This window comes from Lacerta agilis, chromosome 13 (assembly GCF_009819535.1).
Source record: "Lacerta agilis isolate rLacAgi1 chromosome 13, rLacAgi1.pri, whole genome shotgun sequence".
Lineage (NCBI taxonomy): Eukaryota > Metazoa > Chordata > Lepidosauria > Squamata > Lacertidae > Lacerta > Lacerta agilis.
The window spans coordinates 30,431,526-30,502,619 of record NC_046324.1 but is presented as its reverse complement, the minus strand read 5'-3'; the positions used below and the strand labels follow the sequence as shown (position 1 = coordinate 30,502,619).

The 71,094-nt window shown below is 45.6% G+C and overlaps 3 protein-coding genes across 6 annotated transcripts in view; all 3 read left to right on the top strand.

Moving 5' to 3' along the window:
- C13H16orf72 (chromosome 13 C16orf72 homolog) overlaps positions 1–3,247 on the top strand; it is a 26,577-nt gene extending 23,330 nt beyond the window's left edge. For both annotated transcript variants that reach the window (XM_033167451.1, XM_033167450.1), the window contains one exon: positions 1–3,247. This exon is cut by the window's left edge and continues 930 nt beyond it. The gene's annotated coding sequence lies outside the window, so the exon portion shown is untranslated.
- A 6,079-nt stretch (positions 3,248–9,326) lies between these two features.
- On the top strand, positions 9,327–20,866 carry TEKT4 (tektin 4). The gene is made up of 6 exons (XM_033167558.1): positions 9,327–10,327; positions 11,367–11,437; positions 14,701–14,844; positions 16,187–16,409; positions 16,903–17,057; positions 20,524–20,866. Exons 1-6 carry the CDS (start codon positions 9,794–9,796, stop codon positions 20,738–20,740), a joined length of 1,344 nt encoding a protein of 447 aa, XP_033023449.1. The 5' UTR covers positions 9,327–9,793; the 3' UTR covers positions 20,741–20,866.
- A 27,155-nt stretch (positions 20,867–48,021) lies between these two features.
- On the top strand, positions 48,022–60,026 carry C1QTNF8 (C1q and TNF related 8). 3 transcript variants are annotated; one of them, XM_033167216.1, is made up of 3 exons: positions 48,022–48,334; positions 57,539–57,776; positions 59,310–60,026. In XM_033167216.1, the coding sequence occupies exons 2-3, from the start codon at positions 57,545–57,547 to the stop codon at positions 59,855–59,857; spliced, it is 780 nt and encodes a 259-aa protein (XP_033023107.1). In that variant the 5' UTR covers positions 48,022–48,334; positions 57,539–57,544; the 3' UTR covers positions 59,858–60,026. The 3 variants fall into 3 exon arrangements, with proteins under 3 accessions (XP_033023107.1, XP_033023108.1, XP_033023106.1); XM_033167217.1 differs by lacking the exon at positions 48,022–48,334 and adding an exon at positions 53,597–53,613; XM_033167215.1 differs by lacking the exon at positions 48,022–48,334 and adding an exon at positions 56,075–56,154.
- Positions 60,027–71,094: the final 11,068 nt, after the last annotated feature.

Here is a 71,094-nt window from a genome sequence, read left to right as displayed (position 1 = left end):
CTAAAAAGGATCTTCATTGGATTTGCTTTGTGTGTTTGAGAACTCTGACATTGCTACACCAATCTCACCTCCCACACCCTCCTGGCCCAAGAACTTTTAATTGGAAGTCTTTCAGCTGATTGCCCATTATTACTTGAGTATTCCCTTGTAAGCAGTCAGCATAATTCTGCATTAATTGCCACAGAGGAACATGTTCTGTCACTGGCGAACAGGTGGCTTGGGTACTACATGACTTGTATTGTGTGCTTCCTGTGAAGAAATTATCATTGTGGAATGTTGAGGAAATGGATTAATGGGACTAGGTTTTTTTTTTTTAAAGGATATTGGATGTTTTCCCACTATGTTGTGTGTGACTTCCAAGCCACTTAAGGAGACATGACTTAAATCACCAAAGTCAGCCAGTGCAGGTCTTCCGACTGGGGCAAGATGTGGCAGTTTTCAAAGTCCCATGAAATAAATTTATCTAGGAAATAATCCTGAAATGTTTCCAGTGGCTTCAGTGCAATATGCAGCAGACGCAAACTGAAAGAAAAGTCTTGGGTTTAAGCTGGCCTGGCCTTGAATGTGAGCAAATAGCCAAGTTCTGCCACCCTGTGGCATCCTTGGTGAAGCAGGTTTCTGGCTGTACCATGTTTTCTCAACGTCAGTCATGTGGTGTGTTTGATCAGCTAAGTGAACCTTGGAGAATGTTGAAGGGAGGCTTAGAAGAGGACCAGCATGTAAGGGCTATTCTCCTCCTGTGTGGGAAAGAAACCGGTGACAGTGACCCAGTTTGCATGTAACGGTAAGTCAAAACAGTGGCTTAGCGCAACTGAGGAAGTGGGCTGGTTGGTTCCTGTGCCCAAGATTGCAGCTGTTACTCTCTTTGCCCAGTGAAGTTAGACATGGTTGGCTTAGTGGTGCACCCAAACCTGGCCTTGCAGTGGGCAGACAAGCCATGAACTGTAGCCATGGTTTGTTCTTGGTTTCTCACTCTGGGAGAGACAAAGCCACAGGCCTGGTTTGGATGCAACGCTAAGCCAAGCTATGGCTTAACCCTGGCTAGCGGGGCACCATGGGCAGGGTGCTGTGGCTGCTGTTTTCAGTCCAGGGACCCTTGCACCACTTGTTCAAACTATTCACCCTTAAGCCATGGTTTAGCTACCGTTACGTGTGAACTGAGACAGTTGTTGCAGAATGCCCCACCCATGCCTAGTTCCTGAGATCTACCCAGTCTTAATCAAGTGGTGAATGGAATGATGTCTCGCCTGCTTTCTGCTTACCTAATTGGGGGCTTTTTTAAAGCAGCCTAGCCTGCAAGTAATTCAATTTAAACGCTGCTTGGCCTGACCAGCTAGGCAGCATCAGGACCCTCTTTACACCCTATAATGCAAATGCAAACCCAGGTCTCCACCCCCATGGTCACTTACCCATTTCACTTAACAGGATAGAGAGCTCAAAATGCACATGGATCTTTCTGGCTGGAAGCGCCCTGCAAATGGCTGTTGTGAGGCAGAGGAGGGGGAATCTGTGGATGCTTCGAATACCTACAGGGAACTCGGTTGGATCGTGGGATGCAGCAGCATGACTAGTTGGCTGGTACCGAGTCACAAGTAGCTCTTGAATTTTTCTGCCTTTTCAGCCTTGAGTTGTACTGGCACAGGTGCCCTTTTGTCACCATTCAGAAGAAATCTGCTTTGAACCACAGGGTACTCGTATAACTTTCTGAGGCCAGGAACGTGCATTGCAAGAAGCATGTTGCTTTTTTGCTTTTGTAGAGCTTTTAAGTATTGCTAAAATGCAAACAGCTTGGGGGAGTTGCTAAACAAATAATTTTTTTTAAAAAAGTTACGTGGTGTTTGTGGCTACAGGTTTGTAGTTCATGATACAATGTGTGAATTTTAAAACAAACCCAGAGATGACACTTTCTAAAGGTTGCCAATGTATGTACAGCTAGTTCACTATTGTTGACCTAAAAAAAGTGCACCACGGCTTCTGTGTGACATTTGTAATTTGCATGTGGTCTAGAACTAGCTTCCATCGTGAGAATTCACACTGGTATGTGCCGTAGTGACTTAAGACCACAGTGCAAAAAACCTGACTACCCACCAGCTTTTTCTGCCAAAAAGTGGCACTTCAGAAACATAGGAGGAGACTGTTTAATTGAGAAGCCCAGAACAGTGGGCAGAGTCTTGTATTTTTGGTAGCAATCAGCCTGGAATGGACAAACGTCGTATAATAACGTCTGCCACTGCTATGCTCCCCAACCCCCTCACTCCTAAATTGATTTAGTTCATAGGTGTACAGAACTAGTAGAGGAAGGTTTTTCTAGGGCTTCACTAAACACTGGGTTTTTTCTGATCAGTGGTATGTTTTCTCCAAAGTAGTTAAGTGAGGGCCAGCCCATATGCTAGGTGGAGCAGGATATGATACGTTTGTTTTATCGCTTAATGAGTTTGAAAAGATTGAAATGTGGATCTTGATGTGTGGAGTTCTTCTTCCCCCAACCCCTCCCAGATAGAATATAATAATTCCTCTGTTCACTAATGCTTTGAAGCTTTGCTATCAGTCTAGCTCCTCTGAACAAAATTTGTCAAGCGTTTTTATATTTTTGGTGCCATTATTTTCCTTTTTGGTAAAAGAAAAGCTGGCTTTGATAATCTAGCTGCACTAATAGTGTGTGTGCTTGTAAGTCTTTTGACAAACTTTATTTTTAATGCTTTTTGAAACCCTTGTATTTGCTGTTGAAATATTCAGCCTCCTGCCAAAACAAAAAACAAAGCTAGACTGCATGATGGCCTCATCTGGGAAATGGGTGTGTAACGAATTAACTTAAATATCCAATGTGGGTTATTTCCACTGGTTGTGACTTCTGGAAGAATAAGACTATTGTAAAACAGACATGTTTAGCACTTTGGGATGTGGTGGGAAATTAGTCGATTGCAGTTCCGCATTTTTATCTGGTTCAATTTGAATGCCTTCCAGTGACCTTTGTCTCATCTCTTTCCCCATGTAAACCAAACTTAACATGAATGTGGGGCAGATTTTACATAATAGTGTATCCTGCATTGAAGCTGAGCTTGGCTTGCATATTACTAAAAGTTCAATTTAAATATTAAAACACATGAGCTATAATGAAGTAATGCAAAGCTGATTTTTTTCTTCTTCCTTTGTCTGAAACTGAACTCCTGCAATCCTCAAATGTGACTTACCCTGCTGGAGAAATAGATACCTTTTTAAAACCCTAATAAAATTCAAAATAAACCAACCTAGCTCGTTTGGTTTTTTAATACTTCTCTTCACTTTCTCTAGGCATCCGGAAAAGAGGGTGGGAAGTATCTCCAAACTCAAACGAGGTCAAACATAGCTCGTTTAAAATCTCACATTTATTGAGGACTAATCCTACTTGTAAGAAGAAGAAAATGATTAGTTCCATTTTCACGGTGTCCTGGAGACTTCTGAGTGTGTTTAGCTGTGCTGTGACTGAAAGTAAAGCTCTAATTTGTATTGTTTTGGATGTAGAACATGAGAATGTTTATACACTTCTTCACATACATTGGGAGAACAGCCATAATTCTGTGGTAGAGCATATGCTTTGCATGCAGAAGGTTCCCAGTTCAAGCCCTTCAGGTAGGGCTAACAAAGATTCTTGCCCCAAATCCTGGAGAGCTGCTGCCATCAGATCACGGGGCCCCAGGGACCAAATGTGGCCATCTCCATCTGGATCTTGGTGTAAGCTCGGGCCACATTCTTCACTGGCATTATTTTAGTGCCCATGTGCTTACTTGACTGGAATGTGTCCTTGGATTCCGATAATGATCTTTGCTTGGCTGGATGGAAGAGAGAGAAAAAGAAAGGTAGGTATGTCTGTAGAAACTAGCCTATTGTACAAAGATAAAAGTTTGGCCTCTGCCCCCACCCACCACTGGCCTGTGGCTCCTGGAAGATAGCCCATAAGGAAAGTGGTCCCAGGGCTGGATTAACTAACATTACCCATGTTAGTTGCTACCATAATGCTCACGTGGATAATGTTCCCCACCCACCCCACACTAGATGGACCAAATGGTCCAACTTTATATTAGATTTTTATCAACATTATAGCCACCATTGTTTTAACATGCTGTGTTTATGTTATGCGGGACAGTTACTGCCTGTTTTCAGACATGTGTTTGTGCGCTGAGGCTGTGAATATAATAGCAGTCCTGAAGCTGCCTGCCCAGAGGCTGGGATTGAATTGCTTTGTAACGGCGCATCCTTTCTCGGCTTGGTAGAAGTAGAAGTTTCATGGCATGAGAAAGTGAGCTATAAAGGGATGGTCTAAAACTGTTTCCCAGAAGCAATTGGTTCACAGACCATGAGCCACCAGCTGTTGGTTCACAGTGACTCCACCACAGTGCAGTTGGGTGGGACACTTCAAGGATGAAACCTGGCACATTGACTGGTGGGGAGTGCCATTCTGCCATATCAGATAGTTTGAGATGCACAGGTGTAAAAGACCCTGTTAAAGGAGAAGGAAGCCTTTCAGGCCCAGACGGCCAGATCTGTGTTCTCACCCTACAGGTCAACTTTTCCCAGCGTGTGGAGCTACCTACTTGTCAGTAATGTGACATAATGATGATAGGTGACTGAGATGGTTAGTTCCACCCACTGAGTGAGGGGAGGGATCTGCTTCACCTAGTGATAGCTGATGGACAGCTGGTTGTAGTATGGGGGGCGGGGGAACTGGCTAGTGGGCCAACATTCACCTGCAGAGTGCGGACTGGAGATTATCCATCCCTGATAAGAGTTCATTTCACTTGTAGGATGCACAAACACAGGTCAACTTCAGTAACAGACCTGTGTGTTGCATGTACAGGCAGTGCCATTGGCCCAAGCCATAAAATAGGCAGAGTGGAGGAGAAACACGAGTCCCTGTCAAATCTGATCCGGGGTGGGGGGGAGGGGATTCCTTCTAAAATGGTTAACCTTTTGTTCTTGATAAGTGATTGTGGTTGTAGACTTCTCTCCCAAGCTTTTATATGTGGTGGCATTTTCCTCAAAACTACCCTGTGAGGTTGGAGCAAGAGTTGACATCCCCATGGCCTCTGAGTGAATTTCAGGACTAGGAATTTCAACCCAGGTTTTGCTAGGCCACATGTGGCATTATAGTACATGGGTGTGGAATTCAGAATCGCTCTTGACACAGTTGCACACAGACCTCCATTTCATTCCACCAAATTAAAGCAAAGCCATCAGCACTGGGTAGCCTCCATGCTGAAGGTATTTCTGCACCAAGAAAAGGTATTTCTGCACTAAGAATACATGTACTGTTCTAGTCATGCCCCCATGCCTCCTACCAGACATACTTGGATGGTCACCTCTCTGGTTTCCAAGACCAGCTGCAATTGGCTGCATGATTTTAAGAATGCCTTTGCAAGGGAAACTTTTTATTATTATTATTAACGATTAAACCCAGCTGTTGGGGGACTGTGTTCATGTCCCAGTAAACATATTCTGTGTTTCCGGGCAAGTATTACATACAACTAGCCATGTATTCAACCAAAGTGTGGATTGTTGTTGTTCAGTCGTTCAGTCGTGTCCGACTCTTCGTGACCCCATGGACCAGAGCACGCCAGGCACGCCTATCCTTCACTGCCTCTCGCAGTTTGGCCAAACTCATGCCAGTCGCTTCGAGAACACTGTCCAACCATCTCATCCTCTGTCGTCCCCTTCTCCTTGTGCCCTCCATCTTTCCCAACATCAGGGTCTTTTCTAGGGAGTCTTCTCTTCTCATGAGGTGGCCAAAGTACTGGAGCCTCAACTTCAGGATCTGTCCTTCTAGTGAGCACTCAGGGCTGATTTCTTTGAGAATGGATAGGTTTGATCTTCTTGCAGTCCATGGGACCCTCATAGTCAACAAAAGAGTGGCGAAAGCTGTACTGGGATGCAATTTCAAAAATGATAGAATGATCTCGATACGAATCCAAGGCAGACCTTTTAACATCACAGTAATCCAAGTTTATGCACCAACTACCAGTGCTGAAGAAACTGAAAGTGTGGATTATGTCCTCCTAAAGTAATATTTCTGGGTCAGCAACTGCTTCTAATCATATTCACTCATTCACTGGTTCAGTGCAAATGTATGCAGGAGAAAACCCATGAATTGGCTCAGCAACTCCAGACTGCTATGCTGCCTGTGTGTCATTTATGACCTGAATCAACACCACCACCACCACCCTCATTTTTCTTGCAGGAGTATAGGAAGCTTTTTACGGAGTCAGACCATTGTTTCATTCAGCTCAGTTTTGTTTATACCTGTGATGGGGAATCTGTAGCCGTTCAGATGAACGGCCAAGACATGTTGGCTGTGCTCCCTGTTGGCTGTGCTGCATCCAGAGGGGCCACAGGTTCATAATCTACAATCTACTGCAGCTTGCCAGGGTTTTTGAGATGGGGGGGGGGTTGCTTTCTCAGCTGCAGCAAAGAGCCATTGCTCAGTGATAGAGCATCTGCTTTGCATACAGAAGGTTCTCTGGTTCAATCCCAGTTTTCTCCAGGTAAGGCTGAGAGAAGACTTCTGCCTGAAACCTTAAGAGAGCTGCTACCATTCAGTGTAAATGGTTCTGAGTGAGATTGACAAATAGCCTGCCTTGGTATAAGGCAGCTTCCTGGAGATGACTGGACCTGCTGCAGGCAGCTCATGCTCGACCTTTGAGCTGGAGCCCTTTCCCAGATTCCAAGGACTTACTGTTCCTTCTCCTTTTCTCCAAAAAAGTGAATTGATTTGTCTGTCCGGACTTAAGAACACAAAAGGAATTCATGTTCCCTTTAGTCCACCCTGCAAAGCCAGAAATGGAATACCTCTATGTGATGCCCCTTCTCCTGGCATTTGAGGGGGTCATTAGACCCACAAAGTCACATTGGTGCTGAGCCACTCTGCTCTTACCACTGGGGCTGCAGGCAGTGTGCTAGCCCATTCAAACGGGGATTATTACTGTTTAGTTTATTACCTGCACTTCACTCTTAAGATCCTAGGGAGGGTTACAAACATTTACAATACAACCTTATAAACAGCTTTAAAAATTTGCTGTTACAAAACACGCAGTCACAAAAAGGTAGGTTTACATCTTGGGTGGCAAAGGCCAAGGTAAAGAGGCTTGCCTTCAGCATTGGCTGAAAGTTGTCGTGATGTTGCTAGATACATCTCTGTAGGGAAGGAGTTGTACAATTTAGGGGCTGCTACAGAGAAGGCCCTGTCTCGAGCCATACAGCCTGAGCTTCTGAGAGTGGTGGAACTAGCCCCCCACCCTGATGATCTTAACACCTGAAATAGTCCATAGGGAAGGGGGTAGTCTTTCAGGTAGTTGAGGCTTAAGACTTTTACGGCTTTAAACACTAACCTGAACACCTTGAATCAGACCCGGGAATGAACTGGCAAGCAATGCAGCTGTTTTAAATGGGTTATTTTTGTGGCAGCTGCCTTTTGAACCACTTGAAGTTTTCACATCATTTGCAAGGCCAGCCCCACAGAGCACATTGTAATAATTCATTTCAATCCTCCCAGTTGCCACCAGCTATTGTGTCAGTAGAGTTGTAGAACTCAGAAAGCCGTAGAGTTGTCAGCTAAGCTACAAAGTCATTTTGACACGAGTAATCCTTGACAGACATTTCCAAGTAGGGGTGGAAATAACTATCTTCACCCCTCTTTAGAAATCCCAAAGTGTGGCCTGCAAATTCTTACCACTTGGCCAGACAACTGTGTTTACCTGCAGAATGTCCAAAAAAGGAACTTGTATTCTCCAAGATATCTGGTTTATTACAATTCCCATCAGCTGCAGGAATATACTGCTGGGACTGATGGGAGCTGTAGTCCAAAAAGCAGCCATTTACCTGTATGTTGATAGGATTTGTAGTTCAAGCACCACCTTGTGGGCAGCTGTCAAAATACATTAAGGCTCTTCTGATACCATTTATCCTACAAATGTTAGCTGGAAGTACTTGGTCTGGTGCAACAAGTTGTTTCATTTGCTGCTTGAAATAGAAGTTGTGAATTAAAAAAAAAAACCCTTTGCATTAAAACAAAAATACCAAACTTGTTCCCTGGAGAAGAGCCTTATCTTGGTAGCGCCTCTACTTTGCAAGCAGAAGGTCCCTGGTTTAACCCACGGCATCTCCAGAGCGGGCTTTGAAGGACCTTTGCAGGAAATCCTGGAGAACAACTCACTGTGGACAGCACTGCGTTTGGACCAATGGTCTGACTGCAGTGGTCTCATCAATCAGTGGTAGAGCCACCTGCATTGCAGGCAGGTCTCCTGTCCAGTCGCTGGAATTTCCAGCTAAATGCTGGTCTAAAACAAAGAAGAACTGTTCCCTGGAAAGCTGGTCTGATATAGACCAACAAGTCTCCATTTTTAAACTTTCCTTGGACTGCTTGAAGATTGCTGTGCTTCCAGCAGATCCCTGAACAAACTATTTTGCTTTGCTCAGGAAAGCACTTAATATATTTCAATAACGTAAGTTTCATATTTAATGGATGTGTCTGTTTTTGAAAGTTGTGCAATACTGTATTGGATGTAGTGACATTTGATGCTTATGTTGTTCTCACTATCGGACTTGATGAATTTTCTGTTTCAAATGCCCCCCCCCAACCATAAATGCAATTTTGAGGGTTGACTAGGATCCTGTACAGATAATTGGTACATGTTTTGTAAATTCATGTACTTTTCAAGTGACAGCAGTAGAAACGAACGGAGGTGCTTCCATCAGTTACACTACATTAGAGGTGGGGGACCTTTTCCAGCCCCAAATCCACATTCCCTTGTGGTGCGAGCCACATGGCAGTGGTGGGGGTGGCTGGAGCTAAAAGTGGGGGGCAGCTCTTATCCTTTGTGTGTGGTATGCTACATCCCCGTCTCCCGCAAATACATCATTCCATGCGTGCAAGCAAGAGTTTCCTTACATTTCAGTGGCATAGTGCAGCCAGGCAAAGCCATGAGGGATGTAGCCTGTACCTCCCAGGAGACAGATAAAGGGGCCTGGAGGAAAACATCTGACCCTGGGCTTGATGAATCTAGGCCCTGAGACAGCCATAAACTATGACAGGTTTGTTCCCCCCACCTCAGTTACAAGATGTGCTACAGCTGCTGCCTACTTGATGTCCAGCTCTGATTATATGAGTCGATGCTCCACCCTTTCTTTGCCACTGACACGTGTCCCTCAGGAAGGGTCTACGTTGAGAAAGTTTCCCCACTGCTTGCCTAAGATCTCCTGTGAGTTCAGAGCCTTGAGACGAGACCTATTTTTTAAATACTGCCCTTTGATTAAAATTAATTCCAGGGGGTGGGCTTTCTAAGATGTAATTGAGCAATTACAAAAAAAATGATTAAAACAATTGCAAAGCAATTGACGACAACAGTGGGAAGCCCCATTGTAATTACAGCACAAGGAAAAACAAAGCTGAAATGATTAGGATGCTGCTGCTATATTTTTGATTTTGCTAATGTGGCAATTTGTATCCACATTGATTAGTGCACTGGGAGCTCAGCTCCAGAATCCTTCCTTTTGCAAATGATGATCCCAGCCCTGTTGCCCCATTGGCTCGCTGCAATCTCCCTAGGCGACGAGAGGCCGTGTCAGGCCTAAAGGAACATTCCCCACATGGCTCATTGGCTTCAGGCGTCGCCAGGGGCAACAGGACAACACGGAGCCTCAGCAAGGCTTTGCAGTTTTCTCGTAGGTGAGCATCCCCAGTGAGCCTGGTGACTTTCCTGGCTGGGGGAATCCTCTTTGTGGAGTTTGTTTGCACCCGTGGTTGGCTTGAACAGCTACTGGCACTATGTCTCACCCTGGTATCCTCCTGACCAAGGAGCCAGCTCCCCAGACCATCCCTGTCTCCGAGTTGCCCATGAAAGTCTACGAGCCGGCGCTGAACACTGGCCCTGATTCCTCCAGTGGTTTGGCCACCGCTGGCTTCCGCACAGCCAAGTACCTGCCTGAGGAATGGCACCAGCACAACTACGCCCGGTACCACGAAGCCTTTGCCGATCGCGACCACTCCGAGCGAGTCCGCCTCGAGTCCCAGAACGTGGCTGCCTACACGGCGGAGCTGGCTCAGCGTACCCAGGAGGACTCCACCGTTAAGGTAGGCGAACGCCTCCAGGACATCCACTTCTGGAAGTCGGAGCTCCAGAGGGAGATTGAGGACCTCACAGAGGAGACGAACTTGCTGGCAGCCCAGAAGCTGCGCCTGGAGAGGGCCATCGACGCTACTGAGATCCCGTACAGCATCGCCATGGACAACCTGCAGTGCCGCGAGCGCCGGCTGCCTCCTGATCTGGTGAGGGACCAGGTGGAGGTGGAGTTGCTCAAGGTAGGACGTTTGCTTATTCATTCTGGGCTCAGGTCAAGGGGTTGGTTTGGACAGATAAAATCTCAGGACATGAAGGACTGCTTCCCCCCAATCTGGCCCCTGCGATCACTCTAAGCACTACACCACACTGGCTCTCAAGGGGCAATGTTGTTGTGGCCTCATTTCTTTTGGGGAAGCATCACAGCTCAGCTGAAGAGCACCTGCTTTGCATCTTGAAGAAGGTAGGGTTCCTGTCTGAACACCTGGAGAACTGCTACCAGTCAGTGGAAACAACACTAAGCTAGATGGACTGATGGTCTGACTCGATGTAAGGTTATATATCCCATGTCCCTAATGGGAAGCGGCCTAAGCTTAAAAAGTCCCAGGTTCAGTCCATGGCATCTCCAGGTGAGGCTGGGAGAGATTCCCTGCCTGAAACCCTTGAGAGATGCTGCCAGTCAAATAGAGACCAGCGTGTATATTTGCATGCATTTAAAACCTTCCTATGGGAAGCACTGTGTCCGGAAGAGAAATGAACCCCCCCCCCCAATTCCCAGATCCGAATGTTATCTGGCCCTCTGCCAGGTGTTTTTGTCCTCTGGGAGGCGGGGAGAGATGGAGGCATGTGCAGTTCCATCACACAGCAGTCACTGCAGCGTGGAAGGAACATTAGGAAATGGGACAGAAGGGCTAGCGTTATAATCAGGAAAACTAATGCAATTATTTCCTGCGGCTGAATGCACCTTATTTTCCTATCCATACACAATCAAGTGAAAAACAGAAGGAGCACAGTTCAGCTTTGGAGAACATAATAGCCTTAATATGATATCTAAAAGACACTCCTGTTGGTGCCTGGTTGGGAGGAGGGCACTGAATGCCCAAACTGGAATGGCTATTGCATAACCTTTGGAAGTTAGGGGTACCCAGAGAAGAACCTCCTTTGAAGATTGGGCAGTTCCTATAAGACAGCCTCCCCACAACCTGGTGCCTTCCAGATGATTTGGACTACATCTTCCAGCAACCCCAGCCAGCTGCTAATCTCTCTACTGCTTTTATCTAGGAAGCTGAGCTCATCAGAAACATCCAAGAGCTACTGAAACGAACTGTGAAGCAAGCTATTAATCAGATACAGTAAGATCCGTTTCCACTGTTGCGGGTTGCTGGTCTCTTGAACCTAGTCCTGGTGTAACGTGTGATCGATTGGGAGGAAAATCAAAGCATTGTGCTCTGCAGAGGGTGGTATGTGTGAACTGATATCTTGTAACTTTGGTATCATGTGCCCCTATGCAGAGCCTGGTGATGCACAGCCCAGCCAGCATTCTGAAGCTAAGCAGCTCTGAGTCTGGTCACTGTCTAGATGGGAGACCAAATGGGAGACACACACACACACACACACACACACACACACAACCTTTCAATTCATGATAGAAGCAAGGTGGGCATAGAATTGAACTAATTAATAAGTGTGCAAACTGCTTTGCAAATGGTTGCGACTGTGATGATAAAACAATGATAATAACATGACAAATCTATCTGCATGTTACCAGAGTCCTAGGAGATTAATGGTTAATTGCATCATTGATTGGCATGAGACTTTTTAGTGGACCACAGTAGACTTGCCTAAAGGGATTCATGCATGAATAACCTCCTGTCTAGACTGCTGCAATCTAGCCTTCATAGAGCTGCCCTTGGAAGCAGCCTGGTAGCTGTAGCTGTTGCAGAATGCAGCTGCTTGGCTGTTGTACAGAGCAGTGAAGGGAGGATCATATCTCCCTTGGCTGCCTGTGAAATACTGGGGTATTTCACAATTAATGGATGCTGTACAAAGCCCAGTTTCTTCTGAGCTGGCTGTGTTCCTACATCCCCGGGGTCTTCAGCTTAGTGTAATGCCAGGTGACCTTGTCCCCCTCCTTCTGGAGCTGTGGGTAAGTTCATGGTAAGAGCATAGTTTTGGTTGGCTACCAAACAACCAAAACTAGCCCCATCCTAATGTTCGATTTCCTTTATTATAAATATTTTTTTGGAGGGAAAATGTGTTCTTACAGTTGCCACCAGATGGCAGTATGAACTAAGAAACAAGAATACACACAGGCAAGCTGCAGAACAGCTTTAGATAATATGGAAAGGGATGGTTTCGGGGAAGAGTATCATCCATGATTGAAGCTTCCTGTTCCCCACGCTTGTTTGTAGTGTCCACGGCAGAGCCTGTGTCCTTCTCCCACTACAGTAAAATACCGTACATGAAGCTTATGTGTAGCGCTGCAGGAGGAAAGAACACAGCTCCCCCTTTGGGCATCCTGGAAAAATGTCAAGAACTAGAAACTTGAAGCAGAATTGGTGGTTTCTGGTCTCCTAAGCTGCATAATGCCTTTGTCCCATAGCACAAACGTGTGGGTTTGCCTTGCAAACAAGTCTGCAGGGAACCTGTGGCCCTCCTGATGTTGGACTACAGCTCCCATCAGCTGCAGCCAGCCTGGCCCAATGACTGGGGATGATGGGAGATGTAGTCTAGCCACTAGGAGGGTCAGAGGTTTCCCTTGTTGGCGGAATTAAAAAAAAAACCTGCCTCATATTGCACCTGCCTGGCTGCTTTTCCCCCAGACACTTTTTTAAAAATTAAAAATCTAACATTCTTGGCAAATATGACTGTCTCTAATTTTTTATATAAAGTGAGATCTTGATGTGCACCCTGAATTACTTGATTTGCCTTTCTGAAATTATGTTCTAATTACTTTTATTTGCACTCACTTGAGCATGTGTCAAGGATGGATTTTGCTCTTGGATGAGCGTTTCAGTTTGAAATGTTTTCAGCATTGCATAACAGAATGTTAAGGCTGATGGCTCGCATTTCTTGGTTGGAACTGCCACTAGGTGTCATATGGAGATATGGAAGGAAAGGGCCTTTTTTTAAATATTCACTGGGATTTGAATCCAACAGTGAAATCTATCTGTGAATAGCAACTTTTCCCATGGGGATCTAAATGGGAGGGTTTTTTCTAGAACTGGTCTTTTTATTGAGGTGTCAAACCATTTGCTCCTGAAATAAGGTACTGTATGATAGCAAATCTCAGGGCTCTCCAACATTTTCACGCTGTTAGGTAGCCTTCTCCATTCTGGTGGCCTGCAGATGCCTTGGGGAATACATCCCTTCCAACATTCCTTAGATGAAAATAAGGGCATTTTACTACAGGGGTCAGCAACCTTTTCCAGCCATGGGCCGGTTCACCGTCCCTCAGACCATGTGGTGGGCCGGACTATATTTTGAAAAAAAAAAAAAATGAACGTATTTCTATGCCCCACAAATAACCCAGAGATGCATTTTAAATAAAAGGACACATTCTTCTCATGTAAAAACACGCTGATTCCCGGACCGTCCGCGGGCCGGATTGAGAAGGCTATTGGGCCGCATCCGGCCCCCAAGCCTTAGGTTGCCTACCCCTGTCTTACTCCCTCTGCAACTGACCATCCTCAACCCCCCATTTTGCACTCCCCCCCAAGCATTTCCTATCAGAAGACGGGTGAGTGCCACCACCACCACTACACCAATAGGACACAGCACATATGCCCTCCACCGTCCTGAAAAAACCCCTCTTAATCTCGATTTTATCTTATTTTATTCTTTGGTAGAGTTGCAAAAAGAAGAACACAAACCAAGAAATAAATTTTAGAAAGGGGCAAGATTAAAAGCGGATGCACAAAGTTTTTTGTTTAGATGGAAGACCCCTTGTGCTCTGCTCTGCTCCACCTTTCTTCCTGCCTAGGTTGGTCCTGCCCCTCTGCCTGCCCCTCAGAGCCAACGCATCATGTGGGGCTGGGCCTTGGTGGCGCTAGCTTCTCCTCCTCCTTACCCGCTCTCCAGCAACCACTACAAGCTGCCCAAGGGAGGAGGGTGGCAGCAGCAGCAGCCATGGAGAGACAATGGGATGCTCCCTCGCATCTGCCACCACCGCCACTTGGGACAAGGGCCGGCTTATCCACCTCCCCGAGCTTGGAGGCGCTGGCAGGGGATCAAAGCTATCGGATTGGCTTTCGTAATTCCGGGTCTGTTCTTGGAGGGTATGGGAATACAATTCTGGAAGCTCAGCCATGCTGGCTGGGGCTGATGGGAGTCGTAACCCGAAACACGGCAGCACTCTCTGGGGCTGATGGGATCTGTAGTCCGACACATCTGGAGAGATGCTAGGCTGCGGTTAGGCATTCAGTACCTATTTAGATGGGCTGTTCTCTGAAACACAAATCTCTGAGGATCTGAACTTCACAAGGTTTTCTTGGGCTGACTAAAATTGGGTGTGTAGGTTGCATTTTGCCCACAAAACAAAGGTAAATGGTGGGGAAGGAGTGTGCTTTCAAGGCCCCCCCTTCCGTTCTGAGGTTTGCGGTGTTTGATTCTGCAGATTAAATCGAGATCACAAGGAGATCTGTGAAATGGACTGGTCTGACAAAGTCGAAACTTACAACATTGACGAGAAATGTGGGAGGTACAATAACCAGAGCACAAACATCCAGTTCCATCCAAGCACATCGAGGTTCGAGGACAGGTGAGAACCTCTGGATCACCTACACCTGGGAAGGAAGGCGGCACAGAGTAAGGAATCCATTGTATCCACCCTTGGGAGTCACCATTTGTATATTTGAGAGATACTTGCAGTGGCCGCTGGAGCCCACTGGTAGGAGGGAAGGCCAGGAGACCAACAGCAGGTGGCGCCAAAGCAGATGACAGGCAGAGCCAACAAATTCTTGTTTTGTAACTGTCCCCTCTGCTGAGTTATATAAAGGCAGTATTGAAGCTAAAGAGGAAGCTGATAGGGAGGGCTGCCCCACTGAACTGGTTGCAAGTAAGAAAGGCGAGGACGGGGCTAGCTAAAGGCAGGCTGAAGTTGCTGGGCCCACTCATCCCAATGGACTAACCTCTACAGGATGAAGGCCGCCCAGTGATCTTCACAGCTTGAGTAGAGATTTGAATATGGGTCTCCCCAAAGTCGAAAAATTTACCCAACATACCGTCCCCATCCCTGGTGAAGTGAGCAGAACCATACACAGTATTTTAAATGTGAATGCCCCATAGATGCAGTCCAGATAGATGCAGTCCCAAAGATGGGACATGGGTGGTGCTGTGGTCTAAACCACTGAGCCTCTTGGGCTTACCGATCAGAAGGTTGGCGGTTTGAATCCCCGCGATGGGGTGAGCTGCCGTTGCTCTGTCCCAGCTCCTGCCAACCTAGCAGTTTGAAAGCATGTCAGTGCAAGTAGATAAATAGGTACCGCTGTGGTGGGAAGGTAAACAGCGTTTCCATGCGCTCTTGCACTTGTTACGGTCCTCTGTACACCAGTAGCAGTTTAGTCCTGCTGGCCACATGACCCAGAAAGCTGTCTGTGGACAAACGCCGGCTCCCTTGGCCTGAAAGCAAGATGAGTGCCACAACCCCATAGTCACCTTTGACTGGACTTAACCGTCCAGGGGTCCTTTACATTTTTTACCTTTTACCTGCAGTCCAGGAGGGGGGCCCAGATACCAACCTCTGAACTTCTCTGTCTGGCCCTTGGAAATCTCAGACCTCCTTGATTTTTGCCAGGCTGGAATGTGTCCTTGAACCCTAAGGATGACTCTTGCTTGGCTGGATAGAGTAGGGAGAGCAGTGTGTGCATCTGCGTAGAAGCTAGCTTACTATACATAGGGAATGTTTGCATCATTTCCTCTGCCCATGTTTGCTTCGGGCTCCGCCCACCACTGCCATGTGGCATTCCCGCTCCCCACAAGAAGGGAACATCAGACAAAACGTCCCCTAGCCCCATTTGGGGATGGTGGACGTTGTGACGCTCACCGTTTTGCTTCCCATCTCCTCCTGCCCTCGCCGCTCCTCCCCGGGCCCCACGCCACAGCGCTTCCACGCCCGAGACGTGGGCCAAGCACAGCCACGACAACATCTATCGGGCCGAGCGAGAGAAGCTGGCGTCCATCAATCTCCGTGCCCTGATCGACAACATCCTCCGCGACACGGCCGAGGACCTCCGCATGCAGTGCAACCGGGTGAACGACGCCTTCGCCCAGCAGCTGGAGGTGTTGGAGGATGCCAAGCACAAACTGGAGCATCACCTGAAGAAAGTACGCGGCCCCCTTGCTATGGCCCAGGGTGGGAGAACATTGGCCCATTTCCTTAATTTGCAGTATAGGGGTCGTCTTACACACGGGGGCGTGTTATACACAGAAAAATACGGTACAGTGGTGCCCCGCTAGACGAAAATAATTTGTTCTACGAGTTTTTTCGTAGAGTGAATTATTCGTCTAGCGAAGCGGCAATGGAGCGCGGAGCAGCCCCATTGACTTTTTCGTCTTGCGGAGCAGCTTCCACTAGATGAATGCCGTTCGTCTAGCGAGTTTTTCGTCTAGCGAGGCATTCGTCTAGCGGGGCACCACTGTACTTTTTGTATAAAAGACTTGGGCATCTAAACATGCCCCAAAGTATTTCTAAAGCGCCCCCCCCTCCCCTTTTTGCATATGTGCTCGAAGACGCCAAGGGTGGCTGGGGAAACGCAGCCAGATGGGTGGTGTATAAATAATAAAATTATTATTATTTATTTTATTTATTTTAAAACAGACTCTTAAGGAAATTGGAGATCAAGAGCACAACATTGAAGCTCTCAAGCAAGCTATTAAAGACAAGGAAACTCCACTCAAGGTGGCTCAGACGAGGCTCTATGACCGTTCATTCAGGCCCAATGTGGATCTCTGTAGAGACGCTGCTCAGTTTAGGTAAGTGTTGTTCCAGCCTGGGCTTGAGGGATTTTTTTTTTAATAATAATAAAAAAATTATGCTAGTTTTTCTGTGAAATAACCTAATTTTCACTAGCCTAATGTGCACATTGGAACAGAATTACCCAGCAGATTTTGTACTTTTCTGAATGTGGTAACATGATTCCCAGCAACTTAAATATTCCCTTTTGCAAGAAAAATACGTATATGAGAGAGAGATGAATTTTAAGTCCCATTTTCAGAGAAAATATACAGTTAAACATGAATTCTGGAAAAATGCCTTTGAATATGCACAGAGGGTGGGGAGCCCATTTAAAACACTTCTTTCAGAGAGAGAATAGCAAAAGCTCATTTGGAGAGAAAATACACTAACACATATTTTGACTATTTTTCAAAAAACATGCTCATAGATTTAAAATAATTCATAGGTTATTGTGGATATAGGGCAGAATGGAATAATGGGTAAAAATATGAAAGAGGCCAGAAACAGATTCATTCGATTTCATTTCAAGCACTTTTGCTTGGCTGGCCAGACATGACTAATAGCAGCTCTGAAGGGGAGGACTGGGCTGGAGTTGTGGAGTGGGGTGGGGTGACCCCAATTTTTTTGAGCTTTTTTATATAAAAAAAACAAAGAAACCAAAAACACCAAAAGCACCGCCTTTCAGAAATCATCCCCGGATGTCAATTCCGCCTTTGAAATCCCTGTAATTTATTATTATTATTATTATTATTATTATTATTATTATTATTATTATTATTATTATTATTATTATTGATTTTCTTGGTTTACAAAAGTGTGTACAATGTCTCTCGCATTTTTCCATGTAACATTTTTACAGATCAATTTTGGTTGTTGAGACATTAGGCAGAGAAGGGGGAAGGTATGGCAGCTCTACCTTAAATCAAACCATGACCTCCTTTGGGTGTCGTTTGATGGAGCAAAATGCGCTGGCAGATCCAATCAGGGAACTCTAGAGCGATGCGCAGTTTGCCTCTCAAACTGCCCAAGAAGATCAGGTCCAATGATGGGTCACTCACTATCCAGCTTGATTCAGATGTTACATGGAATGATGTAGTGGCAAATTAAGAATACGGGATCCCTTCATCATATCGCAGCCACTCATCCTCACAGCCCCTTCCAAGAATTCATATTAATATTAAAAATATACGATGGTAAGAACTTGGAGTGCATTGCAATGTTCTGTTCAGATCTCCATGTGTTGCCCTTGAGCTAGATCTACTGGTTTCTGTGCCTATATGTGGGCAAATGATTTGGGGTGCTCCAGTACATCCTTTTGGAATGACTTAATTTTCCTTGAAGTTCCATTGTACGTAACAGAACCTGCACAACATTCTCTCGAAACTGGAGCCCCTTTTGCTGCCAGTGTTCCTAAACGCTTAGCTTTGGAGCCTACAGAATAACAACTCTTTGGTGTTCTTCCTGCGAGTCTTCTCCAGAGGGACCCTAGGAGCCAGTCCTCAGAGGCTGACTCACATCCTTTACTCTGATTGGCTCTTGTCAGCACAAAGGGGGAGGAGTCATCTTCTTGGGGATGAAAATGCTCCCCTTTCATGCTGGTTGAGTGGTTCTAGGATACTGGAGATGGGGAACTTGTTGGGACCCTGCTGAAGAAATAGTAACAACTCTTACACACACACACACACACACAACAGTACACCTCTGATTATGTAAGCAGCATAGATGCTACCAGGAAAAAGAGCTGCATGGGCCTATCTCTGTGTTTAGACAAGTGTTTTGTGGTAGTTTTGTGTGAGTGAGACAGAATTCTAACAGTTCCTCTTAAGTTCTGTTTAGCAGACTCACTTGCAAAAAGGCACTCGAGGGACAGGGGTGGGGACAACTGTACACTGTACTTAGGGTACAGGATTGTACAGAACAGAATGATTCCAAGTTGCAACATATTACTAATGCACCCTTTAAAAACCTACACACATTCACGATCTTTTCACCGCAGTGCTTCTAATTGTGGCCTGCCATTACGGCAGAAAGGTTATCTACAACTCTTGAGTGCAGAAGTAACAAAGTGGGCATTTATCACCTTGCAAACATGTTTGACGGTGGGGAAGGGGGACTGTCAACACCGTACGTCTCCCGTCACTGACATGTTTGTACAAAACAAACACGCGAGAGAGAGAGAAAAAGGGAGAAGAAAAGGCTGAAGTTGCTTGATGCCTTTTCACCTGCCGGTCTTCTAAACTGAGCCATAAATGATGTAGGCGGGTTTTAGTCTAGAGGCAAATGCAAACGAAGGCAAGGAGAACTGCTGACCAGTCTAGATCTGAAGCTCCTGCTTTGGAAGAAGAGGATTCCTCTTTCATGTGAGATTGGATTACTCCAATGCACTTTTATGTGGGGTGTCCCTTGCGCTTGATCCAGAAACTATAGCTAGCCTAGAATGCTGCGGCCCAATTGCTGACAGGAGTGAGACCCCGTTAGCATAGAGACACACATTTGCTATCTGTCCAAGTTGTTGTTATTGCTATATAAAGCCCTTAACAACTTGGGACCAATTTACCTGTGAGATTGCGACAAATTGGAAGAGTGACCAAGTTCCGTCGAGATCAGAACGTATTCAAAAATTGGCCGAATATGCAGAACTAGAAAGATTGTCAGAGAAAATAAAAACCAAAACCAAAACGGGTATTTACTTCAAGATGGGAAGTCTTTAAAACATATTTGAAAAATAACAATTGTAGTTTAAGGTCAGTTGCGGCGTTCAAATAATTTCAGCAGTAGTTTTAAATATGATGTAAAAGATAAGACAGATCAAAGATTACCAAACTTTAATAGAACTTGTGGCAGTGTATAAACAGTGAGAATTTGAGGTGGGGAGTAGACGGGAAGTCTGGTCGACAGAAAAAGACTATTATTTCAATATTAGGAGAACATTAGTTGATGTATTGAGTTTTCTTTCCTTTCCTCCCCCCCCCCTTCTTTCTCTTTGTGGTGATGGATAGTTGTTTTCTTTTTTTGTTTGATGTGTAAAAGTGATTTTTTTTATATAAAAAAGAAGTATTATTAACAGCTCTGGAAAAAAGAAAAGAAAAAGCGATTGCCTTATCCCCATATATGCCCACTTAGCTGCTTCAATCTGTGAAACTGACACTGTTACAGGCACCACGTAATACTCATTCTGCACTTGTAGGAAATAGATTTTTTACTTTTTTTAGTGTGGCAGCGCCTTCACTTTGGAACTCCCTGCCTATGGACACCAGGCAGATGCCTTCACTGTAATTTTTTTGTTTTGTTTTACTCTTTCTGAAAATTGCATCAAGGTTTTATTACAGTCAAGCAGCGTATAAATTTTGTGAAATAAATGTTGGATGGTGTGGTTTCTAGGCAGGCTGGATCACCCACTCTTCCAGCCCAACCTTTTTTTTATTTAAAAGAAAATTAATCCCTGCACCTCTGATATCCTTTGCTCTGTTTCACACTATCCAGGCTGGTCAGTGAAATCGAAGAACTGACAGCGTCCATTGAGGCTCTCAAGAAGAAGCTTCTGGAGTCAGAGCAGGCACTGCGCAACCTCGAAGACTCTCGGATGAGTCTCGAGAAGGAGATTGCCGTGAAGGCCAACAGCATCTTTATTGACAGGCAGAAATGCATGGCACACCGAGCGCGATACCCTACCATCCTCAGACTAGCAGGCTATCAGTAGCCACTGCTGCCTCCTGTAGAGGAGAGCGACCCACTTGCCTCGACTGACGAGAGATCAGTTGCACAGGAACGTGAACTTCTCTTCCCTCCCCCAGTTTTTGGTTTGTGTTGAAATAAAATGCAGATATGTTGCCAGGAGTTGTTGTCTGTTGTCTGCTGGAGACTGGAGCCTTTTATCTGGGAGACTTGGTGGTTTATAAACCCCAACGTGGGCAGGGGTGGTGGTGTCCTCAAAACACGGTGTCGTGGCGAAGAGCGCAAGCTGCTATGTCCTCAAGGGAAGGGTAGAGCATCTGTTTGCACGCAGGAGGTCCCAGGTTTGTTCTCTGGCACTTCCACACAGGAAAAGCTGCCTGCCAGAGACCCCAGTGTGGACAGTGCTGAGCTAGATGGACCAAGTCTGTCTTGTCATAAGGCAGCTTCCTATTAGGTTCTTGTGTTCCCATCTCACCTTGGTCACAAACTGACCCGGTGGCCATAAAACCAGTGAGTGCTGGTCCTCCTTTCTGTGGAGGAAGCATAAAGGAACCTGAAGCAGTTGGAGCAGCAAAGACCTGGGTGAGTTGAATGCCTCTGAGAGAGCCCTGGCTGACCTATTTTGGGAGCAATTGACTCATTATCTGTTCCTGGCCTGGAGAAAGCGAGAGCTCAGGAATAGGGCCGGGCGATATCTGTGGTTTTCAACATTGTGATATATCACCAGCTAAACATCACAATATACTGATGTAATGTCTGAAATAAGGATGGAGCTATGTAGAGGCAATGGCTGGTTTCATGGTTTTCACCACATTGTGATTTTTGCATAGCACACACCACGATTCGCAATATATTGGCAGGTCAAAAATTACGAAACTCATATCATGAGATGGGCTTGAAACTGGTTTGGGATAATATATCGCCCAGCCCTAACACACATCATGATTCATGATATATTGCCAGGTCAAAACCTGATACCGGTATCACAATATGGACTTCATACTGGTTTTGGATGATCAGAGGCATAGGAAGGGGTGGTTGGGTGTGGTCCCCCCGGGTGTCATGACTGAGGGGGGTGACAAAATGGCAGGTGAGTGGGTGGCAGACCTTGCGCCCGGCAGCAGCAGCTCTTCTGACCCGGTGGCAGACAGCAGCCCTCCTCAGCAGTGGCGAGGGGCACCTGGCTGCAGCAGCTCCGTTGCCGGGTCATGTCTGACCCGGCTGCGGAGAGCAGGAGGAGAGTGAGCAGCAGCTTCCCATCTCCTCTCCTACCCTGAACTGTGGCACTTGGGAGGGCACCCTCCGTGCCCTACCCCCCTGGGAGTACACCCCATGCCCCACCCCCCTCGGGAGCACGCCCGCTCTGGGCAGCACGGGCATATGCTCCGCCGCTGTGGACGATACGTTGATATATCAGCCCTACTCAGGAAAAGCCACTGCTTTGTTCTAATGAGGCCAAAGATGCCCTGCCCTGTTCTTCAGAGCTGTATTGTTTTCTTGATCTGCTTTGCATGCATCTGCATGCAACAGTTTTCCACAGGCTTGAGCGGCACTACCACACAGTCTCCTGCTGCAGAGTCACACAGACTCCCTGTTTGAAACCCTAGAGAGCCATTGCTGCCAGTGGATCAATGGTGTAATCCAGCTCCCTATGTTCGTTCCTGTGTTCTGACTTCAGCGCTCCCTGAAGCCCGAAGAAGGCTTCCGGACACAGCATGACTTCCCATCTATCTTTGAGGCTGAATTCAGGCATGAGGCTTGATAAATATTTGTAAACAAGGCATTATCGAGAAGCAGAATGTGTTGCTTGCAGGAGAGATGGGTTGTGGGGGGTGTTAGAGAGAGATTGATCTTTGGACAAAAGATGGTTAATCGCAGAATCGTTCGAATGTTGGTGATGAGCTACTGATATCAGTAGACCCGGCTGAAAAAAAGAACTATGTGAGCTCTGGATCTTTTCAAAGGCCCTAAAAGACCTTGTAATGGCATATTTGCAAGAATTGATCCCTTTGTGTCATCCTGGTCCATGCCATGGAAACATCCAGCTGGGCTGCTGTGGAAGCGCTTGCATTTTCAGTGCGAGATCTGAAGGCAATGTCAGTTAAATGCTGAAATGCCACTGAAGGCGATTATCAGGCTTAATTGCTGAGTTGCCTGCTGGGAGATTAATGCAGTTAGGAGACTTTGTTGTATCTTTTCTCTTAAAAAATAAATAATGCGGAGTAATTGCAGGGTAGATCCTTAGTTCTAACAATCCATGATGGATAAGCAAGACATTCAACAATATCTACCTGTGAATCATCACCCGGAGAAATAAGTACAATTAGCGCTCTTTTAAAATCCCTAGTAATTACACATTTCCCAGATAGAAGCATCTGATTGCTTAGGTCAGCCTTTGCCAACCTGGGGCCCTTCAGATGTTGGGAATACAAAACCCACACAGATGTGCCAAGAGTAGACCATGTGGCCATAGTGTCCTGGAAATTTTGGTTCACCTTGAAGGCACTTGGTCAAGGAAGGCTTGCCTAGGTCACCATCTGAGGCCTTCCAGTATTTTTGTCCTTGTGATGCCACCTGTCTCTGAGGCCCCTTCTGCACTATACATTTAAAGCTGTGTCATATCACTTCCTCCAAAGAATCCCAGGAACTGTAGTTTGTTAAGGGTGCTGGGAGTTGTTAGGAGACCCTGATTCCCCCTCACAGAACTACAATTCTCAGAGTTCCCTGGGAAGAGGGATTGATGGTTAAAGTGCTCTGGGAACTGTAGCTCTGGGAGGGGTCTCTTAGCAACTCACAGCATCCTTAGCAAACTATAGTTCCCAGAATTCTTTGGGGGAAAGCTGTGACTGGTTACGGTGGTGTCATAGTGTTTTAAATGGGCAGTGCAGGTGGGGCCTGAATGGAAAAAGGTTGCCAAGTTAGTGGAGGCCCCTACATGATGGAGCTTTGTTCCAGGGTGGTCTGCCCTGGCACCCACCCCTCTCTGTCAGGAAAGAGGCTAATGCATGGCTCTGTTCCAGAGAGCCTTTGCTAGGGGGTTGGTGCTGCATATTTTACGCTGCTGTGCTTTAGTAATTACTAATTTAAAACTTGCTTCTGAATATTCAGAAGTCCCTTCCATTTTTCTCGTGCCATAATCTTTTGTTAACAGACTCCTTTTTTCTAGGTAAAGATTCCAAGGGCTTCAGGGTGCGGTGCGCAGTTATTTACGTGCATCACTACTCCCGGAATTTAAGCATTTTATCATTTCCCCTGAATATTGCACCAGTAGATTAAGATAAAGAAAAAGAACAACTCTGCAGTTCTGCAACAAGGAGGCACACTTATATAGAAAGCAGTGAAGCTTGTTATCATGACCACGGGGGGGGGGGGGATGGGAGAGAGAAAGCTGGAATGAAACAAAACCTAATCATGCAAGTCTAGACAAGAGCTTATAAAAGGGGACCACAATGGGATGGCGTCTGGTTTGCGTGGCTTGCATTGTTTTCGTGCCCTAGAACTGAAATGAAATGTGCATGAATGTGAAATTCAGCAAAATTTTAACCCCCCCCACAAGTAACTATCGATCAGATAAGGAGATGATAGGGGCTGTTGTCTCTGTTCCTATTGCTCACCAACCCTCCCTACCCCTCCCTCCTCCCTTTAAACCTCACCCAAATCTCCATACACACCCCCACAGCTCCTCTGTGTCCCTCCATCCCCACTTTATTCAAACCCCTGCTGTTGTTTGGAATTGCCATTTAAAAACCCTCCTCCTCCTTTGCTCCCCCTCGCACACCCTGACCAAGCAAACCTGACTTCATCCAAATCTGAGATTGTGATGCAGCACTACAAATCCTGCATTGGAGGTTCTGTGATAACTTTAAAAAAAAAAACCCTATGCAAATAATTTATATAAAATATATCATTTACAGGCAACCCATCATCACATCCCAGGGTGGTTTCCAACAATGACTATTGGAAGCCAATATGCAGGACTTGTGTGCATTGTCCCTCTCCTACCATTCTTCATTCCCATGTGACTGGTATTCAGTTGCCAAGGGATTGTTTACGTATGCAGAGCACTGACTTGGAAGTCCCATGTGTGCTTTGAAGTACATCAGAAGCCTCTGTGGCAAAAAGGCTAAATAAATGATGGGCCAGATGTTTACCTCCCCACTCCTTTTTTCTTCTGGAGCAACTGATGGGGAGGCAAAAGAGGAGATCATGCCAAAGGGAGCCCATCTAGTCCAGCATCCTGTTCTCACAGTGGTCAACCAGATGCTTGTGAGGAGCTCACAAGCAGGACCTGAGTGCAACGGTATTCGTAGCGGCTGGTATACAGAGGCATTTACTGCCTCTGGCAGTGGAGGGAAAACAGGCACCATAGTTATGATTATGAAAAACAATCCAAATTAATAAAAACAAGTGACAGAACAACAGCATTAGGACAAAAGCCGAACAAAAATGATTACTACTTTACTGCAAAAGCCTGTGAGGACAGGAGTATCATTATTTATTTCATTTGTGAATCATCTTTCCATGAAGCATATCGAAGCAATTTCACACTACAATAAAAACCACAGCATATAGTAATGAAAGCATCAAACAACATTTGAAGCAAGTTTGTTCTGTGTCCTGGCAAGATGCAGTTAATCACTAAGAAGACCATATATTTGTTACAGTAATTAGCGAAATGGATTTAAAAAATATATATCTTAAAGCGTGCTGACTTCTGCCTCCATCAGTTGCCCTGATAAAAAAATGATGCTGTTTCCAAGGTGACCATTCTAGAGCTTTGAGGATGGGGTGCTCAGAAGGGCTTCATTTGCTGAAGTGAAGCAATGCTGGTGCTATCCTCTAGGTCAGTGTTTCCCAAACTTGAGTCTCCAGCTGTTTTTTTTTTTTTTTTTGGAGTACAACAACCCATAATCCCTAGCTAGTGAGACCAGTTGTCAGGAATGATGAGAGTTGCAGTCCAACAACATATGCAGATGCAAGATTGAGAAAGGCTGTTCTAGGCTGAGGCCATACAATGTTAATGTGTTCAGCTTTCACCTCTGAAAATTCTCCTTTTTCGCTAGCATTGTTGGATCTGTTGGCATTTCGTAATTAAATTAATTAGAATCTTAGAGTTGGAAGGGACCCAAGGGTCATCTAGTCCAACCTCCTGCAATGCAGGAATCTCCACGACAGATGGCCATCAAATCTCTGCTTAAAAACCTCCAAAGAAAGAGTCCACAAGTAGGGAAACTATGTAGACCAGCTTGAGCTCCTTGGAGGTAGGATATAAATATAATAATAATAATAATAATAATAATAATAATAATAATAATAATAAAGAGTTAGATTTTTTAATAAAACAATTGAAGTGTCTTCAGAACTAAGCTCTTGACAATTCAGCCAAGAAGATGGTGGCAATAAAGAATCAGGAGTGGATTTTAGCCACATCTGGGAGACTTGCTCAGGAATATTGCCAGAAATCTGTACCAGCCATGTATTTCTTGTCGAAATAATGAGCTGTAGAGTACCTTGGCATTCAATAGCTATTTTATTAAGGCTTTTGAAAGAAGTGGAAAAGGAGATATGAAGGCTTTCAGAATTAACTGTGCTCTGCTTTGTGCTCCCCCTACTTGATGCAGCCTCAGAGAAACACCATTGAATTGGTCTTTAGATCTTCCTTCTGGCAGCTTATGGTCAATGGCCACTAGTTGGTGTAATATTTTTGGTTAGTCTAATGCTATAGGGTTGTTGTTTTTTTGGGGGGGCAGACTCATTTAAGTCTGACAGCCATTCCGTCAGCCAGACTGTGATAAAACACCAGTTGATCATAGATGCTACTCCATTTGCAAAACAAAAAACAACAAAAAAAATTACACCAATCTTGGAATAGTCAAGTTGCTGATGAAGAGGAAACCAATTTTCATGAGCTGACACATCTTGATGCAGCTCTTGCTAAACTCAAGCAATCAACCTTGGCAACAACCAGCACTCTGAATAAAGAGGCAATGATTTCTCCACGGCAAAACTGGTAAATTCCATTTGATCATTCAGCTGTTGATGCATGCTGCTGTTTCTATAGCAACGCTTAAAAGCGTCTTTCTAACAAGATCATCTTTGCTGTCGCTTGCGTTTGGCTTACCCACAACTCTCTTGGCTTTTCTCTCATTCTTTCTGACTTTTGCAGGATGAAACCTTTCCTGACAATTCGGGATAGCCGAATCATGTCAGTTTTAGTTTCTCGTCTTTCCACAAAGTCAGACGTACTGAAGAACCCCTTGACCTTGAAAGCCTCCGTTAGGTGTACGGCATACAGTTCTGGTCAACTCATTTCCAAAAGGATATTGCAGAACTGGGAAAGGCTCAGAAAAGGGCAACCCAAATGTTGATCAAAGGAGGGAAAGACTCCCCTATGAGGAACAGTTGAAGCATTTGGGGCTTCTTAGTTTAGAGAAAAGGTGAGTAAGATCTGATGTGATAGAAGTGCATAAAATGGTGCACAGTGCAGGGATAGTGGTTAGTGAATTGTCCCCCCTCCCTCTCTAATCCCAATTGCTGAGAGTCACAAGTGGGGAGAATGCTGTTGCACTCAAGTCCTGCTTATGGACTCCCCAGAGTCATCTGGGTGGCCAAGGTGAGAATAGGATGCTGGACTAGATGGACCACTGGCCTGATGCAGCAGCCAAGAACTTCTTCTGTTCCTATATTCTCCTATGGCTCTTATGAGTCCTGCAATGCCCTCTCAACTCAAGAGAGCCAGTGTGGTGTAGTGGTTAAGAGCGGTAGACTTGTAATCTGGGGAACCGGGTTCGTGTCTCCACTCCTCCACATGCAGCTGCTGGGTGACCTTGGGCTAGTCACACTTCTCTGAAGTCTCTCAGCCCCACTCACCTCACAGAGTATTTGTTGTGGGGGAGGAAGGGAAAGGAGAATGTTAGCCGCTTTGAGACTTCTTCGGGTAGTGATAAAGCGGGATATCAAATCCAAACTCTTCTTCAACTTTCTAGAGCAGGGGTCAGCAAACTTTCAGCAGGGGGCCCGTCCACTGTCCCTCAGACCTTGTGGGGGGCTGGACTATATTTTTTTGGGGGGAGGGAATCAACGAATTCCTATGCCCCACAAATAACCCAGAGATGCATTTTAAATAAAAGCACATATTCTACTCATGTAAAAGCACGCTGATTCCCGGACCGTCCGTGGGCCGGATTTAGAAGGTGATTGGACCGCATCCAGCCCCCAGGCCTTAGTTTGGGGACCCCTGTTCTAGAGTCTCTCTCTGGCATTGCTTCCCTGACCCTGTGATTTCATTGCGCTCCCCAGTAGGATAATTCAACCAATTGCAGGAAGAGCCAAATCTCTGCCCTTTAGCAACCAGGTATATGAACACTTATATCTACTAACTGCCTATATACCGGTAATTTCTTTATAAAGTTGGTTTCAGGATCTGTCCCGGGCTTGTTAGGGGATTAGTTCGTTTGCCGGGTTTGTATTTAGACTCTTTCGAGAGCCATTATGTTAATGATATAATTGACTCTTTTAGGGAATGTTTATGGATTTGGTTTTGTGCGTTGTTGTTGTTGTTGTTAAGAAGCAGGATGTAGTTGCTAATTAATATGTCCGCTCCAGTGAGTTAATGAGATTTTCGGGAAAACAAACCAGCATTAATTAGCATTATTGGGGCAGTGTACCTAGTCACATTGGATTCGGAAGCTTGATACACCACAAATCAAACCCCAGATTTTCTTCCTCTCCACCTATCCCCTATCCAGCAGGCAAATTGTGTTAAACTCATAATTTGCAAATTGAACAAGCCACCACTGTGGTTTAACTGGATGTCGTAAGAATTGCAGTTATTTTAAAAGAGTATTTGTATTCTTTACGTAGAAAAAGTATATTCAAAGTAACATTAAAAGGCAAGAACAACCACAACATAATTAAAGCCTAGCCATCTAAAGTTAAGAACATTTTATTCCTTTTTGCTGCCAATGATGATGATTATTTATTAAACTTATTAGTCACTCCTTAAATGGAAGTAACTGAAAGTGGCTTATAACAATAAATAAACAGCATGTATTTTTAGCCTTCTAGTTTAAGTAATTACTTAATACAGGGAATACAGTGGTACCTCGCTTTATGAACTTAATCTCCTCTGGAAGTCCGTTCTTAAACCAAAGCTGTTCTTAAACCGAGGCACGCTTTCCCTAATGAGGCCTCCTGCTGCTGGTGCCCTTCCACCGTTTGGCTTCTGTTCGTAGATTGAGGTAAAGTTCACTAACCGGAACACTACTTCCGGTTTTGCGGAGTTCGTATATACCGAATAGTTCGTAACAGGGCTGTTCTTAAACCGAGGTACCACTGTACAGGGAATCAGGCTGATGTAAAACACTTATAATTTGGGTCCGGGGCCCCAAAGCAGTGCTGTCAAGTATCCCGTTTTCCCCGGGATTCTCCCTTATTTCAAGCACTTTCCCGCTGCTCTCCCTTATTTTTTATTTCCCTTAAATTTCCCGTTTTTAATGGAAGCAGCTCCTCCCCTGCTGGCCAGGGACTGGGTGGGAAGACCTCGCCTACTTGGAGAGAAAAGCCTCAGCCCTCAAAGCAAGGTGGAGCCGTTTCCCGTGCTTACAGGGGGGTGTATTCCTCCCCCTGCATCAGCCCCTATCCATTGCCACCGAGCCCCTCAGCCGGCCAATAGGGTTAGCTGGTGGGCGGAGCCTGGCTGCCTTTGAGCAGCTGCTGCTTCCTGTCCTGTTTTGATGGGATCAGACAAGAAGACGATGGGGCTCCATTGCGCGGAGTACATGGCTGCCCTCCTCTTTGCTGGCTGCCCTCCTCTTTGCTCCGCTCCGAGCCCGAGCCCGCTTGGAGTTTACATTGCTGCTCCGCCCACTTTTGCTTCTGGCTCCGCCCACCACTGGCATGTGGCTGTCCCCGGGATAGGTGAGACTGCTGATCCCTTATTTTCAAATCCGAAACTTGACAGCTATGCCCCAAAGTAGTTTGCTACAGTCGTAGAAGATGGGTGATGTCCAACCAAGGAGAGAAAGAAGCAAGCGGCGTTTTAAAAGCAAAGATCCTTCATTCGGTTGCAACCGGATTCCCTACGCAAAGGTGACAAAAGGTATGAGGAACCCTGCCCAAAGGTAAGTTCTGAATTTTATACAGCTGCAGTTGTGGGTGGTCTTATTTGTTACAGGTTCGTCAATTTACAAGGTAAGGGGGAGGTTACCTGTGAGCAGGGTCCAGAAGGGAGGTTCGGGTGCAAGATACAAGGTGGGATGCAAATCCTATCTACATAAGTAAGGTAATACTTCGAAATCCAGGGAGAGATGGCAAATGATATGGTAATCCAGTTTCTCTAGAATAACAATAGGGATGAAAGTTTTATCTAACAGCCAAGTTCCTCTCCCCGCAGGGTCAAAGGAAATGGATCTGGTTGTCTGGCACTTTAAGGAAGAAGGAAGGGGAGCTGAGTGGAAATGATTAGGTTTGAGGCTAAAAATAACATTTGTACTTTCATGGTTACAATAAAGCGATGCAATTTGAATACATGGGTTCCAATTCTTATTTTCCTGAAAGTACAGTAGTTATAATCATTGAGAAGTTGAACAAACGCTGATAAAAGCACAAGTATACAAAGGGGTCGATTCCATTTGCAAAGATGCCAAATGTAACAATTGCAAAAGGGTCACAGTAAGAATTCACACTTACAAGTAGTAAAGACATGATCACAAAAGGGGTAGAACTAGATACAATTTAAAATTACCTGGATACAATTATATATCTATAAAAAAACCACTTGCTTACAATTACAAAAGAATACTTGGATACAATTATAAAAAACAGAGATAGGATAAATTCAGGAAATAGAGTAATGGGCAGTGCAGGGAAGAAAGAAAAAGGAAAGAAAGGATTCAAAGAAGGGGAATAAAGGGAGAAGCGAATTAAAAGGAGAGCAGACTAAAGGCAAAATTGACGAAAAGGTTTATATATATCTCTTAGGTTGTCTTCATTTGGTTTATTTGGTCTTGGTTTTCAGCTTCTTTAGCTATTTTTCAACATGGCAGAGGGCCTTCTCGGTAGTGGCGCCCATGCTGGTTGGGTCTGATGAGAGCTGTAGTCAAGCAACAGCTGGCGGGCACCATGTTGGCTACCCTTGATCTAGTGTGATCCACAAAGTATGCATCTTCATGTACAACAAAACTCTCCATTCCCAGCTGGCCCTAACTCTTTGCCTTACCGGGATATGGTCTTCAGGTGGGAATCCAAGAATGGAGCAGATAGGACTGAGAGGAATCGTAATCAAGCAATTTGCGTGGAAAGGTTAATTGCTGAATCATAACGCCAAACCAGGATGTCCTTCAGGCTCGGAGAGGTATGCTGACTCTGAGCTGCATAGGGATTATGCAAAACAGGGCAACCAGCTGAGGATACAGCTCTCTTGTGAGCCAGGAGATTTTGCTACGGGAGGAATGATTGCAATAAGAAGGGACTGAAGAGCCAAGACTGGAGGTGAGCACATTGGAGTGGAGGAATGAATGGAGAATCACGCACGTTTTCTAGCTTGCCTGGGCTAAACCAAGGACATTCTGAGGACAGCTAGGTTCTCAATGGTCAGAATTCGCTGCAATAAGGCTCTTAAAAAGGTGGATGTTCAAATTGGCCCCTATATTCTCTTCTTCTCCCCCCTCCTCAAGCACACCTTTCTCTCTTCATACTCTAGACGGTGCTATGCTCTCTCTGAAATGACATGGGTGTCATTTGGGGGCCATTGTTGGATCCATCTCTGTCACTGGAGGCAAGGAATGGAAGAAGACACATGTCCCGTGGTTGTTTCCTGCAGTGCTGTTTCCATTCCACTGCAATTCATCTTCCACTCCAAAACTGCAATATTCATCTTGCTACCCACTGTGGAGAGATTATGCAGCTTTCATAATTTACATAATTGTATAAATTACATTATCATTATGTTCCTCCAACCCATTCCTTTCAATGCATGGGAAACACAATGCAAATGAGGGGCAGAGGAGAGTACATTATCAACTGCATATTGTTTGTAGACAGAAAGAAGCAACAACAGGGAATACGGTACCAATTTGCTGGATTGAGTTTTGTTCCGGACTTGGGGCAAAGAAGTGAACAACAGCAGCTTCCACTCCCATTTCTGTTTCTGTTGGGATCTTGGACGTCTGAGCAACCTTAGTGGCAAGAAGCTGCCATCTCAGTCTGGTGTGCTAAATACCACCATTCTTGTACAGGGGTAGCCTAGCTACTGTGGTCCATGCACAGGTAACCTCGTGGTTGGATTACTGTAACATGCTCTATCTGGGGCAACCCTTGGAGGTTGGTCCAGAATCATCAGCTCGTGCTGAATGCTGCAGCCAGGCTGCTCTGTTGTGAATCCTACCATGCAAATATATTACTGATGCAGAGGAATCTGCACTGACTGCCAGTTAACTACAGTTGGTCTTGCCCTCTAAAATCCTAAACAGCTTGGAAGCAGGTCTCTGAAACTGCCCAGGTTACTGCAATCTGTGATTGTGGGTCATAGAATCATAGCATTGCAGAGTTGGAACGGATCCTGAGGGTCATCTAGTCCAACCCCCTGCAGTGCAGGAATCCTGCCCACAGCTGTCCCTGGGTGGACTTGAACCACCAACCTTCTGCTTAACAGCCAGACACAGTGACCCATTACACCACAAGAAGGCTTCTTTGACTAAATGAAGACATTTTCAACCTTTTTGAGTCCATGGATCCCTTGACCAACTACCTTCTTTCTGTGGCACCCCTGTGGGGCTCAGGAGCCATCAGTTATGTCACCCCTGGTCTGCAGAGCTGGCAATCTCTCACCCTTTTTGGAACACCCTCCCTTGTGTTCCCTCAGACTCCTCTCCTCTCCTCTTCCCTCTCCTTGGGAGTCCTCTGGCTGCCACTGCTGCCACTGCCTGTGGTCTCTGAACTGCCCCCCCACCCCAAAGAGAGCTGCCTCTTCACACTGCCCCACAGGGGTCTGGAACTTGTCTGTCCATTCCCAACAGCAAGGGCTGGCTGACTGGCTGGCTGGACTCCCTTGCCCACTTGCTTGCTTACCCCAAGGCTGCTTCAGCTCCTGGCAACCAGCACCCCCTGGGAGCCCTAGAGGCACCATTCGCCTGTGGAGCTTGTAGCCAGGGCTGTTGCTGCAACAAACAGCTGTGCAAACCTTTGGGAGGCAGAAATGCAAGAGGACATCAGAGGAGGGAGGGAAGGAAAGAGGAACAGAGGCCAGTGTTGCCTGTGGCACCCCTGACTATCATTAAAGGCACCCTGGGGTGCCACGGCACACTGGTTGAAAACCACTGACTTAATGTTTGGTTGCCTGGGATATGAACGAGGATATTTTCTGTTATGGTTCCTATTTTGTGGTATGATCTCCCTGTGGGGTTAAGCACCCACAAAGGTGTGGTTTCTCAGAGAGCTAGACCTTTCCATTTACCCTGGTGTTTCCTGACTGAAAGCAATGGCTGAGTATACACCATACATTTAATGCATGTGACTTCTCCTAAAGAGCTCTGGGAACTGTAGTTTGTTAAGGGTGCTGGGAGTTGCAGCTCTGTAAGGGGTATGCTACCGTGTGCCTCAAATGTGCTTTCGATGTTTGGTGTGTACCATTGAGTCCTCTTCTTTCTTGCTTTGGAGAATTGCAGGAGGCTCCCCTCCCTTGCTGTGTTCATTAATGGTACAACATCCTCAATGGATCTAAATGCACAGATGAAGCTCTTTCAGGTTAAAGACCAGAAGACAGAATATGTTCTTCCCACAGACTTTTCTTTATTCAGCTTCTCTCCTCTTCTGCCTGGCCCCAGCCACTTCTGGCAGCAGTCAAGAAATGGGAATCTGAAAGGAACGGGGAGCTGACGTCATAGAACTTATTAGCTCATTTTTCAATGCATATCTGCTGACTTCTGTGATCATAATCCTGTTCCAGAAACAGAGTGCTCCATTTATTTCCTTCCAAAAGATTAAATAGTTTAGGGAAACGGGGGACTTGCACTGGGTTCTAATAACAATTTTATTTCAAAGTATTTCCCCCTTAAATCAGACTGTGTGTGTGTGTGTGTGAGAGAGAGAGAGAGAGAGAGAGAGAGAGAGAGAGAGAGAGAGAGAGAGCCTCAAACAAATTAGGATCAGAATTATAAAGCTGTAGTTCAGCTACACCCAACGAAGCCCTTCAGATATTTTGGGATACAACTTTTATCTGCAGTGGCTGAGGCTGATGGGTGTTGTAATCCAAAACATCTGGAGGGCACCAGGTTGGCAATGGCTGATACAGACGTAGGAAATACATTGCAATTTCTTCTAGCACATTGTCGGGTCCTGGCTTTGGGTGGGTGGGGGGTGTAGGACAGCTGTAACACATGGGAACATACAGAGGATGCAGTTCAATGACATATTCAAGCCTGGCAAAAATACTTGAGGAGGGTGCACCACAGGGCCTGCAGAGAGACATGATCCACAGCAAGTCTCAAGGGCTAGATCGAGAGATCCCCAAGGGCCGCATTTGGCTTCCAAAGTCTGAGGTTCCCCATCTTTGCACTAGCAAATGTTGCAGAAATACATTAATAGCTACCTGTACTATAAAGGGACCCCTGACCATTAGGTCCAATCGTGTCCGACTCTGGGGTTGCGGCGCTCATCCCGCGTTACTGGCCGAGAGAACCGCCGTACAGCTTCCAGGTCATGTGGCCGGCATGACTAAGCCGCTTCTGGCGAACCAGAGCAGCACACGGAAACGCCGTTTACCTTCCCGCCGGAGCGGTACCTATTTATCTACTTGCACTTTGATGTGCTTTTGAACTGCTAGGTGGGCAGGAGCTGGGACCGAGCAACGGGAGCTCACCCCGTTGCGTGGATTCAAACCTCTGACATTCTGATCAGCAAGCCCTAGGCTCTGTGGTTTAACCCACAGCGCCACCCACATCCCTAATAGCTACTATACATATTCCCTTATTTTGATGCATGGATGTTCTTTACAGGAGACTGAAGTGGCTCCTGTCTCCTGTCAAAACAAGATGTAATGAGCTCTCATCCACAGAGGTCAGAAATACAGCTGTTTTTGCATAGGATAACACAGGGAAAGTGCTCTAGAGATGAATTGCAGCCACTAAGCCATGATGAGGGTGAGCCAAGGAGCTATTTCCGTGCACATAATGGCATATATTTTCTTTGTCGCTTAGGCTGCTAGCTTTTCTGCCCCACCTTTTTGTTGCAATTTGATATAATGGGTGCCCATCCTGGCTTATGAATTGATGAAAGGAGAGGAGTCTTTTTGGAGGAAGGGGTGTGGGTGCAGCTTTAAGAAAGGCTCGTTTGGGTCCACATTTGTAGGGTGTTACATACAAGAGGACAAACTGGGTCATGGGACAATGTTCTATTAATCCCGCAGCTATCTTCCTAAATATTTATAAATGTAAGGTTATCATTGCACAGCCCCCGTTGGAAGATTCGTAGGGTCTCATCACAATCCTGGATTGTCATGATGTCGGGGCAAGGCAATGGCGCAAAAGAGAGGAGGCAGGTTTTTAAATGGTGTTTTTAAAAAATAAATAAATAGCAGAAGTTTAAATAAAGGAAATAGAGATAAAAAGTGTGATTTAAGGAATGGCACACCTCAAACAAAGCCAAACTGAGATACCTACAGAATGATGAAGACCCTCCAAGATCACTTACGGTTGCCAGATTTCTGATCACCGTCCTATCCCAAAAGAAGAAAAACGGACTTCTGGGCGGTTTGGACATTCCTTTTAAATCATGACTCAGGATGTAATTATGTGTTACCTTAATTGATGTTTTATAATTTTTATAGTTTTTATAATTTTATAAATAGGGGGTGATGTTTTATGTTGTAAATTTACTGCTTAGTCTGTTACTTCAAAGTCCTTTCGAAGTTCTAAGTAGAAAGGCTAAGTATATATATGTTGTTTGGAAAATTGTGCACAATGGGCCAATGGCCGTAATAATAAATATCTATCTGTCTAAGGAATGGCACAGGTGTGAGTAGAATGAGTAGGAAGAGTCACTGAGCAGGGGACGTCGCAGTCTAAAACAAGGTTTGAATTCAGCAAGAAAAGAGCTGGGAAAGGCTCTGTTGTGTTAGTTTCAACTATTCCATAATACCTTCCCATAATCATGCATTTCATTTCTGGTACCATGTGCTGTCTTCAACCTGAAGTTCCAGATCCAATGTAGTAATTCATTAGTGATATGGGAATAATGGGGTGTGATCTGGGTGCAAGGGGAGAGTTGAGGAAAAGTAAGGAAAGAGGCGGGGAGAAAAGGGGAGTGAATATGCAAGTGGGAGTGCAAAGGGGGTTGCAAAAAAGGAGGGAGCAGGAGGCATGGGAATTGGGTTGGAGATGAAAGCAGAGGCATGAAAGGGTCTGAGGAAGAGGAAAGGGTGGTGGCTTCTTAGCTGGGCAGAAAGTGAGAAGGATGCTTAGTCGTTGCAATGCGTGGGAGGAGGAAGATCCAGGGGGTTATCATGGGGGGTGGTTTGTGGGCACAAAAGGAGCAAGTAGACATGGACACAGGTGTGAATGTGGAAACGGTGTGGTGCGAAGCAGGGCTGCAGAAGAGAAGAGAGAAGTGGCTTCAGAAATGGGGTTGGGAAAGGTGAAAAGCAAGTTGCATGGGGTAGGAAGGGGGGGAGCTCTAGGTGGGAGGTGAAAGTGGGTGGGTTGGCGAACGGTACGAGCAGGTGTTCAGCTATATATCTATCTATCTCTATCTATCTCTATCTATCTATCTATCTATCTATCTATCTATCTATCTATCTATCTATCTATCTATATCTATATCTATGTCTATCATCATGCTGCGGTTCACGTGGCTGGCTGTTGATGACCACACCAGCCCCCTGGCTGATGACACAAAGTCAGGCAAGTAGTATGTGTGGCAGGTGGCCCAGGTGAGCTGTTTAATGAAGTGGGGAGCTGCTTCAGAGAGCAATCTACCAAACATATCTTTTATAAGGCCTCCCTCCCTCTTCTAACAAACATGGACGCAGCAATGGAGTGAGGAGGGGTTGATCAGGTGTAGAGGAAAGGAGGTTGGGAAAGGGGGGTTGGCGGGCAGAGTGAGCCAGGGAAGCAGTCGTGTGTGCGTGCACGCGTGCACACACACACACACACACACACACACACTTGTATAACAATACATGAATGATGCTCACCACTGGGATTTCCTGTTGACTGTGCAACAGAGAAAGAGCATCCTTTCCTATGCCGCCATGCAGACGGGGGAAAGCAGCAAGCTGTGCATGGCAGGGGCTCCCTTCTAGAGGGTGCTGTGATTTTTGTCAGTCAAGAGGTTGCCTTGTCAAGTATGTAATTAATTACCAGCCAGCAGTGACTCACTCAATATTGTGGGCTGGAGAGATGAACTCTCTCTTCTGGATAATTTCGGATTATTGTTTGTGTTGCCAGAACAACCGACTACTTGGAAATGGCAGTGGAGGCTGGTCCAGTAGGGAGAATGGGGTGCTGCCCCACCAACCTCAGTCTGCCCTCAGGCAGCCCCCCTGCCTGCCTGCCTGCCTTCTTACTTACAACCACCCTGAGGGGTGTCATTGAAACTTCCTCCCCCTCCATTTCAGTGTTGCTCCTTGTAGACCTCATCAGGGAGGAGGAAGATGGGAAGAAAACTAGAATTATTAGATTATGGTATCTGAAGAAGTGTGCATGCACATGAAAGCTCATACCAAGAACAAACCTAGTTGGTCTCTAAGGTGCTACTGGAAGGAATTTTTTAAATTTTAAATTTTGTTTAGAATTATTTGGTTCACCCTGTCATTGGCTCTGGTTTCACCATAGCATTTAGGCTCCCTTCCTTCTTACTGTAGTCATCATTGTCACAGTAAATAATGAGCTTCTTTGACATAGCTGTCCATTAATTGAGCACCCTTAACTCATCTGCCAATCATTAGCTTATATTAGGCTGTAGAAAGAGGTCTGAGAAGGGAGGCAGGGCCAGCACCACTAAAAGATCAGCAACTTTTGGCTCCTCATCTGCTTGAACTTTCCCACCCAGCTGAACTTGTAACAAAGAGCTTGCTTAATTCTTCTTCCCTCCTAACACATTTTCCTTTTGTGACATGTCTTTTTAGACTGTACATCTTAGGTACCTCTGGGAGACTTCTCTTTTTGGAAGATGGGTAGGGTCACTGCCTGCACAGCATTCCTTTTAATGAGCTTCACATTCAAAAGTGGAACAGGAAACCCTTTTCTCATGTTCCTCTTATAGTTTAGCAGTGGGGTGTGTGACCCTCTGGATATTTAGCTCTCAGAACTCTTCTCAGGCCAAGCTCTTCACTGGCTATGTTTCGCACCCTGAGCATTTCCCCTTGGCTGTAATGAATGTGTGTTTAAATTCTGATGATACCTCTTGCTTGCCTGCAAGGCGAAGAGATGTGTTGGTGTGTGCAGAAACCAGTCTACTTGACAGGGGTGAAAATTGCATTTGTTGCTCTGCCCACTTTTACCTCTGGCCCCACCCAACACTGGCATGTGGCCCCTGGAAGGGAATGTGGCCCTTGATGCCCTCCCACTGCTACCAATAAACAGTGCTCACGTTTTCTGCTTGAACATGGCAAATGGATTTGTCTGAGAGCCACCAGCAAATGCAGACAAAAGCATTTGCCAGTCACGGTGTGCTTCATTCTGGTTTGGATGCCCGGCCCTCCTTTTGGGAGAAAGCATTACCTGAGAAAGTGAGCCGTCGTCTGATCTATTAATTGCCTCCCTCTCCTGGCGCTGCTCATTTCCCAACTGTTCTGCTTCTTGACTGCTTCATGGCAAGGAGCTCTTGATGCGATTAGAGAATCACCAAGCAGCTGCTCGACAACAAACACATCAAGAGAGGTGTGCAGAAGGTCAGTGCAAATAACCGAAATGAGACTTCTAATGCAAAAAAATAAATAAAACAAAAAAGGAAAGCAAGGAGCACAGATGTTTTGATCCTGCTCAATTTAATGGAGCAGGGTAAAGGCAACAGGCATAGTGGCTAGCACTTAGTATTCAGACAAAGCCCTAATAGGTACAGATAACCTTTTCAAAATACATGCCAATTTAAAAGTCCGTCCTCATTGCCAAGGACCTTGCTTGCATCTGAATTATCCCACAAAACCCTCCTAATGCACTTTTTGTTTCCTCAGGCTGTAAAGGTAGCTCAGTGGCTGAGCATCTGTTTTGCCTGCAGAAGGTGCCAGGTTCACCCCCCCCCCAACATCTCAAGGTAGGGCTGGGAGAAACATCCTGCCTGGACTCCTGAGAGCCACTGCCAGTCAGTGTAGTCAATACTGAGCTAGATGATATGACTTCTTGTGTTCCATAGCTCACTGTTGGAGCACCTGCTTTGCCTGCAAAAGGTCTCAGGTTCAAACCCAGCATCTCAAGATATGGCTGGGAGACACTTGTTATTTTGGAGAGTTGCTGCCAGTAAGTGGAGCCAATACTGAGCTGCATGGACCATTGCTCTGACTCAATATAAAGTTCATAGAATCATAGAGTTGGAAGAGACCACAAGGGCCATCCAGTCCAACCCCCTGCCAAGCAGGAAACACCATCAAAGCATTCCTGACAGATGGCTGTCAAGCCTCCGCTTAAAAACCTCCAAAGAAGGAGACTCCACCACACTCCTTGGCAGCAAATTCCACTGTCGGACAGCTCTCACTGTCAGGAAGTTCTTCCTGATGTTTAGGTGGAATCTTCTTTCTTGTAGTTTGAATCCATTGCCCCGTGTCCGCTTCTCTGGAGCAGCAGAAAACAACCTTTCTCCCTCCTCTACATGACATCCTTTGATATATTTGAACATTGCTATCATATCACCCCTTAACCTTCTCTTCTCCAGGCTAAACATACCCAGCTCCCTAAGCCGTTCCTCATAAGGCATCGTTTCCAGGCCTTTGACCATTTGCTTCCTCCTTCTTTGACCAAGTTGCTTCCTCTGTTTCTTATTACTGTCCCTGTAAGTTAGCTGGAGTGTTTCAAGAGGCCATTTCACACAGATCTGTTCTCAGTACACAGGCACATAAAGAGCTTGTTAGTCTTTAAAACAGGGGGGAACTTTGATCAAACATTGCTCCTTGGCGTGTGTGCAAATGCAATCATGGATCAATAAAGCTGATTGCCTTTTGGCATAGACAGAGGGAGCTGTCATGATGAGCTGTTGAATTACCATCATCACCTAGGGGTGCCATATTTCAAACAGTGAAAATCTGGATGGAAACGTTGTTGAGCTTTTTTAGGCAACATCACAAAGTAGGACCAGAGCACTCTCCCATCTGGTAGAGCATGAGACTCTTAATCATAGGGTTGTGGGTTTGAGTTCCATGTTGAGCAAAAAGATTTCTGCATTTGAGGGGGCTGGAATAGAAGACCCTCATGGGTCCCTTCCAACTCTGCAATTCTACGATTCTTTTGGGTTTCCATCAGCTAGTATTCAGAAGCATTGTTGCCTCAAACAGTTGGAGGTCTCTGCATAAAGATTTATTAGAAAAAAAACACCATGGTTTTGTATTGAATTATTGAGAATACTACATGAAACACTCCTAAATGCTGTCTTAGGGTCCATGTGCAGGGAGTTACCCACAGCACACACAAAATACATCAGCCACAACCACTCCCCACGTCAGAGCCTGGGAAGGGAGACGAACCCTGAAGCTTGATCATTGTAGCAACTCACAATAACCAAATTTTAACAGGGATGAGGGTGTCCCCCAAAGGCTTAAAGAGGGCCAACATTTAGCAGACAGGCAGCTACAGGAAATAGGGAACCGTGTCTGGTGAACAGGGAGCCTCTGCTGACTTTGCCCAAAGTTTTTCCATTTCCCGCTCCTTCACTCTGCTAGGGTGTGGTTCTGATCAGGCGCTGACAACTCACAGAGCAGACATTTCAGCTGGTCCTGTGGTTGGCGTCTATATTTATCCTCCAGCGATGGCTTCTTAGTCAGCTGTTTTGGAAGACAAGGCAGGACGTTGGTGCCTTGGCAGAGAGTTGGAAACTTCCACCCCAACAATGATTGTGCCCTTGAAGAAAGCCGTTTTGAATGCTCTTGGGTGATGTCTGTCTTTGTGCTTTGTGTACCTGCTTGGCTAGGGCAGGGGTGGCAAAGCTGTGGCCCTCCAGATGTTCTGGGACTCTACCCCCACCAGCCCCTGACAGCAGGACAAAGCACCAGACCAACGGTGGTTGGGGGTAGCTCAAAATAGCTGGAGAGTGCCAGGTTGGCAAAGACTGGTTTATGCAATAGGGCTTGGGTGCCATCTTGATGTTGTCGAACCACATCTCCCATCATCCCTGACCATTGGCCATGCTGTCTGCAGTGGTAGAAGTTGTAGTCTAACTGCATTTGGAGGGCAACACTCTGGCTACCCCTGCAGTAATGGGACTCCATTGCAGGGGGTTGGAATAAATGACCGTCTGGGTCTCTTCGAACTCTACAATTTGATGAGTCTGTTATTCCTATATGGAGGCTCTTTTGCCTCCTGGCTCCAGAGGAAGATAGCTCGGCTGGCAAAGCAAATGTTCCAATCCTGTGTACCTTTTGGGTTCTTTTTTAAAAAAGCAAACAAGTGATTTTTTTGTAATTTGCTGTGTGCTGAAAAAGACAGCATGCATGTGTTTGTGTGCGGAACTGCAGCCCCTGGCTGCAGCTGAAGCCTCTCTCCTCCAAGAATCTTCCAACAAGGGGGAAAGCCAAGCCTCGTAAATCAACTGGGCAGGCAAAAACATTTCCCTTCCTTGAATGCTGTGATTATTTAAAGATTGCAGGTATTTCGCTGAGACGCCTGAGGCTTTGCCATGGCTGTTTAATTTGGAAGGTGAGGGCTTGATGGCAAAAGTGGCTAGAACAGGCTTCTCCTTCCCAAGAGATTTTTTTAAAATTATTTTTTTAAAAAGTAAAAGGGAGAGGTTTCAAAAGGTAGGAAAATGCATAGTTTTGTCTAGACCAGCCTTTTGTAACACAGTCCTCCAGATGTTTAGGACTGCAATTCCCATTAGCTGTGGCTGACATGGCTGTTCTGGCTGGGGATGATGAGAGCTGTGGTTCAAAGTGGAGGGCAATGGGTTAAGGAAGCTGGTCTAAGTAGTGCTCAGATGGGGAACTGACTGCTAGGAATGGAAAGATCTGTCAGTTTTGGTTCTCTCTGGTTCTCATTTTCCCAATCTTAACTTCCATTCTCCACTATTTGCAACAATTTGCAGGGTGTGTGTGTGTGTGTGTGTAAATCCTTATGAAAATTCATCAGCACTGTAGTGTGAATTTATCCTAATAAACAATTAACTATGCAGTTTTGATTCACGTACACATTTTTTGCAATCTCCTCTAATACAATGCATTTTTGTCTGCCATTTTCACCGATATAATCTTCTTATGCGCAATTTCCCTTAATATATACATTTTGTTGTTGTTGTAAATGTTTGGTTGGTGAACTGCATAGCAAAATTAGGATCAGGGAAAGTTTCGAAGGATAACATCAGTTTGCAGATAGTTTCAGAAAGTGCAAATTTGATAGATTTGGCTTCAAATATGAACTGAATCCCCTGATCCCTTCCGACTTCTGCTGAGCAGAGCTGTACTGCAAAACACCTGAAAAGCACCGTGTTGCAGTGACTCCGCTAGGAAGAGAGGTTGCAGCAATTCAGCAATTTTAGTTTAGAGAAAAGGGAGGTGAGAGAAGTTGATAAAACTATGCATGGGGAGCAGAAAGTGGAAGGGAAAAAAGTTTTTGCTGCCTCTCTCATAACACCAGAACTGATAGGCATCCAATGAAGCTGCATGTTTGGAGATTTAGGACAGATAAAAAGAAAGGACTTCTTCACACTGTACGTATTTAAACTATGGAACTTTTCCCTACAGGAAGCAGGGATGGCCACCAAGTTGGATGGCTTTGAAAGAGGATTGGACAAATGAATGGAGAAGGTAATCAGTGACTACTGGCCTTGATGGTTATGTGGAGGCAGGAATGACTCTACATACCAGCTGCTGGGAGCCACAAGAGGGGAGAGTGCTCATGCACTCAGGTCCTGCTTGAAGGGCTCCCCTAAGCATCTGGTTGGCTACTGTGAGAACAGGATGTTGGACTAGATGAAACACTCCCAACAATTGGATTGACTTCATTGGATGTCCATGAGTTCTAGCGTCATGGGGGGGGGGGTGGACTTTTCTCTATTCACTTCTTCCACACCATGTACAATTTAGTGTGGAAGAAGTGAATTGGCCTCCAAAGTCACTTACAGATTCACTGTTAAAACCGTGTTTGTGGAAGACAATCTTACTCGGCTATCAGTGACCGCCAAAGAAGAAAAAGAAGACAATTTATAGACTTCTATGGGGACGTGGGTGGCGCTGTGGGTTAAACCACAGAGCCTAGGGCTTGTTGATCAGAAGGTCGGCGGTTCGAATCCCCGCAACAGGGTGAGCTCCCGTTGCTCGGTCCCTGCTCCTGCCAACCTAGCAGTTCGAAAGCACGTCAAAGTGCAAGTAGATAAATAGGTACCGCTCCAGCGGGAAAGTAAATGGCGTTTCCGTGCGCTGCTCTGGTTCGCCAGAAGCGGCTTAGTCATGCTGGCCACATGACCCGGAAGCTGTACGCTGGCTCCCTCGGCCAGTAAAGTGAGATGAGCACCGCAACCCCAGAGTCGTCGCGACTGGACCTAATGGTCAGGGGTCCCTTTACCTTTACCTTTATCATGTCTCCTCTTACATTTTTTCTTCCCCCCTTTAAAAAAAAAATTATTATAGATTTTCTTGGTTTACAAAAGTACGGGCCTTGTCTCTTTTTTTCGGGCTTTCCTACAAATCAGTTACATTAGCTGTGAGACCTTAGTGTTGAGTACAGTATAAAGCTGGGGAAGAAGAGGGGGGAGAGGAGGGGTGGTGTGGTGAGGCTTACCGGTATATTTTTTATATAGTGTACGTGTGGGTTTTGTGTCACCGTCAACTGGGTAGGTTCTCTTTCTATTCCTTTATACTCCTTGGTAGTGAGAGGTATATTGGGGGGCAGGGTGTGGTTGGTTGTCTTTAGTTGGCTGCAGTGAGGTTTGTTTGCATTTGTGAGAGGGGAGGGCTTGTTGGGTCACGTAAGCCAGATTGATTCGTATGCTGTTGGTGGATTCTTGTCGTTGTCTTGTTGGGCTGTGTATGTGATAAAGGGGAGTCATACTGGGGTGAGGGCGTCCTCTTCTAATTGTCCCCGTGTCAGTTTCAGTTTATTGGTTAGCTTTTCTAGCAAGGCTGTTTATAATGTTTACTCCTGACAGGTCTCTCCAGTGTCTGGCTATGTGTCTTTTGGCTGCTGAGAGTAGGTGGGTTATAAGCTCTGTATAATGTGAATGGTCATTATGATCTTGGAAGATGTTCAGTAGGGTCAATTCCGGGGGGAGCTCTAATACCTGTTTAGTTATTTTGCATATATATTGTAGGACTGCTGTCCAGAAGGGTTGGATTTTAGGGCATTCCCACCACATGTGGAGGTATGTGCCTGTGGAGGTGCAACCTCTCCAACATCTTGGTGAGGTTCCTGGGTGTGACAGTGCTAGTTTCTGTGGTGTTAAGTACCACCTGTAGGTGAATTTCAGAGTGAGGTCCCTTCTTTTGGCTGATATGGGCTTAAAGGGAGGTTCAAACCACATTCTAGTCCATTGGGTGGGGTTAATTTCATAGCCTATGTTGTGCTTCCATTGTTCTTTGATCACATCAAAGGTGTTTGTGGGGTTTTGAAGCAGTATTTTGTATATTGTGGGATACCATCCCTTTACTGTGTACCTCTGCTGTCAGGAGAAGGTTTAGTGACTGCTACTACTCACCATTTTTCAAAGTGAAGAGGCCCCAAAGGCTGCAGACTTTTCTCATAGGGGAATTGCTCCATCCCCTTGATGGTCCTGGTTGCCCGTGGGACCTGTTGTTTGTGAAGTGCCCTGTACCAAGATGGTGTTGTAGATCACTTCCTGTGGGTGGCCTTTCCATTGCTCTGCTGCCTGCATTTCTTTGTTCCAAAGTTCAAGCAAACTTCTCAATGTGGTGCATGGATCAATTTGCTTGTACATCGTAGCGGCAGCAGGAGGCGATGAATCAGAAGAAGAATGGAGGAGGCATGCACCAAATTATGGTTGTTCTCTTGCTGCTGGAGACTGGACATTGCAAATCCTCTTCAATTTCTCTCTTGTCAGAGAGTGCTCCGTTTTCCGCTCTCTAAAAAATAGATGGCAAAGCTCCACGATCTCCCCCAAAATAGCCTCTCTCTATTTCAACTTGATTGTGCTCATCTTGAAATTGTCACTGTAGCCATGATACTGTGTAATCCCACCTGCCATTTCTATTCAAAAGTGCTATGAAAAGCTCCAGATAGCAGAACTAGACTTCCAAAGTTGAAAAGGAATGGGAACAGTTGAGAGGTAGGGGGTGAGACTTGAGTATTCTTGCAGTTAGAATAGGGTTGCCATACATCCAGATTTTCCCGGGCATATCTGGAATACTGCAGCTGGCAGAAATTGGGAAAATGTACCGGAAAATCCAGACGTATGGCAACCCATGTTGGCAGTGCCATTTTTGCTGAATTTTCCCCAAAACTAGCAATTTTGCAAAAAACAAAAACAAAAAAACCCACACCTCAACAACTTTTCTGTCTGGATTTTCACTGTTTGAAATATGGCATTATTTGAAATGTGGCATTATTAGAATCCAGTTTCACCCAGTCCCCAAGATTTGCCCTTTTTGCTCAGTTTGCTTCTGAGTCACTCTGTGCTCTCTCCATTTCAAGTTCTGTTTTGGGTTTTGAGCTGCTCTGTATGAAACAATCTTCATCTGCTATATATGTTGGAAAGTGGTCTGTCTGTCCATCTGCTCTCCATAGGTTTGGCCACCTCTTTAGATGTCATTGCCAAGTTCACTACGATGGTTCCCAAGGTGGAGGGAGCAGTGATTGTTGATGCTTGGAAGCCGACCACCATTTTGAATCAAGATGGCAGACTGAAATGTGACTTTGGCATGACTTTGGCATCTCCACCTTTGGAGATATCACAAAACACTACATGAGGGTTTGTGTTGTGGGGACAGTGGACCTTGTCACTTTGAGTCAAGATGGCAGACTGAAACACAATCTTGGTGTGACTGTTCTGGCATAGGTTTGGCACCAGGGTTTCTAAGGTGGGAGTGGACATCTTCATTGATATTTGGATGCTGGGCATCATTTTGAATCAAGCTGGCATACGAAAACACGACTTTATTATGACTTTGCTGATTTTTGGCCTGATGGGTGCAAACTCATAAATTGTACTACCCATTTAAAAATTAATTCACACAAAATTTTGCCAGGGGAGGGAACAACAGAGGAAGGAGAGGAGAGGAAATTGCAGAAGTTTTAAATGTGAGCAAATGCAGTTATGTATTCTTAGTCTTCGTGCAAAGATATAAATCTGTTTCTTTTTATTGAGAAAGGGCAAATTAGACGGGAAATGATAAAAGTGTATAAAAATTATGTATGACATAAGTGGAGAAAGGGAAGTTCTTCTCCTTCTTTCATAACAATGGAACTCATGGGCATCGAATGAAGCTGAATGCTGAAAGATTCGGGACACACAAAAGAAAGGACTTATTCATGCAGTGCATAGTTAAACATAGTTAAACTCACTCTCCCAGGAAGCAGTGATTGCCACCAACCTGGATGGCTTCAAAAGAGAATTGGACAAATTCATGGAGGAGGCGGCTATTAATGGCTACTAATCATGATGGCTATGCTCTCTTTCCACGGTCAGAAGCAGTAAGTCTCTGAATATCAGTTGCCGGGAATCATACATGGGGAGGGGGCTGTTGTTTCCCAGAGGTTATACACTTTGAGAACAGAGTCCTAGGACATATGAGTTTGGGGTCTGATGCAGCGGGCTCTTTTTAATATCCTTAGACCAGGGGCCAGCAAGGGGGCCGGTCCACTGTCCCTCAGACCTTGTGGGGGCCCGGGCTATATTTTTTTGGGGGGGGGATGAACAAATCCCTATGCCCCACAAATAACCCAGAGATGCATTTTAAATAAAAGGGCACATTCTACTCATGTAAAAACATGCTGATTCCCGGACCATCCGCGGGCTGGATTTAGAAGGTGATTGGGCCAGATCCGGCCCCTGGGCCTTAGTTTGCCTACTCATGCCTTAGACCATTGATTGGTTCATCTTTAGCTGGTTTCAGGTTCTTGCTATTTTGTCCGTGGGATTCAATCACCTCCCAGAAAATTCAGGTTGTGCCGCGAAAGCATATTCGGTGCTTTTGCACAAGAACCCTCCTGAACCTCCCCCCTCCCCTCCAACTTGTTGCTGTAAGGAAAGTGACAGCAAAATGCATTAGCCAGCGTAGGGTAACAATAGCCTGATTTGACAACACACAGTCTCCTTGCAGACAAATCAGGTTGAATGTGCAGTAAACAGGTCAACTGGACATGACCTACATCAGTATCCTATGCAACTGGCAGATGTTCCTCAAGGAATCCTGATGCTCGAGATCCTTGTTTTTAAACTGGAAGTGTTAAGGATTGAGCATGGGACCTTATGAATTCATAGCATATGCTCTACAGCAGTGGTTCCCAATTACATAAGTACTGTGGGGCCCCTAGTTTTTCAAAAGTGAAGTCATGGACCCCCTTTTACTTTTGAAAATTCTAATATCCCTATGGTAGTTTTTGTTATGCAAATGGTGCTGCAGACCCCCTGGGTGTGTTATGTGGACCCCCCTGGGTGCACGGACCACCAGTTGGGAACCACTACTCTACAACATAAGGTCATAAGAAGAGCCTATTGGAAAAGTCCAATGGCCCATCTAGTCCAGCATCCTGTTGGACCGTGGCCAATTAGAGGCCTATGGGAAATCTGCGAGCAAGATCTGAGTCCAACAGCACTCTCCCTTTCTGTGGTTTCCAGCAACCGGCATTCAGATGCATGCTGGGTAAGGCACAGAGGTAAAGCTATCGGCTTCATGGAATAGATGGTTTGCAGGAGGAGCTCTGAAGGAAGAGCAAGAGAAAGCAAGGGATGTCTTTATGGGGCAAAAGTCTACAGCTGACCTGAATCCTACACTTAAAGTTCATAGAATGTATATTCTCAGCTCAGTGCTGATCCAAGACTCCAAAGCACGTTGCATGGTTGGAAAGTTCACTCCCTTGCCAAAGCCGAGAACATCTGTCGATCACATTACATTAATAAATTCTTTTGGGAGGGAAAGTGGCCTTCTAAGGGATGCTAGTTCTCAAAGAAAAATGAATTCCACATGTCTCCCTCTTGTCCATTTGGGTGCAGAAGACGTTGGTCTGGTTAAGTTTCCTGCCTCCTCTTTTAACCTGAAGATGCAGAAGCTGAACCCACAACATCATTTTGGATGTGTGTGCAAGCAACTCCAAGAAAATCTTCCTGAGAGCCACTGGCCATGTGAGGCCACAGAGTTTCATAAGAAGTTGGCTTGCTACCCAGTGTTTCGTTTGGATACCAGGAAGGGAGATTCTAACGGCGGGAGAAACCACAAGTCTGATCCCTGAATGAACAAGGGAGCACTCAGATCTCCAGGCTGAGCAAAGGGCAGCTAGGAAGCTGAGGAGAAAGGAGTTTTTGAGTCACAAAGGTAAGTTGTGTGACACCCGAACTAGTGATATGCAGCAGAATGAAAGCTTATGCCAAGGAATTCATAGGGGTGGCAAACCGAGAAGGCCACAAGTTTGGTTGCTCCAGTTTTTGAGTTTGAAGTGTTACTATGGATTGGGGGAGAAATTGATCTGTTACTAGGATCGGGGGAGAAATTTGACTCTGTTCCCAATTTAGTGAGGAACTAGCCAATTCATACTCCTTGAACCAATATGCGAACCAAGATAGAATTTTTTGAAATGCACTTTTATCCAAATTTTGTGATGTAGTGGTCCAGTCAAGCAATGTGTACAACCATGCATATATTAGAGGAAAGGGTGCATAAAAATGCATATATTGGTGAAAATAACATACAAAAATGCATTATAGTAGGGGGTGTTGCCTGCAACAAAGTGTGCCTTAGTCAAAACTGGATATAAAAATGTGTATTTTTAGGAGAAGTATGCACTCAAATGCTGATGAATTTTCATGAGAGTTTTTCAAACTGCTTTGGAAAGGGGGGGACTGAATTTCAGATTGGAAAAATGAGAAACCAAAAGAAGCTGAAATGAACAGATTTGTTCATCCCTGTAACCTGTCAGTGGGGTAAATGAGGCAGTGATGATGTCTTTCCTGGACTGATCTGGACAGAGGTGCAAAAATGGGCATATAATCCAGGTGATTTATTCATGGAAGATTACATTGGTATGATATTTTCCTTTCTATATGGAATAGTTAAGCATGTTTTGAGAACACGAAATGAAATCCCCTAATATCAGAATTTTTCTTCTCCATTTCCCCCGATATATGCATTTTTGCACACATTGCTTGGCTGAAGAACTGCGCTGCAAAATTGTGAGAAGTGTGAATTCTGAAGGATGGCCGGGTTTCAATTCACATTTAGTTTTGGAGAGTGCAAATTACCGGTATCAAATCAAATCAAATCATTCTTTATTACGGTCAAAGACCAGCTCTTAAAAAGGAGGTAAAGTAAAAATAAAAATAAATACAGCGGATCCCTTTGACGAAACACTTTCTGGGGATGTTACATATATAAAACTCTTTGAACAAGATTTAAAAGAAAATTATTAATTGCATTACAATGTTAAAGATTTAAAATAGTGGCTGCAGAAGGCTGAGCCCGGCTCGCTCGAGATTCCATTGAGGAGAAACTTAGATGGGCTGAGAGGAAGGTCTATATCTGCAAATTTGGACACAAAATCTGGCAACCGCCCTGGTAATCATCGGGTCTTTACCTAACAAGAGCAGGTTGTATAACTGCTTTTCTGGGAGGCTTGCAAACCTCACCAGTATGGGGTCCATGATCTCCCTTCGAGCTTCTTCATATAGAGGGCATCTGAAGAATTACCGGTATGTAGGTTTGCCTTTAAATGTGGACTGTACTGAACGTCTCCCCCAGCCCTACTCCTGACATGAATGGGGGTGGGAGGTGAAGGAAGAAGGCAGATCCCACCCTGGGGCCTCTTCTTGCTGATCCCCACTTTGCCAAAGACAAGATTGGATCAAAAAGGATTTGGGACGGTTGCATCCTAGATAGGTAGGGGGAAGTCTGCCAGGTTTTCCCCTCCCGCTACTGTGCAGCAGAAAGCCTGTCTGGATCAGCTGAGCAGCCATTGACAGAATTGGTTTCCTGCCTCATTACATCAAAGCTGCATAGACTGGTGCCGGGTTCCTGTTGCGTCTGTCTGCGGCTCTCGTCACAGCAAGCTTCCCTTGCACCGGGTGGTGATATCGACTTTTATGATCAATGCCATGCTAATGCAGTCACACAAAAAGAGCAGCCCCGGGCAGGGAGGGAGGGGAGGCTCTCTGCTGAATTCTTCTGAACTGCTGTTGGCAAGGATTCCACAGGTGCCACCCTCACCCTCCGAGCCAGGAGCAATGACCTGTTGTTGCAGATATCAGAGTAGCATAGTGCTCTGGTAGAAGGAGGGGAAGCTCTTTTACCCATGGGTCATAATGTCCTTTCTCCTCTAGTCCTAGAAGCATGGCTTTCTGCTATAGGGTTGCCTGATTCCAAGCAGTGAAAACCCAGAGGTAAAAGTTGTTGAGCTTCTTGAGCTATTTTTTTTAATGGAAATTCTGCAAAAATGGCACTGTTCGGATTTTCCTGGACATTTTGCCAATTTCTGCCCAGACACTGCTGCTGACTGCATTATTCCAGATATGTTCGGGAAATTCCGGACATATGGCAACCCTACTTTATGCTGTAGGGCCAAGAGAAGGAATATCATGAAGCAAACATGAGAAACACACTGAGGACATGCAGAGTACTTTGTCCTTGCCAATGGGGAGGGGTGTAGGCATCTGTCAATTTCAGTTTCTCAGTTTCTCCTTTTTCCAAATATTTTCCAACCTCCTTTTTCTAGTTCAGTTCTCTGCATTTGTGTGTGTGTTCCTTAAACGTTGTCTGCATTGTAGGGAATAATTTGCATCTTATTGTTCCTAATAGATACGGTACATTTTTTGCAGGACATTTGTCCAAATGCAATGCATTTTAAAAGAATATTGTTATAGATTTGGGCCCCCCCTAAACCCTAGAAATTAATAAATGATAGGATTTTGATTATTTGGAGTATTGAAGGGAGGATTGGAAGCCAGTGGAAAAATACAGGCTAAGCTTCCTTTCCAAGCACTTGGGATAGAGGCATTAACATGACAAAAGGTGTCGATGGCCCACCGGAAAGGAATTCTTGGGCCTGGGCAGACAAAGGTTGCCATGGTGATGTGGTGTGTGTTTGAGGTGTCAGGAAAAGAGAGGCATTAGAGCAAGGGGTTCTGGGAAGAAGAAGGGAGAGAACAGACAAGAGATCCATCTTGGGCAGGCAGGCTGAAGGCTGGCTGGGAGAGATTCCTTTGCCTCCAGTGCAGCACTGCTTTGGGGGACAAGGTTTGCTGGAAATGACCATGCTGTAAGATCTGGACTCCCTCCATGCAGACAGAAGGTGTAAATAGGCGAATAAACCATATTTCTTAAAGCTATGACAGCCTCCGCTGGGTGAGCACCTGGAATCTTGCTACTAGTTGGCATGAAAGGGGGGGTGGCACCCAACTTCTGTAACAGTATGCTATTTTCACTAATGTATGCATTCTTATGCACACGTTTCTCTAATATATGCAACTTTTCACACATTCGAGGAATAGTAAAGCAAATCTGACTTTGCATCCCCTTTCCTAACTTAGTAGTAAAAGAAAGAAAGAAAAAAATGAGGGCTTATTCCTAGCCAAAACATTTGGCTGGAAATGGTATGAAACCCAGGTTCCCCCTTTGCCAGGAACATAACTGTAATGGAAAGAGCTCTGCTTCTGACTCAATGGGAATTAAAAAAAACAAAAAACTTAATGTGTTGAGATTATGATTCAGCTCTCTGTTACAGCCCAAGGCAGCCCAATAGGGTTGCCACCCTGCCTTCTGGTAGGGCTCCTCTGCTATTAACAGCTGCATGGCAGGCAGTAATTCAACAGGCAAAGCTTTCCCAAAGGAGAAGATATCTACTTGTGCTATTACTGTTGACAGTGCAGGATCCCTTGCCTGATGATGAGGGGAGAAAGCTTACATTATCTTCAGAAGGGGAAATATTACCTTTCTGGGTGTTCACACTGTTGCCCCAGCAGGGAATAGAACAGGTACGCATAACAAACATTTAGCAGGGGACAATGCTCATTTTCTTGCAATGCCAAGATTCACCTGCTGATTTCTGCAGATCAAGCTGACCCAACCCCTTTCTTTGGTCAGCTGGCAACCATAGTTATGAAGGGGGTCTGTTCACATGGGTCTGCACCCTCCTGGAGCCTTTGTGAACTCTTGCAAACAGGGCTTCCAGTGTGGCTGCCCCTGTTCTGTGAGGATACAACAGGCACCCACTGTTTGCACTTTCTGGAAACAACTGAAGAGTGGCTGGGGCAGGGTACTACTACTACTACTACTACTACTACTACTACTACTACTACTACTTATTCTGTTCTGACAAACTTTTCTAGCTGGACGAATGGGTCTCTGCCATGGGCATCCTTTGGTATCTGTCTGTCTGTCTTTCTGTCTGTCTGTCTGTCTGTCTGTCTGTCTGTCTGTCTAAGTCAGTGTGGTGTATTGGTTAGTGTTAGAGTGTCAGACAAGGATTTGAGAGGCCAGGGTTCAAATCCCTACTCAGCCATGAAGCTCACTGGGTGACCTTGGGCCAGTTGCTGCCTCTTAGCCAAACCAACCTCACAGGGGTGTTCTGGGGATTAAATGAGGAGGAGGAGGAAATTATGTCTTCCACCTTGAGCCCCATGGAGAACGAGCAGGAATAAAAGGGCAACACAAGCACACACATTTCTGTTGTTTTTGTGTTCTTATTTATCTTTTTAAAATTGTACATCACCTTGAGATGCATTGTGGAAGACGATCAATAAAAAATAATCATAATACATACTGCTATGATGACTAATTATTATTAATTATTAGTATTAATTATTAGTATTTTGCATGCTTAATGTCACATCTTAATTTGGCCCTCAGGCAAAACCTGGCCATTCACTGCATGTATAGAACTGCTGTTTCTGTTTTTATTGTGTAAATCACTTTGAGACACCTGAGTGCAACAATGCGACTAATAAATAATGATAATTGTACATTACAACGTATGTCACAATAATGCAGGAGATCTGTGCCTTTTCCATTTCTATGCCGCTTTTTCCATGCCTTTCTATATACCTAAAAACACAAGGCTGTCATCACACAGCCACTTTGGGAGGATTTCTAGTGCCTCATTACGATCCTAGCTTAGCGTGAAGAAATGCAGTTGGGAAGGTGAAAAGTGAGTTTAATAGTTGCATGGGAGATATAACTATATCTATTCCCAAAAATCCTTGAACCACCACTTGTTTTGGCTACTAACACTATCAAAATGTCTCAAAACCATTTGGCGGCAGAGGGACTTATATCAGCAGGATGTTCCCAGAAGCAGCAGAAAACACTGTAAACACTTTGACCATTGCTGTAGTAGCTGCACTTCTTTTCTGAAGTCGAAGCTTCCTTGCTGAAATCTCCACCCCTTTTTGTGGCTCAAACATCACGGTGCTAGAGAACCAACGCCAGCCCCTGCTGTCTGCCCAAACGCCCAGAGGAAAGCGACCCCAGTCCGTGGGAAGCTCTGAAGCCAAGAGGAAGACGGAGTGAAGGAGACAGCTCTGCTTCCTCCGGAGGGGTGGCAGTGATGTCACTTCCTTCCCATCAGTCCTAAGGAAGAACCTTCAGATCTCCCATCCCACAGCAAGGTAACCTGGGTGGCCAATGGGCATTGTAGTTCAGAAGGTCCTAGAAGGGCACCATGTTGGGGGGAAAGGGGAGGAGCCCTCATGTCTCCTTCACAATGCCACTGCTGTCCCTGTCCAGGAGAGAAATTAGGTGCCCTTGGGGTCAAAGCAGAAGCCATGATGGCTTTAGACATTCTGGGGCTTTCCTGGGAAAATTGGGACTGTTGGAGCGTATTCCCTTGCCAGAAACCCTGGAGAGCTGTTGCTAGTCAGTGTAGGAAATCCTGAGCAAGTTGGACCAATGGCCTGGCTTGGCATAAAGTGGATTACTTTGTTCCTAAGAACAGAAGTCACCATGACAAAAAGACAAGTACTTTCCAGTTTCAAATTAACACCACTATTGATTTTAGAACAACCCCCGCTGTGTTTCCTGACTTTGCAATGAAAAGGCTCCCATAATCTTTGAGCCAGCAATTGGTCTGGTTTCCTTTTCCTCCACTTCAAAGATAAGGATTTCTTCTCAATAACATGATCAGCTTTGAATACTCCCAGAGAAATGTAATCTCGGTCTTGCCATTTGGAAGGCAGAAATGGCCCCTGGCCATCAGCTTAGCTCTTTAACTCCCTCTCCAAGCTTTTCTTTGATTCCTTCTTGTGCCAAGGGGAGAGAGACTTTAAGATTCATTTGCTGGATCAGGCCTAAAGGTGTCCCAATTTTTTGCCATAGGAAGCTGCCTTATACCAAGTCAGACCCTCGCTCTTTCTCAATATTATGGGTTTGAGTTTTTTGCTCTTTTTTCATGTTGTGCTTTTGTATTGTATTTTTCTGTTGTGAACCACCATGCAATCAGTGGATGAACGGCATTATACAAATTTTAATAATAATAATAATAATAATAATAATAATAATAATAATAATACCACTGAGTCGCTGATGTGATACCATGTGAGGATCTGAAAGGGTTACACACAGATCTAGCTACGCCGTCACACAGGAACTGACGTGATGTTTTACTTTGTAATATGAGACTTCTATAATTCTCAGACCGACTGTGAAGTCTGTGTGAGAAGGTTGGTTTCGTTTTTGCTTGTACCGGAGAGGAGCCATGAATGCCTCATCTCCGGGCATTTGATTTATGCTACGCTGTAATAAATATGCTTTGCTGACAGTGGAGGAGTCAGTGTACGTTTGTTAAAGACTACTGATTATACAAAGACGATATTGCAGGAGGTAACGCTTCACGAACGCTGTGCATTTAAACTCTGCTATGAAAGTGAAAGTATTTTGGAACTACGTGATCGGGAAGCCTGCCGGACCCATTTTGGTGATTTATGGCTTCTGAATGCGGGGGTTTTATTACTCCTAACCCCTCGCAACACAAAAGTGCTCTCCCCACCCCTGAAAGTAGCAGACCAATGAAAAGAGATGCAGGTGAGAAAATTCATAATGGAAAGACGTCCTGTCATGTAGGCTACTCTGTTACTAAATACTACAGAGAAGAGGGCATTTGGGGCTTCTCTTTCCAGTGGTAGCAACACATCAGCCACAATGCCTTGCTTGGACTGCCATAGCAAAAAAGTACCCAAAAGTATGAAGTTGCAATTATGTCCCTATATTCAGCTGTGAAATATTGTGGGGCATGTGTGCAGTATTCTTATTTCCTTATTTCAGATTGGGAATCAGAGTCTGAAAAAAGGGCAATTTTTTAACATGGCAGGGGGAAGGGGTACCAACCTTTCGGATTTTTGAGTAAGTGCCATGGGGGCCACACAACTCTTATAACTTCCACTATAATTTATCTGAGCCATGAAAATCACATGGGAGTGGTAAAGAGGGCTACTCTCCCAACTTCCTCCTTCAGCTCTATGTACTTTTCAAGGAATTAAAAAGTAGCCACCCTCAACACTTTGTGACCAAACGGGAAGTCAGTGTGTGAGTTTTGCTCAAACATGGGTGCCAGGAAAAGAAAACGGGGTGCCATTGTGACCACTGGTGCCATGCTGGTGACTCTTGGTTCAAGGTCACCTAGTGAGCTTCATAGGGACACGGGTGGCGTTGTGGTCTAAACCACTGAGTCTCTTGGGGTTGCCGATCAGAAGGTCGGTGGTTTGAATGCCCACGACAGGGTGAGCTCCTGTTGCTCGGTCCCTGCTCCTGCCAACCTAGTAGTTCGAAAGCACGTCAAAGTGCAAGTAGATAAATAGGTACCACTCCGGCGGGAAGGTAAACGGCATTCTGGTTCGCCAGAAGCAGCTTAGTCATGCTGGCCACATGACCCGGAAGCTGTCTGTGCACAAACGCCAGCTCCCTTGGCCAGTAAAGCGAGATGAGCGCCGCAACCCCAGAGTTGTCCACGACTGGACTTAACGGTCAGGGGTCCCTTTACCTTTAGTGAGCTTCATACTGGAGGTGAGATTTGAACGGGGGACTTAACAGGCTCCCAATATGAATTGATGATGTTTTCTTGGTTTCTCTAGGACAACCTCTCATAAAACCGCAAGGACAGCGAAGCTTTTGGATCGTTAGTAATACCACAGGGGAAAACGACGAGCTTAAACTGGGTGAGTTCGTGGCAAGTAAAAATGATTATCACTTCACCTCTGAAGGATCTGTATCTGCATATAACGGGGACACCGAGAAGCACAGTAAGCTGAGATGTTATCCGTACTAAGTAATGTTTGTTCTGGTACAGTGTGAGCATGGTGTGATGTCCTTGAGCTCCAGAAGCTCAAAAATTAAACCTCAGCAGATGCAAGGCTTGCTTTCTCAAGGAACGAAGCAATATCAAGCTTCATTTGACCCCCAAAAAGGGGTAAGAAAACAGGCAGATGGGGACTGGTTGAGGACAGGCTGAGAATGGTGGTGCAGTGTCCCTGTTTTGCCTCATGGACCACCCTCCACACATAATTCCACTTAATGGTTTGAACTCACAAGCCAAATCTTTGACTTCAGGTTTCTAGCGTATTTTTGCTAATGCCCCATGACAGCTTAGCAGGTGCTCTTTCAAATCTTTGCTGTTAAAGAGGAAGTGGGGGAAACTAAACACACTGACTTCGGGACTAATAGAAGGTGTCTTTATTTTCTACAACAACCTAATAAGCCCAAAATATGTGTCTCAGACCCCAGGATGCTTCCTTTCACCCATCACTCTTTTTACTAACCCCCCCCCCCCATGGTTGAAGCATCTGTCATGGTGAGCAAATAGGGCTCTGATCGGTTTTTGTCATGTTCAGACACCGCAGGCCCGCTGCACTCATTCATCATTTTATATACAGGTAGCTACAGCAGATAAATGAGACTGTGGGATGGATGTTTCTCTGGCAAAATAGTTAATAATAGATTTGATGCATTTTCTCTTTTCCTACCGATCTTCTTCAGCTGCATGCGAAGCAAAGGTGTCAGCAAACCTTTTTTCCAAAAAAAAAAAAGTCCTGAGCTGAAAAAGGATCAGGCATGTTGTGGAAGAAAATAAGTTAAAGCAGTGCTTTTTTTCTGGGGGTAAGCAGGGGTACGCATACCCCTAAACATTTTGTGAATGTTTGTACTTTTGTCCATTTACTGTGTTTATTTTTTCCCAATTTGAACTATAAAATGGTGGTTTTCTTGAGTCAAAATGAGAGTACCCCTAAACATTTTTTTAATAGAAAAAAGCACTGCGTTAAGCTGGAAAAGGTTCAGAAAAGGGCAACCAAAATAACCCCATGGTTTTTAAGCAGCAGACAATGGAGATACAAAAAGGCTGCCAAAGCAGCACAACATAAAAATAATTAAAATTAGCCATAAATTCAGAAGACAGCCAGAAAAAAACCACCACCACCACCAGTTGTTTTTGTTGTTGTTTGTTGTTCCTGATTCAGCAAGATGCCAGCAATGCAAGGGTAAGTTTGGTGGCCCAGAGTCCCTCCCCTCTCCCTTGAAAACATTTCTTCCTTCTAATCTGGCTAGTCCAAGATGAGGGTGCCCCTTCTCCTGCTCTTGGCTTCTTCTCTGCATGCCACAAGACCACTGGGTGAAAAAGCCTTCCCAAAGAGAGAGGCCCGGAGGGTTTCATCATGTGTGCGATGCTGCGGGCCGGCTGAGCAGCCCAGCTCCATCACCGCTTCCCGCTACACTCGGATGACCAGCGACTCCGTCTATGCCATGCCCAGGATCCAGCCCACCATCAACATCACAATCTTGAAAGGTAAGCAGCTGTCCAAGGTTAGTCCTTCTTCCCTGCAAGAGTCGCTTCACGTGGGCACATTTATTGCTCAATGTCTGCAGCATCCAGTGCTGAAGTGTGTTAATGGCATTCCGAAACCATAGACATTGATTGTTCATTGATTTGCAACATGCTTTAAAAAACAACAACCCCAAACCCCCTGCTTTTCGACACCCCCATCTCTTCACCAAAGGCTTATGAATGTGAATGATAAGACGGTCTCTGTCCTCCGTCTTATAACTGAAAAGACACAGCACAAAAGGAAAAAGGCTTTGGAGGGAGGAGGCGGAGAAAGCAAACCCAGGCACTGTTTCTTAGTTACAGGGTTCTTATAATGACCAGTTGGAATGGAAAAGCACTCAACATCATTTCAAATGTACTCTTTTTTCAGTGGAACAAATTCACACATTCAGCTGCAAGCAATTTGGTGCTGACTAATCTGGTGATGGATGGATGTTCCTCTAGGGGCTGTCCTCATGACCTAGCTACCTTTACCTTCACCCTTTAATTCCGCCTCCCAGCTGAGCAACGTTTATGTATTTACCTAAAAGTATTTTCCTTAAGTTGCTTTTTAGGGCTTTGCCCTCACAAAGTGATACACAGCCAAGAGCAAGGGAAATTATCCAGATATAGTAGTAACGCTGGCAAGGATCCATAATATTTTAAGGAGCTTTGCTGTAACACTCAGGCTGATTCCAATCTCAGTAAAAGATAGCATTGAAGAGGGATATATGCAAAGCTCAACTACGAGGTCTGCAGAGATCTACTGTGTGCATGCCAACTTGACCCATCTCAGCAGTGGGCACCCAGAAGGACCACAGAAGCAAATATCAGCATGAGGGCACGTATACAGGTAAAGGTGGTCCTTCATATAAACTATAGACATGTTTAATGCCACTTGTTCAAAATCCATTCCTTATTGGCATCGCCCCTTACTTCGCATGTCCCAAAACTGAATTCTAGCTTTGAAAACTGGCTCCTGGATATTAAAAGATTCAGAAAGTACTACTTCACTCAGCGCATAGTTAAACTATGGAACTCACCCCCGCAGGAGGCAGTGGTGGCCACCATCTGGGATGGCTTTAAAAAAGGGATAGACAAATTCATGGAGGTTCAGGCTATCAGTGGCTCCTATCCATGATGGCTATACTCTGCCTCCTTTGGCTAAGCCTGCAACACTTCTGAATACCAGTAGCTGAGAAGTGCAGGAAGGGAAAGTGATCTTGTGCTCAGGCTCTGCTTGTGGGTTTTCCACAGGCATCTGGTTGGCCACTCTGAGAACAGGAAGTTGGACTAGATGGGCCATTGGCCTGATCCAGCAGGTTCTTCTTATGTTTTTGCCTGGTCTCCATAGAATCATAGAGTTGGAAGGGACGTAAATGGTCATTTAGTCCAATGCCCTGCAATTCAGGAATGCAGTCAAACTATTGTCCTGGCCAGATACCCCTACCCTCCAGCCCACAACTACATGGGAGATAAGCACTTTCACAATCTGCCTTCTCCTTGTGCCCTCAGGCGAAAAAGGTGAAATGGGAGAGCGAGGAATTTCTGGCCTGGAAGGCAAAGCGGGTAAACGAGGCCTTCGTGGTCATAGCGGCCAGAAAGGGCAAAAAGGCCACATTGGGCCACCAGGCAACTCCTGCAAGCAACATTACGTGGCCTTTTCTGTGGGCCGGCGGAAACCCCTCCACAGTTCTGACTACTACCAGCACGTCACTTTCGACACCGAGTTCGTCAACCTCTACAAACACTTCAACATGTTCACGGGGAAGTTCTTCTGCTATGTGCCAGGGATCTACTTCTTCAACCTCAATGTCCATACCTGGAATTACAAGGAAACCTATCTCCACATCATGAAGAACGACAACGAGGTGGCCATTCTCTACTCGCAGCCCAGCGAGCGGAGCATTATGCAGAGCCAGAGCCTCATGCTCGACCTCCACGAAGGGGATGAGGTTTGGGTGCGGATGTTCAAGCGGGAGAGGGAGAACGGCATCTACAGTGAGGAGTCAGACATCTACATCACCTTCAACGGCCATTTGATTAAGCCAGCCGTCGAGTGACAGGCTCCAGGTCTAAGATAGGATAAGTGGTCCCACCTGTTCTCTCAAGGGGGCATGTCCATGGACTGCTTACCTACATGGGGTCCAAGAGAAATTTGGGAGGGTAACCCATGAACAAGTGCTTTGAGGCTTGCTGTTTCCACCAGGTCCTCATCTGCACCGTAAAGCAGTATCAAAACACTTTAGGCAGCCATGTCTTCTCCCAAGGAATCCTGGGAAGTGCAGTTTGTGGTTGTTGGGAGACCCCTATTCCCTTCCATTAGCTACAGCACCCAGACTTTTAAATTTGATTATACCGCACTTGTTTGTTGTTATTGTTATTGTTCTGTTTGTTTTATATACCTTAAACTTGATGTAAAAACTTAATTTTTTTTTAAAAAAAGAATAGGGGTTTCCTAACACCTTTCAGCCACTTTAACAAAGTACACTTCCCATGATTCTTTAGGGGAAGACATGGCTGTTTAAAGTGCTTTGATACTGCTTTAAATGCAGAGTGCGGATGGGGGCTAGTACTGTGATAAATAGACCTGGGGCAGGATCTCTGGGCCTTAAATGCAGTGGTGGTGGGGAAATGACATTTGAGGTTGTGTTTTGCAGATGGTCTGGGAACCCTTCTAGGATCTCCCCCTCCCCCTTTAAGATGTGCTTAATGAGATTATGATGGGAACTTTAGGGTTTAGGCTGCTTGCTTAAGCACGTTCACTTAAGAATAAATTAACAATGTGTGAGCATCTGACGGAACTTCTTCACTGACTCAGGTGGGAGAAGTGTTTTGGAAAGGTTTCGGAAAAGCCAGAGGATGGGTGAGGTAAGAGGCTGGTCTTTCTGTGACAGGTCTGGAGAGCCTCAGGCTCCGGGGTCTGAATGCAGCCCTCCAGGCCTCTCTGCCTGGTCCTTGGCACCCTCTCCAACCCACACTCCTTCTCAGGCCGCACCACACACTGGTCCTATCCCGCCCCCTTCTTGTAGGCCTTATCCTGGCTGGGATATGTCCAAGACCCTTGCCCCTCTTGCTTGCCTGCATTGAGGACACAGAGAGATGCATATGAAGAAACCTCTGGCAGTCGTGTGGCTGCAGGGTAGCCTTTTATTTATAAAAGGTAAGGTTCACATCCATGGTTCCTCTCACTTTTGCCTCTGGCCCTGTCCGCCACAGGCACACAATGCCTGGAAGGTTGCCCACAAAGGAATATGTGACTTGGGTTGGAAAATAGATTCCCCAACTTCTACCACACCCAAAATTTGCTGTGCTCCTTTGGAATTACAATGAAGGAAGCCACAGGAACAACTGGACTGAAGCTTAGGGAACAGTAGGGCTATTGGGACGCTCCTTGAGGGAACAGGGATCGGGTGGGGGACTTCAGGTCTTTTCTTGGCACTTTAGCAGTGGGTTTGTTCTGCTTTAGTTTGCGTTCTGGTGCTTGCCCAATTCTTTCACATAATTACTGTCCAGGAGGGGCTACGGTGCAACAAAACTGGATGAAACAAAAACCAGAATATTTGTTGCAGGATTTTATCAGGAAGTTATGAGATGCAAACTGGAAATGAAGCAGTGTTACCGCCCGAACCCTTTCTCAGCTGCAAAGGGTTTTGAGAATGGGATTGCATATGGCTGCCCTGGTCGCATTATGAACACAAATCAGCATGAATGTGCAATAAAAAGGACATCTGGAAGAGCCTATTTGGGCCATCTAGCTTAGTATTGTCTGCACTGACTAGCAGGGATTCTCTGGGGCTGAGGACGAGGGACCCATGTGGAAAGACGGAGGCATTTGTGGCTGACAGGCAGTTGCCCTCTCACTCAGCTACACATCTTCCCACCATCTGGCTGTTATCTCTTTAGTTGGAGACAACTTCATTTAGCCCCCGTTAATAGATGTTTTCTACACAAGCCCAGGCATGCTTTGCTAGTTAGCAACCACCCAGCACTGCAAATGTGCTTCTTTTATCAGGGAGCTTCCAGCAACCCTTGTAAATCCAGAGTGTCCACAGATAAAACTGGAGAGGCTCTGTGAGCTGTTTGCACTTGGCCAAAGTCAAATGTTCTATGTAAGTGGGTCTAAAGCTGACCTTTATCGACATGCTCATCAGCTGAGATGCCTCCTTTTCAGAAACCTGAGCTAGCAAGCCTTTTAGAGGAAAGGTTGCTGATTGACACATTGCTGTTGGCATGGCAAAGAGCAGGGCGCAGGAGGCCTTCGTGCAAAAGGATCAAGCTGTTTAAATATTATTAGTAGTAATTAGAATAATGATTTGGTTTATTGCCCTAAGATGACCTAAGATGGTTCATGAAAATGTAAAACATGTTAAAAGTGGTTTAAAACAACGTAAAGTCATAAGATTAGGGTGGGTCCTTAAAGTATACCTTTCATGTTTTGAAGGTCAGGATAAAGAGGTGCACTTTCAGCATTCTCCAAAGAGGTGAATCTTCAGCATTCTCCAAAGCTGTATAATGAAGGCACCAGATGCAACCCTGTGAGTGAGTTCAGCAGCTATGGGAGATAATGCCCTCTCCTGGGCCACCACCATGCAAACTTATGGGGCTGGTGCAACTACACAAGAAATGATGCTGTTAGATCAGGCAGAGGATTAGCTAAGCCTTTGCCTGCTGACTACCAGATGTCCCATTGGCCATGCTGGCTGGAGCTGATGGGAGTTGTAGTCCCATAGGAAGCAGTGTTGGCCACCAACTTGGATAGCTTTAAAAGATGATTTGACAAATTCATGAAAAGGAGTGTTATCGATGGCTACTAGCCTTGATGGCTATGTTCTGTCTGTCGGCCAGAGCAGGATGTTGCACTAGATGGGCCATTGGCCTCATCCAGCAGGGCTCTTGCATTCAATATATGACACAATGACATTTTGCTGATTTGGCTCAGTATAGCAGTGGTCTGCGATGATGGTGCCCCGCCAAGGACAACTTCCTTGGCAATCCTCTGCATAGTCCCTGGGATTTTCTCCCTGGGTTTAGGATTGAAGCCTCACAGCACAGTTCTGCCACATCTATTCAGAAGTAAGGCCTATTGAACTCAATGGCACTTACTCCCGGGGTTTAGGAGTGTAGGTCTTGTGGTGTTAGGGCTAAGGTGAGATTTGAACTGGGGATGAGCTTCCTCTTTTGTGCAATTTGCACATTTGCACAGGTCACACTGCAATTCCCTCCCTCCTTCTTGCTGGCTCCTGTTGAGCCTTGGGGGGTGACGCATATTTCAATTGACATAGGTGAAATGAAAGGAATTTGGGAGGTGATCGAGGGCAGCCCACGCACTTCGCAGTATCTCAGCGCTCCGGGAACACTTTGCGAGATTAACTTCTTACAGAAGACAAATCAATAAATCATACCAGCAAAAGAAGCCAAGCCAAAGTACTATCCAGCCCCCCCCCCCGCCCCTTGGGTGGGTTTGCCAAGTGCGTCCGATTCTTTCAATAGACGTTAAACACTGAAGGACCGGCCATCCCTGGGCACCTTCCTCTTGGCAACGCTTTCTGGAGCGCTGTGTGGAGATGTTATGAGGACCAGTGGGAGGGAGGAAAAATGAAACTGGTTTCAGATCTTCAGCCAGCTTCCACCTGCCTGCCTATGTTTACCTACATCCAGTCCAGTCCCATTCCCATAATGATTTAAACCATCAAGCCCCATCACAAGAAACTCTGTGAAAGGAATAGGTGTCTCCTCACAACTCACAGCATCCTTAACCAATTCCAGTTCCCAGGATGCTTTGCGGGGAAGCCATGACAGTTGAAGTGGCATCATAGTGCTTTCAATATATGGTGTGGCCTTTAAAAATACGACAGCAAATACCATTCATATTTGCTTGCAAATTTCCATTCTAGGCTGAATACGGACACAAGAACTTGACGTGATTTCTGGGAGGATTTCCAAAATCACTGCATTTTTCTGTCATTCTTTCTCCCTCCCTCTTTCCCTTCAGTCTTATCTTTCCTTTTTCAACGAGTAAGGAAACTCTTCTGAGGGCAGGAACAGCCGGATAAAAATTTCCGTTGATAAGGAAGCCTGGCAACCAATCCCGTTAATGGAGAGGCTTTAAGGCAAGCTGAATGGAAGCTTAATGAAGATGTTCAGGATACATTGTTTATGGTTAAACAAATAGAAAGCACCTTTGAGTCATGTGGCTGTGGAAATTATACCATGCAGAAGCACAGCAGTGGATTTCGTACAGAAACAGAGAAGTCCATTTCTGCTTCCCCCCCCCCTTCCCATAGGGAAGAATCTATCCATTTTTGTTCTCTCGGTTTCTCATTTCCCCCCTGTCTTCAATTCGGTTATCCATATTTCTTCAGCAATTCGCAAAGTTGTTTTTAAACAAATCCTCAAGAAAATTCGTCAGCATTGTAGTGTGGATTTCTCCTAATAAATAAAATTTTAATGCAGTTTTGACTACTGTACATTTTTTTGCAAGCATTTATCCTATAAAATGCATTCTTTTATTATGTTATTTTCTGTAATATATTCATTTTTTTATACACACACTTCCCCTTGATACGTGTATATTTGTGGGGGGAAGGTTGGAGAGCTACATCATAAATTTGAAGGTGTGCAAATTTTGAATGGTGTTTGTGGTTTTGACTGTCATATTGTTTTGGAACATGCCCTTTTAAATGACTGAGAAGCATGCAAGTATTTGTGCTAGGAAGAGACATCATATGATAAGCTCACTTCAAGCCTCTCTCAACAATTGGTTGGCCATTGCCAGCTGCATTTTACCAACAGTCTTCCAGTCTCAGGCCCATCAAGTAAAACATCCTGTTCTCACAAAGGTCAACCAGGTGCCCCAATGGGAAGCCAGCCAGCAAGACTTGAGTGCAACAATATTCTCCCCACTTGTGGTTCCCAGTGACTACAAGCAGCCACCAATAGCTTTATCCTCCTTCATGAATTTGTCTAATCCTCTTTTAAAACCCTCCAAGTTGAAGGAGGGAGTTCCATTCAAAAAATTATCAATTTGATTCTTCCGAGACTGCAAACTAAAGCAGCACCATGATTTATCGTTGTGATTTTAACAGCTTAATTACAGATCCCCATGTTTGTTCACACTTCGCCCTTTGTCAGATTAGCTACTGATTGCAAATTCTACGAGAAATGTGGTGTGCCTGTTGATGATAAGATGATAAATTTTTTTTTTCTTTTGTGGGGGAGGAAATCCATTGGCAGTCAGAGACACTTGCTAATCTACTGCATGCAAATCAGCCAGGCATTTATCATTAGACCCCAATATACCTTCTGCCCCTACTCCTGGTGTAAGGTGTTCAGCTAAATAATAAGCCCAGCAGAGTGAGTGAGTTGAGGGGAGGGGAACAGCCATTAGCCTTGCCGCTTCTCTGGCATCTGTCCAAAAAGCAAACAGAGCAAAAGCCATTAAGTCAGGTCAGCCTTTATTTTATTCTGACCAGTGTCAACCTTCCCACGGAGTACAGCAAGGAATAAAATGAAGAATGCACTCACACCTTTCGGTGAGCTTAATATGAAAGGACCCTAGTAATTACCTGTCACTTACAGCCATCACACCAAAAGAAGACTGGAGAGAACCAGAATTATGGGTAATGAATTATGGGTAATAGCTTATATTTATTAAAGTATAACAACTAAAGGATCTGCCTCTGTGAACAGAATGAAATCAGTTAGCCCAATCAAACAGGTCCAGGCAAGTGAGCTGGAGTAATGGGAGAATCCAGTCACTCCCATTTCCTGAACCAGCTTCCAGACATGTCCAGAATTTACAAATTTTAGATAAAGAATCCCGATGAAAATTCTTCAGCATTTTAGTGCAAATTTCTCCTAATATAAAAAGTTTGTAAAGCGATTTTGCCTAATATACATGCTCGCAAAGCCTGATATAATGTATGTTTGTACGCTATTTTCTCAAAGCGTTTCTGTGCACAGTATATGCCTTTTAAAAACACATTACTCGGCTGGAGAATAGCATTGCAAAATTTGGATGAGAATTTTGAATGGCAATTGTGGGATGTCATGGCCGAAGAGATTCTCTGGAAGTGGACCCTTTGCTCCATTAGAACCCAGGGAAGAACCATACTTCTGTGGTGGAACACCACTGTTCAGTCCTGTGCACCCCCAGAGAGGGCATAGGGCCCTCCAGATGTTGTTGGACTCCCCAACTGGCCAAGGGTCAAACAACATCTGAAGTGTGCCATGTTGGTTTGCTCCTGGATTAAACAAAGCTGTCCGAAACGGACAGAAAGTCTCACCTCAGTATAAAGCAGCTTCCAACATCCTCACCTCTGATTCTGCCAGAATGAGATGCTTTCAGCATCTTGACTGAATGCCATCTGTAGCTTTGAAGCAGCTGCCCTGCCTGGCACCATTTGGCTGCTCTTCCCACCATGAGCGAGTGGGAAGGGATGGCAGGAGAACAATCGTGCTACCTATTGGCACCTAACAGACTGGCAGTCCGTTTTTGTCAGGGAGCCTGCAGAGTGGGCAGCGCCTCCCCTAATGGCAGATGCCAACCTCTTTTAGAAAGTCAGCAGCAGACTTTCCTTGGTAGCCTTTGTGATCGCCCACACCTGTCCAACTAAGTGTTGAAAAAAATGTGTATCCTTTCTACCGATGGTTTCTGACGAGGACTCTGGGCTTGAGTTTGAGGCCGTGGCCCAGCCTAGTTTGATATGCCTTGAACTGCAAGCTTGATTTGCAGAAATAAGTCAGGCAAAGCTGCCCTCAGCAGGTAGATAAAAGTCAGAGCTCTTCCTCATAGGCTCAGCTGTTTCCAAAGGCAGAGGAGCAGGGCCAATTGAGTCACTGGCAACTCTTTCCTCCATTCACTCCTAGGCTTTCAGAGACTTACTTTGATTAACCCCACCTTCTGTCTTTGATCGATCTGAATTACCATTCTCATTCTTTGTTCTCCAAGATAACAAAGGTAGCTCATTGGGTGACCTATGGCCAGTCACTTACTCTCAGCCTAACCTACCTCGCAGGGTTGTTGTGAGGACAAAGTGGTGGTGGGGGGGGGACTACATATGCTACCTTAAGCTCCTTGGAGAGAAAGTGAGACATGAATGCAGTAAATAAATAATGAGATAATAAATTGGATAATTATGGCTATTATTTGCGAGTTACTTTGCTCATAGCTAAGACCACTCTCTGAATGAACAGGTGAGTCTATTGCTTATTGAGAATTGTCAGTGTTAACCGTGCCTGCTGCTTCCAGGTTTCGGTGTCTGACTGCGCACAAATTCTCTCCATTTCCATGTACGCTGTAGAAGCATGGAAATGTCCCCGCGGAGGTGGCTGGATGCCAAGACACTAATGAACCAGTAGCATGGGAAACATGAGATAAGTAAAAAGGCACACTTAATCTTTGATGTTATCGTGGACAGATTGCCACAAATGCACCCCTGGTGAGATGCCGTCTTCTCTGGGCATGAAAAGAGGCTCTTTCTCACTCCGAGGTCTCTCTCTCCGCAATATTTGCGGAATGAGTAACAATAGAAAAACTCTGCCTGCTTGTTTCAGTGTTGCTATGCCTGGGCAGATTAACCTTTAAGGTGGCTCCTTCCACATCATAAAAAAAACGGAGAAAGGGAGATGCAGATGTGCATGAAATGTAAATATGTTAATTCATATGTATCAACGTAAGTTTAGGAACAATGACTCTTTCTGCTCCTCCGTCCAAGCCTCTCTTCATGTTCTCACTGGCTTTGCAGCTCTATAGGGCATGGGAAGGCAAACTAAGGGCCAGGGGCCGGATCCGGCCCAATCGCCTTCTAAATCCGGCCCGCGGACGGTCTGGGAATCAGCGTGTTTTTACTTGAGTAGAATGTGTCCTTTTATTTAAAATGCATCTCTGGGTTATTTGTGGGGCGTAGGAATTTATTCATTCCCCCCCCTTCAAAATATAGTCCAGCCCTCAACAAGGTCTGAGGGACAGTGGACCGGCCCCCTGCTGAAAAATTTTGCTGACCTCTGCTATAGGGTATTTCTCCAAGCTTATGTTCCTGTACTCCCCCCCCCCCCCCATGCATGGTGACAGTGGTGAAGAATAGCAGTGACCCACTACCACATGGGCTGTTGCTGTGTCTTAGTGGGAGGGTGCAGGCGCGTGGAAAAATCTGCCTGGCCCAGGGAGTTGATAACCTGTGACCATCTAGATAGGCTACATTCTCTATTATTGCCTCAGTCTGTATTCATCCTCTACCCTCCCTATCCCATTTTCCTTCTGTGCCATGTCTTTTATTTTGTAAGCCTGAAGACAGGGACTGTCTACACACACACACACACACACACACACACAAACACACAAACACACACACACACTGCCCCTTATCCAAGGATCATAGGGTGGTTTACAAAAACACAAAAATGTATAACGTAGTAGCAGAAAAATATCCCCCAGTTTCAAAGGTCATAGATTATTAAATCAGCCAAAGGCCTGGGAAAAGAGGAATGTTTAGGTCTGGCACCTATAGATATGTAATGAAGGTGCCAGGCAAGCCTCCCTGAGGAGAGCTTTCCACAAACGGTGAGCCACCACAGAAAAGGCCCGTTCTTGTGTTGCCACACAAAGAAGCGCTTCAGATAATGACTGCAGTGCCCAAGTTGGTTCATAAGTGGAGAGGTGGTCTTTGAGATAAGGTGGTCCTGAGCTGTTTAAGGCTTTATGGGTCAAAACCAGCACTTTGAATTGGGCCTTGAAACTAAATTATCAGCCAATGCAATTGGGGCAGGATTGGTGTTATATAGGCTTCTTGCTGGGTCTGATGGGGGGGCCACAGTTTCCCATTCTCTTTTTTCTCATCCCCCTCCAGTCTTGTGGTTCTATGCTTTTGAAATGGCTGGGCAGGGGCGTCGCAGGGGGGGGCGGAGGGGGCGGGGGGGCCCCGGGCAGCGCCCCTGCTGGGGGTGACCCATGGGGGGCTGCCCCGCCCATTGGGCTTTTTTTCTACAATTTTTTTTTAAATTCTTTTTAGGCTATTTTCGGCACTGCCGGGGTGGAGCCGCAGGGGCCGCCAGTGAGTCGGGGTGTCACCCCCCTCGCTGGCCGCTCCTGCGGCTCTGCCCCGGCAGCACCCAAAATAGCCCCCGCCCTCCAGCGGCTTTTCGCGGGCTGCAGAGGCTCCAAAAGCCTGCGCCCGGCACCCCCCGGGGGCGGGGCGTCGCCGTGTGTGCGTGCGTCATGACGCACATGCCGCAATGCCCCGCCCCCGGGGATGCCGGGCGGGAACTTGGGGAGTGTTTTTGGGCTGCAAAGAGTCCTGAAGCCGCTGCTGTAGCACCCCCTTTGTGCTACAGCAGCGGCTTCAGGACTCTTTGCAGCCCAAAAAGGCTCCAAAAGCCCGCGCCCGGCACCCCCCGGGGGTGGGGCGTCGCTGTGTGTGCGTGCGTCACGACGCACACGCCGCGATGCCCCGCCCCCGGGACGTCATGACGCGCGCGCGCAGGGCGACGCCCCGCCCCCAGGGGTGCCTCTTGGCTTCCCGCCCCGGGCAGCCAAGGGGCTAGGAACGCCCCTGTGGCTGGGAGAATGTCCTCTTCACTTGTAAACTCAAAATCCACACATTTACTGTTCAGATGGGAATTTGCCTTGAGTATGTATGAAGGTAGAGTGTTTCTTAACAGCTTGGAGAGGATTTTACTTTTCAAAGATTTCCCCAGTGAAGTGTGGCAAATACCAATTATTTCCCATTGTTACTTCATCTCACCAAGTCTCTTTTTCTCTCAATTGACTTTGTAACATTAACAATTAAAGCAGCGGCTGCAGATGGCGCTGGCTGTGTTCTCGACTCATCTTAACTGGAACAATGTCATTTTCAAAGGACTTCAAAAGCAGAGGTTGAATAGTTGACTCTTTGAACCCTGGTAACGAAACACAAGAAGAGCCTGCTGGATCAGGCCAATGGCCTATCTAGTCCAGCACCCTCTCCTAACAGTGGTCAACCAGATGGCCCAGCAGGAAGTCTATAAGCAGGACCCAAGTGCAACAGCACTCTCCCCTCCTGTGGTTTCCAGAAACTGGTATTCAGAAGCATAATGCGCCTGACCATGGAGGCAGAGCATAGCCACCATGGGTAGCAGCCCTTGATAGTCCTATCCTCCATGAATTTATCCAATGTTTTGAAAGATGTCCAAGCTGGTGGCAATCACTGCCTCTTGTGGGAGCTAATTCCGTAGCTTATGGTGAAGATGGTCATCAAAGACTACTAGCCATGATGAATATGCTCTACCTCCAACACTGGAGACGGAATGCCTCTGAATACCGCACGCTGAGAATTACGAGTGGGGAAAGTTCTGCTGCACTCAGGTCTTGCTGGTAGGTAGGGCTGGGTGATATATTGTCCAAAACTGGTTTGAAGTCCACATTGTGATACCGGCATTCATAATTTTTGACCTGGCAATATATTGTGAATCATGATGTGTGTGTATGTGTTCTATGCAAAAATCATGATGCAGGAAAAACTGTGAAGCCAGCCAATGTCTCTACATAGCTCCATCCTTATTTCAGACAGTGTGATATATCAGTATATCACAATATTTAGCTGGTGATATATCATGATGTTGAAAAACCTGCTATTCCCCAGCCCTACTGGTAGGCTTCCCAGTGGTATCTGCTTGGCCACTGTGAAAACAGGATGCTGGGCTATGCTGGGCCTGTTCCAACAGCCAGACTCTTCCTATGTTCTTAAGATTTGGGACAGATAAAGGGAAGTACTTCTTCAGACTGTGGAATTTTCTCCCATAAGAGATAGTGATGGCTACCAGCTTTGGGCTTCCCATTGGAGCATCCGGTTTTCCACTCTTTTAACTGGATGCTTGACATTTGGCTTGGTCAAGGAATCTCTTCTTATGTTCTTAGCAATGGGGAATCAACATCTCCTCTGACACCAGGTTCCGTTGACGGACTGCTCATGCTGCCAAGAAATTCCTCTTGGTTTCTTAGCACCCGATGACTCAGAGTGTGAACTGGCTCTGCTGTGAAGTGATGGGAGATGAGATGTCGTTTCAATCTGTCGATCCTGTCTAACCACCTGGACAGAAGTTAATATTGTAATAAAGTCAACAGTTAGGAGACACTGAAATATCTATGCCCATCACTAGCTTAGTTTGTATACACAGAAGGGACATTTCCAAGATTTTTTTTATAATCTCCCGGGAAAGATATTAATTAGTGCCGGTGTTAAATCTTGCCAAAAATTTATCACATTGCCTTTATAGACAACATGAGTAATTAAAAAAACTGGTTGCCAGCAGAAATGAGCAA

Excerpts from the sequence above, each read along its gene's own strand:
- TEKT4 (XM_033167558.1), top strand. The coding sequence starts at position 9,794 with ATGTCTCACCCTGGTATCCTCCTGACCAAGGAGCCAGCTCCCCAGACC. Across the intron at positions 11,438-14,700 it reads CAAGCTATTAATCAGATACA|ATTAAATCGAGATCACAAGG; the intron begins GTAAGATCCGTT and ends TTGATTCTGCAG. Across the intron at positions 14,845-16,186 it reads ACATCGAGGTTCGAGGACAG|CGCTTCCACGCCCGAGACGT; the intron begins GTGAGAACCTCT and ends CCCACGCCACAG.
- C1QTNF8 (XM_033167216.1), top strand. The coding sequence starts at position 57,545 with ATGAGGGTGCCCCTTCTCCTGCTCTTGGCTTCTTCTCTGCATGCCACA. Across the intron at positions 57,777-59,309 it reads CAACATCACAATCTTGAAAG|GCGAAAAAGGTGAAATGGGA; the intron begins GTAAGCAGCTGT and ends TTGTGCCCTCAG.